This window comes from Callorhinchus milii, unplaced genomic scaffold (genome assembly GCF_018977255.1).
Source record: "Callorhinchus milii isolate IMCB2004 unplaced genomic scaffold, IMCB_Cmil_1.0 Scaffold1, whole genome shotgun sequence".
Classification (NCBI taxonomy): domain Eukaryota; kingdom Metazoa; phylum Chordata; class Chondrichthyes; order Chimaeriformes; family Callorhinchidae; genus Callorhinchus; species Callorhinchus milii.
The window spans coordinates 14,074,519-14,146,607 of record NW_024704742.1 but is presented as its reverse complement, the minus strand read 5'-3'; positions in this window follow the sequence as shown (position 1 = coordinate 14,146,607).

Genomic DNA, 72,089 nt, shown 5'->3' with positions numbered 1-72,089 from the left:
CAATCAGCTGAATGTGGCGTGATCAGAAAATTCCAGCCTTCAGATGCTTAGAGCTGTTGTTAAAGTGCACCTCAGTTTTACTCAAGAGAACAGAGTTGCTGTGCTAAGCAGATATACTCTCAGGGATCTTTCAGGTCTCCATATGCTGAGCATTAAGGAGGACAAATGGCATTTGTTCACAACATGTTTGCCCATGACCATTGAGCTAGTTTTTATTCACTGATTGCCACTACCTAAGTGGAGTCCTGTAGCTCACTGGTTAGAATACTGGCCTCGCACTCAAGAGAACCTGGGTTCAAATCCCATCAGGGTGAAACACTGGGCAAGTTTCCTTACTCCACATGCCTCTGTTCACCTAGCAATAAGTAGGAACCCAATTGTTAGTTGATTGGCGGATCATTTTTCTGGGAATAATAATGCCTTCCAAAAAATAAATAATAATAATTTGGTCACTCAATCCACGACTGTTTGTGGGACAATTGGCTGCCGCATTTCACCCACAAAATATATAGTCTACTCACTTTACAGTATATTCTGTGAAGAGCTTTGAGACGTCTTGAAGACTTGTTAACGCACTATATCAAATGTACAGATTATTATTATATATTATAAATGGCAATGGAACTGGGGATAAAAAGCCAAGAGCAAAGCCTCCCAATAATCAGGTGCAGCTCCCAGCCACACAAATGTTTAGAATGTTGTCAATTGGGAAAATTATATCCCGAAGGTGCTGTATATTAATGTATAACCCCATCATAAAGCACTTCACTATAACTAAGGTTTGTTTATATTCGGGTTGGGATGTGAACTCTGAGGTCTACTTAAACCAAAAATCCAAAATGAGCACTGGCTCTATATTTGTTTTGCGAGCATGGGGAAAACTGAGTGGCTGACCCCCAGAACATCAGCTCGTCTTTGACACTGGAGAAGGGTTTAAACTAATTTTGAGGGGGTAAGGGAATCAGGATGTAGCATTAGAGAGGACAAATAAGTTACATAGAGGGCTGGGAGAGACGAATAGCAATGTAATCAGGAGTAATCCAGAAAAAGGAGGGATTAGATGGGGAAGAAATGCAGAACAGACTAAGTCAGTCTTGGAGTACTTGTCCGTTAACTGCACGGAGTGTGACAAACAAGATTGGTGAGCTGCAGGCTCAAATTGCCACATGGGGTTATGACGTAGTGGCATTAACGGAGATCTGGCTCAAACAAGGGCAGGAATGGGATCTGAATATTCCTGGCTACAATTTATTCAGGAAGGATAGGGAAGGAATAACAGGAGGGAGGTGTAGCAATATTGATTAAACACACAGTTATGGGCCTGGAAAGAGACGATGTGCTAGAGGGTCCAAAAACAGAATCTATTTGGTTAGAGTTAAGGAGCACAAAAGGAGCTGTTACTCTGTTAGGTGTATACTATAGACCATCAAACATTGGGAAGGCGATTGACGAGCAAATCTACAGGAAGATTTCAGAAAGATGGAAAACCAATAGAGTAGTGATAATGGGGGACTTCAATTATCCTAACTTAGACTGGCAAAATAACAGGTAAAGGGCAAGAAGGGGGAAGGATTCCTGAAATGTGTGCAGGATAATGTTCTGGAACACTATGTTTCTAGCCCAACGAGGAAGGAAGCAGTGCTGGACCTAGTTCTGGGGAATGAAGTGGGGCAAGTGGAGCAGGTTTCAGGAGAAGAGCATCTGGACAACAGTGATCACAACATCATTAGGTTTAGCGTAGTTATGGAAACAACAACAAAAAAAATAGCATCAGTGGGAGAAACCTAATGCCCTAGAGGTTGGCCATTTTCACTTCCAGGTGCTAAAATAAGGGAGAACATCTGGATCAGCAGGTTACCACTGATGTTGTTTCTATCACATATGCACATTGGTTCCTGCAGGTTAGCATGAGTAGGGAAGCGCTGTTGTTTGGTTGAAATTTCATGGTCACCAACAATCACCTTCTAATGGGGCTCCACTGTGGACTATCCATTGACATCCCGTGTTTTACCCATGCACAGAGCATGAACTGAGAAATTGCCTTCATTTTATTGCATGTTAAGGCTGTGGCTGCACAGTGAGTGGCACTCATGAACGTTCCTCCTTGTACAATCAGAGATCTGATTAAAAAAAAGTCATAAATTCATTCTTGGTTTCCACAACACGCTAAGGTTAATAGGACATTGTTGCTCCTGGCAGAGCAAGTAGGGCTACAATCTAATCAACTCCTTTTAACCAAGAGAGAAAGCAACTGATGTGCAATAACATAAGGTGCAGTGACTCCTACACGGTTGACGCTGCACTGAATATGCTGGACCACAGGCACATTATGACTACTCTCTGACTCATTTCTATGTGCTTTCACTGGTATTGCTGAGGCTTATAATGACAATTGTCATGAGATGCTCAGTTTCTGTAAGTTTTGAGGACAAACAATGAGCATCAATATTAAAATCTCTACTTTCCTCTAACCAAGCTGTAATTTCATCTCTGCCTTCCTCGAACCAAGCCATCCTTCCCTCACTCCCTCAAACACTAACATTCATGAACTGTTCTGTAGTTTTCAGTATCTGAAGGAATATTGCAGAAAATAACATCAAATCTGATGTAGAAGTACAACATGGATCCCAGTCCGACAACAACTTGCATTTATAGAGGACATTCACATAGAGTAAATCACTGAGTGCATAGGACACTGAGTGAAAGAGAGGGGGAAGTTGGGGGGAGCTGGTGGGTGGCAGCCTAGGGTATTCAAAGAGGTAAGAGTTGAAGACCGACTTAAAGACGGAAAGAAAGGGGTGAGATAGATTGACAGGGGGAGGGAGTTCCAGAGGTTAGGAACTGAAGGCTTGACCACCGATGGTAGTGTGGAGAGGGTGGAGATGTGCAGCAAGCCTGAGTTAACTGAGCAGAGGGGGCAAATGGAGGAGTAAGGTAGGATATCAGAGTGCTAAGCAGCTGTCAAGAGTGAATGGATTTGTAGGTGAAAGCTCTTCACAAAATGTAAAGCCATTTGAGGTGTTCTCCTGATCTGAAAGGTACCATATAATTGTAAAATGTTGTTGCTGATTGACAGAAGGATAGAAAATATGACAGAAAACCCTATCCTTAAAACCTTTCCTTAATTTGGGTCTAAACTGGGGCTAAATTCCACTCCCTGCCTTTGGACTTCTTAAACATACGCTTAATTTTGAAGCTGATTTTCTGTAAGGTTTTTTTTTAAAAGAACTATAGAAAACCAGCTTCAGAGTTAAAACTGAATTCATCAAAGTGCCAAATTATGGATGCTCTAAAATGTAACTTAAATAGACTAAATCTAGGATTGGTTAAAATTCTTTTAATATTGTTGCAAAAAGAAAATCGTTCCCAGTTTGGGCATTCAGTATCCCTATAAAGTATCCCTATTCCAGGTCTGCGTGTTTTCTTACCAAGTGGTGGCACTTTTTAAAAGTAATAAGCTCTTCCCTAATGTAACTTCTCTCTTCAGTGTTTTTATCTGCATAAACACTTTATTAACTTCTTGTCACACCAGGCAGATGTGAGTGCTGGCAATGGAATCCACTGCAAAGAATTGCAGTCTCAGGCACTGCAAAAAAAATGACAGACTGATTTTATTGCAAAATGGCTCATCTTGAATGTTTCTCTGAGGAAATTCAATCATATTGGAAGTGAAACTCTGTTATTACCACTTTGTATGTATTGCCACTATATTGGCTGACAAACTAAAAGTAACAGTCGAATCAAGCATTTGTGCTTTCCTGAGTTTTTAAGATCAAGAATGGGAATGGGGATTGCTTCCTGCCCTTCTCTATCTCAGTTTGCTATGTCCAATGAAATCACCTCAACTGCTTCCCAGACTGAGATCACATTGTGGGGGATGGAAACGTCCTGGTATATGTGGCTCAACTTTTCATTGTATAAGCTTTTTTATTTGGTCAGCCGTGTGTCTGACACCTCCAGAATCCCATCACCATGCTTAAAACCAATCTGAGATTTCCATGCATCCCACCTACACATGGAAGTTCTAGAGATTGATTGTTGTAATGGATGCACTGTCTCTGCCTGGAGTTCGCATCCAACTTATCTAATTCTGGAAAGTATTAGGCGCAGGTTGGGCCCTAGGCGCAGGTTGGGCCCAAGGCTTGGGGACCTCAGAGTGTGCATTGCAGGTACTGCTGGAATCTAACCAGCTAAAACTACATAGCTTCTCCTTGATATCACTGTCTGGCAAGCTTTCCTACTGCATGTCCAGCTTGGACCACCCTACCTAATAGAGCTTTGGTTTGCAGAGTTAGCAGGGGCTGAATGGGATGACTCCCTGACCTTAGTGACTGGTCTGCCCTTCCAGGTCCTGCCAATGAGCCAGTTAACTATGCTGTTATTAGTCAGCCTGGCTCATCGTCAGGACCTGGAAGGGCAGACCATTCATTGGGGCAGGCAATCATCCCACTCAGCTTCTATAAGTGTCACTCGTAAAAGCAAATTGGCTTCAGTTGATTCAGAACCCATGTCATTCATAGTGGCAAACAGTAATTAAGTCACCTGATTCTTTTCATTGATTTGGCTCCAATGTAAACTGAGTACTAGACACCATAATTTTCGTGATTTAACTACCAAGTTATCTATTCTTTGGATCACTTTACACTGCGAAAAGCAGAAGCCTTAAATTCTAAGATCAGACCATCAACTGAATGGGAAAAGGGAAAGGGCTTGTGGATTGAGGCCGAATAATTTAATGGGAAAAATGGATGGCAGATGTAGAAAATTGGATTGGGTGGGTGGGTTGTAATTCTTCACTGTCTTGCTGTCTTCTGTAGTTAGCATCTTGGGACATCCTCCCTACGTGAAAAGTGCTATACAATGTAATTTTGTATTGTATTGTACTCTGTTAACATTCATTCAGGACTAGCCATTGAATAAAGCCACCAAGAAATCTTGACATTTCTCAGATCAAGTACTTTTTCCTTATATACCTCAAAATTAAACTTTCTATCTCAAAATTAAATGTTTTACTTCAGTTCGCCTCAAGATTAAATGCAATTTAGAACAATCTTAGTCGATCCTCAGCTCTATTTTGCGCCTCACATTTGGTAAGATTTTTCTTCACATTCACCACATTCCATGCTTCTGCCATTATCTCCCACCAAATGCCACTGATCATGCCTAGATTTTTCAAATGCATTCCTCGTTGGTCTCCCTAGCTTCACCATCCACAAGATTTGTACTTCCATTGGTGGCTGAGCTTTCAGATCGACAGCCCCAACCTCTGGAATTCCCTTCCTCTAACCCTCTGTGTCACCCCCTCTCTATTTGTCTATCTTAAAACCTACCTCTTTGACTACAACCCAGTATTTGTGAAACACACCAAGATGTTATCCTGCGTGAAGGGCACTGAGTAAATGCAAGTTGTTGTTCTTGTTTGTTGTTGTTCCCCATCCCCCAGAGGATCGATTTCAAGATCCTCATCCTCACCTACAAGGCCATTCACGGCCTTGCTCCCTCCTACCTCTCCGACCTACTATCCCCCTACCTACCTGCCCGTAACCTCCGTTCCTCTGGCTCCGCTCTGCTCCACATCCCCCGCCCCAACCGCCCTACCATCGGTGGCCGGGCCTTCAGCCTCTCAGCCCCTAGGCTCTGGAACTCTATCCCCCAGTGCCTTCGCCTTGCTTCCTCCCTCTCCTCCTTCAAGGCCGGTCTCAAGACCTTTCTCTTTGACCAAGCCTTCAGCTCCCCTCTCGACTCTCTACCCCCCTCCTCGCTCCCTCCCTTCCCTCCCCTCACCCTGACCATTTCCCCCCCAATGCTCAGGTCCTGACCCAACTGTACAGCGCCTTGGGACGTCCTCCCGACGTGAAAGGCGCTCTATAAATGGAATCTTGTTGTTGTTGTTGTTGTTTTTTTTCTGCGCAAAGGTTAGTTTTGTTTTCAGAATACTACCAATTCAGGATGGGAAAACTTGAAAAAAATCACCTTGAAAATAAAACAATGTAACCTAACCAAGATAATCTTAACTCGGAGGAGCTTCAAATATTAATCAGCCAGAAATTATTTGCCCCTCATATTTGTCATTTAGTAACCTCTGATGTTTCCATCAGTATACAAATATACAATATATACACAAATATACAAATATGTATGTATGTATGTATGTATGTATGTATGTATGTATGTATGTATGTATGTATGTATGTAAGTGTGGATGTGAGGAAAAGTCTGGATTTGGCTTGATTGATTCCACAGTCTAATAATAATCCTTGCATTTAATATAGCGGCTTAAAGCGCTTCACAGAATATCAACACAGCTGCAAGAGACTTCTTCATCCAAATTTCCCTGGTGATCTTGTGAAGAGAGTGTGAATGATATTAAGCCACTGAGGCTATGACTTCCAACATGCTGCGTACAATTAGTGCTGCTGTTATGGAATCTGGCCAAAAAAGGTAAAACTTCCAAGTAGACAGTGTTCTGCGAATTATTTATCCTTTCCTTCTACGATTGACTGTATAGTTTGGTTTTGAATAACCTGCTGACATCTATTGCTTAACTTCAAACTTCAGCAATGCCCACTTTGTTGTGGTACTGTAAAGTAGCCGGTACCTATGAAATCAAACGCCACAGATAGGCAGCATAACTGGAGCAACCTAACTTATAAATGCTTAATAAATGACACAGCTGCCAGTTGGAGCCTAACATGTATTTTGTACTTTACTGCGGAGCAAGAATGCACTAAATCAACCCATAGTTGCCTTTTTAGCCTCATAAATGCTTTGTAAATTGAACACGGTTTGGGATGCCTCTCAGGTACTTTAGATGTTGACTCGTCCATCCTGTATTTGATTGATTAGTTGAAATGTTGCGATTTCTAATGTCGATTAGTTAGCTTCTTGTAATGCATTAGTTAGAGTGTTTGAGGGGTTTTTGTGGAGAACAGAAAAGGTTTGAAGGACGACATCTGGTTTAAAAGCCTGATAAACATTAGTTGAGTTCATTCAAAGGGAACCTGCAGAAGTGATATTTTGTGCTCATGCCTAATAAAAACGTAGATGTGAAACTGTTTCTCACAATCAATACATTCAATAAAGTTGGAAAATAACAGCTTCTTACTGGAATAAAACTGTCGTCTCACATCTTCCCTTAGGTTTCTAAAGGGCACACTGCCTCCCCAGTGTTGGGACTTTCCTTTCTAAATGACGTGGTAGGATTAGTATGCTGCAAGAGACTTCTTCATCCAAATTTCCCTGGTGATCTTGTGAAGAGAGTGTGAATGATATTAAGCCACTGAGGCTATGACTTCCAACATGCTGCGTACAATTAGTGCTGCTGTTATGGAATCTGGCCAAAAAAGGTAAAACTTCCAAGTAGACAGTGTTCTGCGAATTATTTATCCTTTCCTTCTACGATAATCAAATAAAAGCTCCAGGATATCATTCCATACTCAAATTATTATTATTCAATCCTGACCAATTGCTTTATCCAGATTACACTTTCAGCCTCGTTGCACAGGAATTATTGTATTTCCTTCCACATTTATGCAGATGACCCCAAACTCTATCTCTCTGCCTCCACCCTCGACTCCAGGACCACTGCTGTCCTGACAGAATGTCTGCTAGATGTCAAGTCCTGGATGAGAGCTAACTTTCTACAGTTGAACATCAACAAAACCGAGGCCATCCTGATTAGCTCCCATCAGCACCTCCACAACTCAGGCGCTGACAGCATCACCATCCACAAGGATGCGCAATCCACCTCACTGAGCCATTCCGGAACCTTGGGGTCCTCAACTATCCTTTCTACCCCACATCCATGGCATCACCTGCTCTGCCTTCCCCCACTAGCGCAACATCACACGGCTCCGCCACTGGCTCACACCGCAGGCTGGCGAGACCCTCCTACACTCATTCATAACATCCAGGCTTGACTATAAAAACTCCCTGCTTGTCGGCCTCCCCAACTCCTCTCCACAGGCTGCAGATCATCCAGAACTCTGGAGCCCGTATCCTCTCCCACACCAGGCTCCGTAACCCTATCACCCCCATCCTCGCCTGACTCCACTGGCTACCCATCACACAAAGGATACAGTTCAAGATCCTGGTCCTCACCTTCAAAGCCCTTCATGGCCTTACTCCCCCCCTCCCTCTCTGACCTCCTAACACCCTACCAGCCTGCTCCCACTGCTCAGCGGGCTCCGGCCTGCTTCACGTCCCTCATCTCACCCGCCCCACCAATGGCGAACGGGCCTTCAGCCACTCTGCCCCCAACCTCTGGAACTCCATCCCTGCACCTCGCCCCCTCCCTTGCCTCCTTCAAGATCCATCTCACGACCCTCCTCCTCGACTGTCTTTGATCATTCTCCTTCCCCCCTGCCCTCTATCTTCCCCAATCTTGACCCCCGGCTCGGGCCTGAAACACTGATTTTCCTGTGCCTTGGGACGTCCTCCCGACGTGAAAGGTGTTATACAAATATAATTTGTTGTTGTTGTTGCTGTATTCCATGGAGTATTTCATCATCTCTGTCTAGACTCATCATGCTATACACTTTTTACCATGTATCTCTCCATAACCAGATATTAATCTAGTTCCATGTTTAAAGGAGTTGATGAACAGAGCATCATCTGTTTTAATTGGGAGGCAATTCCATTATCAACTATTTTGAAAGGGAAAAAAAATCTCTTAATTTATTGTCTGAAATCCTCAGAGGATTGATTTCAAGATCCTCATCCTCACCTATAAGGCCATCCACGGCCTTGCTCCCTCCTACCTCTCTGACCTACTATCCCCCTTACTACCTGCCCATACCCTCTGTTCCTCCGGCTTTGGTCTGCTCCACGTCCCCCGCCCCAATCGCCCTACCATCGGTGGTCGGGCCTTCAGCCTCTCAGCCCCGAGGCTCTGGAACTCTATCCCCCAGTGCCTTCGCCGCTTCCTCCCTCTCTTCCTTCAAGGCCGGTCTCAAAACCTTTCTCTTTGACCGAGCCTTCAGCTCCCCTCTCGACTCTCTTCCCCCTCCTCGATCCCTCCCTTCCCTCCCCTCACCCTGACCATTTCCCCCTCCTCGCTCCCTCCCTTCCCTCCCCTCACCCTGACCATTTCCCCCCTCCTTGCTCCCTCCCTTCCCTCCCCTCACCCTGACCATTTCCCCCCTCCTCGCTCCCTCCCTTCACCCTGACCATTTCCCCCCTGCTCAGGTCATGACCCAACTGTGCAGCGCCTTGGGACGTCCTCCTGACGTGAAAGGCACTTTATAAATGGAATCTTGTTGTTGTTGTTGTTGTCTGACTTGATGCTTTTTACCTTTTGTGCTGCAATTGTAGTTTGTTAAATAATACGTCTACATAAACATTCACACATTTCATCATGTAAAAGGAAATGGATAACGTCTCAAAAACAATCTACCTGTGTGCAAAGAAATCAACTTTGATTCTATTTGTCTCTCTGCATTATTTAAGAGTCTGAAGTCCAGGAATGATCATTGTTGCTTGCCTTTGAACCCTAACATCAAAGCCTTTTTGAAAGCAGCATGCTCAAAAATTTAAACAGTATTCCAAACGCAACTTTACCAGTACTGAACATTATATAGGAGTAAAAAACTTGTTTGAGTACCCTCTTACACTTTGCTGCCATTGTACTCTTCTCTTTCGAAGGGGACAACATCAACAATAACTTGCATTTGTACAATGATTAAGGATGGTTTTCATATTGTCTGGAAATGCTTCTCGGTCACATAATGGGGAATCACCAAGCAGGGGGGAAAGAAGAGACAACTTCTTCACCTTGGTGAAGAGCTCTGCAAAGGAATTGAAAATGTGGTGGTAGAATGGCCTCAGGGAACAGTGGAGTGCCAGAGCCGTGTCTGTTAACACCGGTGATAATAGGTAATCATTTTGTGGCATTCAATAACAAGTTCCTTGTGATGGTTAAAGATTATCGAACAGCACAAACTACCCAATAGGTCTTAAAGCTAAGATCAGGTGGAATTTCACATCGCTACACATTACAGGTTTGAATCTAGACTCAGTTGGATGATATTAGCCAGGAGAGCAGTTGCCCTCAGGCACGAAAGTGGAAACCACAGCCAAGATACCTAATCCTGATTCCTATCTAGTGTAGTGACCCAAGTTAGAAAGTATGTGTGTGGACACTGGGTGAAGACTTTATTCAATTCAATTGTAATGCACTCCCCGTTGTCAAGAAACCTGTGGGTGCTCTATCTTGGCTCACACAGAGCCACTGGGTGAGTTACCAGAGGATAATCCTTTAAGGTGAAGGTTTTACCAAGGAAAGGTGCAAGGTGAAGAAATTTAGGAAGAGAGTTCCATAAAGTGGAGGCACAATGCCTAAAGGCTGAACCACCCAACGGTAATAATAATAATAATCCTTGCATTTAGTGTTCTGCCTTTCACGTTGGTAGGAGGTTCCAAAGCATCTCAAAGGATTTAGTAATTGTATACTTCTGAGTCAACACACTAGCCTACTTATGTACAGCAATGTCCCACAAACAGCCAAGGATGGGATAGAGGGAGCGAAGGAATAGACTGGAGCAAATTGAGTAGGTAGGAAGCCGGTAAGAAGACAATTGAGAGATTTGAAGTTCAGAACAATCTTGATGTTTATCTAGAGGGGTATTTAGAGACAATTTTGCCTGGTTTTAATAGGTGTGTAGAGCTTAGTATAGAAAAAAAATAAGGTTTTGAATGAGTTGGAGATAACCATTTCATGGGGTAGAATACTACAGGCATCACTCATCCTCTGGTAACTCACCCAGTGGCTCTGTGTGAGCCAAGATAGAGCACCCACAGGTTTCTTGACAACGGGGAGTGCATTACAATTGAATTGAATAAAATCTTCACCCAGTGTCCACACACATACTTTCTAACTTGGGTCACTACACTAGATAGGGATCAGGATTAGGTATCTTGGCTGTGGTTTCCACTTTCCTGCCTGAGGGCAACTGCTCTCCTGGCTAATATCATCCAACTGAGTCTAGATTCAAACCTGTAATGTGTAGCGATGTGAAATTCCACCTGAACTTAGCTTTAAGACCTATTGGGTAGTTTGTGCTGTTCGATAATCTTTAACCATCACAAGGAACTTGTTATTGAACGCCACAAAATGATTACCTATTATCACCGGTGTTAACAGACACGGCTCTGGCACTCCACTGCTCCCTGAGGCCATTCTACCACCACATTTTCAATTCCTCTGCAGAGCTCTTTCTGATGTGTTGTTGTTGGAGGGGATAATCAGTAAACAATAATACAGGAAACTGCCTTTATTTAGTTGGTTTACCGATCTGCAACATCAAATTGTCACTTCCAGGTCTAAAAATAAACACCTTGAATCATAAAATAGGGTATCTCACTTTACAGTAAAATCCAATGAAGTGTTTTGAGACATCATCTTGATGTGGACAGGCATTACATCAAATGTAATTATTATTATCATCATCATTATGATGATGACAATGTTGATATCCTAAATGGTAAACTTCTCAATGATTTGGAGAAACAAATAAATTTAATGGTGCAGATGCACACTTTAAGCATGTGAGTGCAAGAAGAAAAGCCAATAAGCAGGCAAATGAGATTCTGCATATTATACATAGGACATTGAATACAACAACAACTTACATTTATATAGCACTCTTCACTTGAGGTAGCATCTCAGAGCACTTACCATTAGTGTAGTTTTGACGACTGAATCAGGAAGAAAGGGGAGGTGACCACTGGCATGGTCAAAGAAGAAAATCTTCAAGTGTGATCTGAAAGCGGGTAAAGAGGGAGCAAGGGTGACACAGAGCGTTACAGAGGTTCGAGGCATAGTGGCTGAATACACGTCTGCCGTTGGTATAGCGGAGGGGTCAAGTGGAGCCTGGCTAGGACTGCGGTGATAAGGGTGCAGAGTTTGGCCCAATTAAGTATACAGGAGGTGGACTTTTGAATTAGTTGGTGGAGCTGCAGAGCCTGCAAAGGAGGGCATAGGAGAAATCGAGATGGGTGACAAAAGCAGGAGGTAGCAACAACTCCTACTGGACCAGAATGACACACATATTTCTGTTATCAAGAAGCATGGTAGCATTACCAGAATTCTTCTCATGTTGTTTCTGAACAGTGCAAACAGCAGGGGACCAGGAATAAATGCTTGTGGAGCTCAAAAAGTCACTTCCTCCTGAAGTGGATTTGTTCATTCATCATCACCTCCTGTTTTCCATTCCTAAAATAAATTTCAATCCAGAAAGCTAATTTGTGGTTAATCCTTGAATTTTCAAAGGAATTAAGAGAAAAAATTGTCTTTCTTAGATGAAACCTGATTCTCCTATTGGATCACCATCAGGCAAATAGGATCAGAAAAATAAATTTATTTGTTATAGTATCTCCAGCCACGTGCAGGAGCTAAAACCCTAGACCTCACCCTCACTGGAAGATCAGTGCAATGTACACAAAATAAATAACACTTGCATTTGATATAGCATCATATCACATTGAAACATCTTCACACTCTGAAGTTGACTGCTGTTATGTAGGCAACAGTGGCAGCTAATCTGCATCAACAATAATCTACAAATAGCAATGGAAAGAGTGACTAATTAATCTGTGTTTTGATTCATTTAGATGAGGAAGGACCATTGGCCAAGACTTCCTACTTTTCTTCCAGATAGAAAGAAGGAGTCCTGTAGCTCAGTGGTTAGAGCACTCGCTTTGCAAGCGAGAGACCTGAGTTCAATTCCAGGCAGAGGGCGAAACCTTGGGCAAGTTTCCTTACTCCACACGCCTAACAATAATCCCTCAAAAAAACAAAAACAACAATAAATTGGTCATTTTCAATCCATGACTGTTTGTGGGACACTGCTGTGCGCAATTGGCTGCCGCGTTCGCCCACAAATATACAGTCAATTCACTTTACAGTGTGTTCTGTGAAGCGCTTTGGGACGTCCTCCCGACGTGAAAAGCACTATATCAAATGCAAGGATTATTATTATTATTATGACTGTTTGTGGGACACCGCTGTGAGCAACTGGCTGCCGCGTTCGCCCACAAATATACAGGCAATTCACTTTACAGTATATTCTGTGAAGCGCTTTGGGACGTTCTCCCGACATGAAAAGCACTATAACAAATGCAAGGATTATTATTATTATTATAAGGAACATTTTACGTCCACCCAGACAACAAGAATAAGAGCTCAGTTTAGCATATCACCTTCATGACAACATTGCCCACTTCGTTCTCCAGCTGTGAGAATGCTACCAACTACCCCAAACAGATATATAAATCAATGAAATAACACTGTTTGTGCACACATGTATGGTTTGATCTTAGCTGCATCAACTTTTAAGTGGACAGAGCAACTTGATTTCAAAGAGGGTGAAATTTCTTTTGCTGCGAAGCATACCCACTTTGACAATGACAGAGGTTCAGATTAAACCAGCACATCATTGATTTGGCTATATCTAGCAGCATGAACATTTTTTGCTCCAAATATCTTATTAAGAATACATTTTGCGATTCAGGAGCATTGCTGATAGAATTGTGGCATTTTGTTTGCAGATATTGCACTTTTCATGGCCTCACTTGGAGATCACGTGTACTGGACCCACCTTCTTCAACTCTAAGGCACTCAGTGGCACCTAATTGTGGGTGCTCCTAAGTGTGGCATTATGGATCTGCACAACAAGAGGGGCTATCTGGAAGATACTGTACCAATTGTAAGACATAAGGGATATCTGTCCCGATTGTTGACTCAAATTGCTACATGGTGTTCTGGTGGACACATTTGCGTGGAAACTATCTTTTGGGTCAGGGGCAAACAGCACTCTGGTCAAAGACAGCAAGGTCCCAATGCAGATAAGCTTGTATATAAAACATGTATTCTAACAGTACTCCTTCATGTACCGAGCTCCTGGGCATGCAGCAAGGGGTTTACTTTGAATCATTTGCAAAGTCCATGACTAAACAGAGACAGATTTGTGGTAAAAAATGGTTCAGGGAAAGAGTTCCTTAGCCTACACTCATCTGGCCCTGAGTACCCTGAGGACAGGGTCAGCATCACAGCTGGCAGGTCTATTTGTCAAAGCCCCTCCACCCTCCCCTCCCCATGAAGATCTGGGTTCAATAATGTATATATTTATAACTGAGCCTGATATGTGACATTTGGACTTCAACCTCTAGAACATCAAGGCAGCTGACGTATCATAAACTGTCCTTCCGCCACGCTGAAGGCAGACATCTGTTGAATAAATGATGAGAAATCTTTGAGGTTTGGGACCATAGTTCTGGAAGGTATTACCTGGAGTCTGGGTTGGTGAACATGTTCATATATCTTGGACTCAGCGTCTACTTTAAATAGTGTGCAAAGAGATATGCAGCTGCTGTTGATCTCCGTATCTCAAACTGGTGGAACTCTCACTCAGTGGATATGGATGCTTATCCAAGCTGTGGGCAGGAGAATGGTGGTAATGCTCTCATGCTACTCAAACTGAGTAACAATCCTACCAAGTGACTCACAGGAAGTTTCTAGGACCTGTTATCCCCAGTGGGAGCTCAGACTTGCACTTGTTGGATGTCCAATGAACCTCGAGTGATTATTCCCCTGGGAGTGGGGAAGGTAAACCATGTGTCATTGGGATGAGCTGGCTCCAAGGTAACATGCTTTGCAATGGAATACTCAAATTGATCTATCGCTTGTGGCAGTTTCAGTCCAGTTCCTGAGTCAGGCGGGTCTATAGTACTCTAATACACTTGCTGACAGACCAGCCAGTTTGGCTCATTGATAGGACCTGGAGGGGTAGACCAGTCACTGGGAACATGGATTCTTACCACTCAACTCCTGTTAACCCTGCAAACCAAACCCCAAATAGGTTGAGTGATATTTCTACCATTCACCACTTAGGTTATATTTAAGATTAAGTACCAATGACATTTACCAATTATATCAGTGGTGCTTCATTTGGGAATGGCTGTGCTGAAACAAGAAGCAAAATAAGTTCTTTTCCCCATTATCTACAGCAAGGTAAATTAGAATACATAAGGAAAATACAAGGTTCTTTATTATTTTTCTATGTTGATTAAAATCACATTTCACAATGTTCACCATGGTTGGAGCCTGGCTTCCAAGCGGCAGTAGTGTATATTGTGGGCTAATAAGCAACATGCATCCATCTAATTACAGCTTGATGTAGAACTAATGTAAAGGGAGTAGGTGTAAATCCACATGTGGTTGTCATCATCCTTTAAATGATTCTTGATTTTTTATGCATAACAGAGATAGGCTATTAATTAAAATATGCAGGGTCATGGCCCGAGTGTAATGAACTAACACAATGAAGTGAACATTTCTTTCAAGAGCACATTAATGAGTGAGGCAAATACAAAATGCTGATTCTTACTGACTTACAGCACTACATACACATTATTTCAAAAATCACAGTCATTTTCAGAAATTTCCCATTCCCATTCACAGCCACTTTATGTCCCTCTTTAGATTTCTCTGCATTTCTCTGCAGTCTTTATATCTTTCCATTATATCCTTTTGAACATGAGCTCTAGCGCTTTTGCTAAGGATTAATCAGTCCAGAAAGGAGACATCTAAGAAGGGACTAAAGTACACCTCTAAAGAGAGGTGTACACCATTTAATTTAGGATTGAAAATATAAACGACAACTGGACAATACTTTTAGATTAAGTGCTCTGGTACGCTACTCTGTGTGCATGGTACTATATAAATGCAAATTGTTGCTTAGATGCACCAAGATGGTAGAATAAGAGGAATTTGGGTTGCAATTAATAATACTAATGCTTGCATTTGATATAGCGCCTTATCACATAGTCAAGACATTTCAAAGCGCTTCACAGGATATTCTTTATATATTATATTATAAAATAAATTATAAACTATATTATAAAAAAATTGTAAAACTGCAAAGGGTAATTTCAGAACAGACACCAGGAAGTATTTCTTTACCCAGAAGATAAATAACGACTGAAATAGGTTACCAGGAAGAATAGTTGAGGCCAGGATGGGAAGTCAGTAGGGTGGGTATTCTGGATGAATTAGATCAAATGGACTAAAGAGCCTTCTTCATCTGAACCAATCTTGTGGTCTTGTGAACCTCTTGCTCAGAACAGTCCTTATATCTTTCCATTATTAACTTGAATCACAAAATAACCAAATAATAACATGGCAAGAAAAGTAATATTAACACCAAACTGTTCCACTGCTACATGTCTCCCACCCGATTCCTCCCCCGCCCCCCACCATTAGCTTTCAACTATTTTGCCCTCACTCTCTGAATTCTTGGAGTCCTTCTGCCTCACCCCATCCATTCATGTCTTCAAAAACGACCTAACTTTTCGATCGCACTTTCACTCATTTTAGCCCCCAACCCAACTCGGATTCACAATCAGCTAGTGAAGCACTTTGCGACATCTTGCCAATGGTGAGAGGCGCTTTATAAATGTAAGATGTTATTTTGCTTGTACCCTCATCTGTTCACCTTCTTGCATGTCATTTACAAACAAAATATTGTTTAAAAGAAAATTTCTAACTTTTTTGAAAAATAACTTCCAGCATCAAGGTTGCATATTACAGTATGTTAATTAACACTATAATTAGGAACAGGAGTATTCAGTCTGTGTAACTTGCTCTGTCATTTAATTGAATTATAGCAGCTCTTTATATTTTAATCTCATTTCTGTGTTCTTTCCCTACATCCCTTTCTTCTCAAGGATTTATTTAACTGTCTCTTAAGCATCTTAATCAATTTTGTATTTATGGTTTTCTGTGGCAGTTCACTGCACATTCCCACACTACTTTGTGTGAAAGACATTTATTTTGGTTTAATTGTAATCAATATAGTTCTAATTCTAAGATTGTTTTTCATGTTCCCTGAATAAGACAGAGTAGCTGGGGTTCCATCTCCTGGACATTATCCAGTGATCTCTTATTGAATGAACAATAATGTAGACATTGGGTGAAGCTAGTGTAAAATAAGGCTTGGCTATGATATAACAACTCGTTAAAGGAATTGTGGAATCAGAATAGGCAGCAAAGATCTTACAAAGGGAGCTTGATCAAAGGATCAGGAAGCAGTTTCAGGACAGACATCAGGAAATATTTATTTACTCAGAGGGTTATGATTGATTGGGACAAGTTACCAGGAACGATCGTTGAGTCCAACACAATGGACTAATTTAAGAAACAGATTGATGCTATGATGGTAAGACAGTAGGGGGAGTATTCTGAAAAGATTAGATCAAATAGCCGGGTTCAGTGGTAGCACTCTCACCTCTGAGTCAGAAGGTTATGGGTTTAAACCCCACGTTGGGACTTGAACTCATATCGTCTAAGCTGACACACTAATGAGGTGCTGGGGGTGTTTTGCATTGTCAGAGGAGCCGTCCTTCAAATGAGATGTAAAACCGAGGTCCCTTCTGCCTGTTCAGGTGGACGTTAATGATCCCATGGCTCTACTTGAAAAGAAAAGGGCGTTTCTCGCTGTATCCTGGCTAACAATTCTCCCAAATAAAATTGGTCATTCATTTCATGGCTGTTTGTGGGACATTGTTGTGCGTAATTGTGCTGTTGCATTTGCCTACCAAGTAGACAGTCACTCCATTTCACAGTAATTTCCTGTGAAGCTCTTTGAGACAGCCCTCTGACATGATAAGGCGGTATATCAAATACAAGAATTATTATTATTATCATTATAAATAACACAAAGAACCTTTTTCATACAAATCAAATTTATGATCTTGTAATCTTGTGATGTTGTCTTGAAGCAAATGGCCTGTCAAGGCCACTGTCCAGACTCTCATGCAGAGAATGGTTGCTTAGAAGAGTACTTGGAGGCTTTTGAATAATGCTCAAACATAAGGGATTTAGCAGCAAACGAACAATAGGATAAGAACAAAATTGTACTTAAATTATGCCTTTCACATGAGAAATTATCGCAAAGCATTTTACAGAGACAGAGTTGTAGTCTGACCAGGATGGAATATTGGGGAGAAAGTATTAGGGAGGTAGCCACAGGGAAAGAAGTACAGTACTGAGGATTTGAGCAATCAATGGATTGGCAATGAATGTTTACTATATAATGTATAAAAACTCTCTGTTGGGTAGAAAAATAATAGCAGAAAAATCCACAAGACAAAATAGCAGCAAAATGAAGGGTTAGATAAACTGAGAACAGTTTTGGCAACCTTAAAGCCATTTGATTTTTCCACAGATTGGATGCAATGTTATTCTGTCGACGGTAATATTAATACCGTTCATTGGGGATTGCTAAATGAATATCTTATCATTAAACCTACATTTTGGCATAATTACTGCACAGATAATTAAGCACAGCACTGACTGACAAATGCACAATGATTAAAACATCAATTAAAATAACTATTAAGGGATGGACACAACTAAAATAAGACAACTGAGGTTATTGCATAGTCCTTGGACAATGAAAGTGTCACTATGAGATATGTTTGAAGTAGGATTTAATGCATCCCCTTTGTGAGAGAAACAGTAGTCACAAATGTCCAACTCCGTATGGTTAAATATGAACCTACTGTGATTTATAAAACTGATGGCTTTCATTATCAAAATGCAGAGGATTTGTAAGATTTTAAAGAATAGCTTATGTTTATAAATAATCTGCAATCATTTCTTACGGTATATGTACAGTGATAGGTCATACCCATGGGTAGGTGGCAAGTCCAAGATACGTTAATTATCACCGGTGATGAATTAACACATCATATCTTGCAAAGTTCCCTCCCTCCTTTTGTCTCATTAATGAACAATGATAAATACTGAACAAGCTGGATACCTTCCCTCTGGTAGAAGCATCTAGATAAAATGGATGTTATAGAAAAACTAAAGCTAAGTTGGTTAAAAAGACAGATGGAGTAAAATGTGAGGCTTGGGATGTGATCATTATCAACAATGAGTGAAGATCACTCCCGACCGGCACTTAAATGGCACAATCTGGGGTAATTAACTCCCATAGTTGGTTCAGGCTCGCTTCAGACTCAACCACTGTGCTGAAGTCGGGGTGAGGGGATTAAACTTGATAATCATTGACTGACTTTGACTGCAATTTAACGATGTGATCTCACAGCTCATGGTTTTCACCCCATATTTAACAAAATCAATGGGAAGTTGAATAAACAATATTGATATATTAACTGATTATTCTCTCTCGCTAATATTTCTCTTTCAGTACACTTTCTCCTCCTCTGAATGTGAGCATGACTTCTTTATTTTTGTTTCGCTAGAGTTACAATTCCACAAGCCTCAGTAACTCGACAGTATCTCACCAAAGTGGTTATGATCCATGTGAACCTGAACAGGGGATAGTTAGCAGGCTATTTCACTAGATGGGCACCACTTCTAGCCCATTCCTGCCTTCACCAAATGTCCATACCTGCCTACCTTCCAGCAGGGATTTCAGGACAGTGATCAGGCAAAGGGAATTCTGTCTGATTTCCCCTCCTCTGCATAAGGGTGCTGAGGTCAAGTATAGCACCTCAATGTTGCCCTGAACACACCAATAATTTCAATGAATCTGCTTCTATTCGTCTTTGTGAGTCAGTATTGCCTTTTCCACGCAGACCACTGGTGGAGTATGCAGTAATTCAAAAGAACAACAATTTTATCTTTGTTGAAGAGCCAGAACTGGGGGCTATTTTTCCTCTTCTGTCATCCAGGGAATTCCCTTAGACAATTATAATGCTCACTCTGCTAGTTACATAAACCTGTTTTCGTCACACTATACTAAGGGGAAACGATAATTATCAGTCTGCTCGATTGGGGTTTACATTTATTCTCAGCTGTGGGCGCAGTGATTCAATCCTGATTTAACACATAATATTATCTTAAATTTAAGATTACAATTGAAAAAAATGGAAAGGTGAAAGGCAAGGAATAAATGTTTTAGCTACCTCCGCCCAACACCCAAAAAGTCTTCCAGCTGAATATAGGAGGGAGAAACCGTTCACGAGAAACGATTCAGTTCTGTGTGTTTTGTTTTCACACAAAACAATCACATTTTCTGTTCTTTAAATAATTATCACATCACATACCTCATTTTACCAATAAAATTTTAGAATTGGATTGAGGTGCTTCTTATAGGACACACATCTACCAGATTTTAACACATGTAAAATACAGTGATTAAAGTGTAAATTTCAAATTATAAAGAAAAACTTATATTCTGCGAAATAAATTTCAGCTCCCCCAAAATAGCAAAAACAATCATTTTGGACATTCCTCATAGACTGTATTTATTGTGCATCAAAGCATTGTGTGAAAATTGAGGCCTTACTGGAGAAATTATCCATGTTTGTAAAAATAATTTGTCATATATCTATTGATTTACAGAGGAATTGGCTTACATGAAATGTTTTAATGAGTGTGAGAGTCTGGGATAGGAGATTTTGCTGCTGTCACAGCATTACTGAAATGAGACGTTAAGAATAATGTAAACGATGGAGTAAATACCAAGTTTCTCCCTGAAGATTAAATGGCCCCCATGAGTTCAAAATACAATTAACCTTGCGAAGCACAAGAAATAGTTTCACTCCCCAGTGCTACCATATGACAAGTGTAGGATGATATATTTTTCAGAAAGAAAAATATTATTAAAGAAATGTTTCATGTGTTCTTTCAACTTTGTCCTTTTTAATGTCCCCTGTAATAAATCTAATGGAGTTTAATTATGGTGCTTCCAATTGCTGTGAACTGCAGGGATAATTTGAAGAGGTAATGCTGCCACAGCCCACACTCCCCTGAAAATTGTCAGGGAGCACGTTTCAAAGCAAAGGATTTATGCTTGCAGTTGGCTTTGGTATTAATGTAAGGAAAAGGATCATGTTTGAAGCTTAAGCTTACAAAATTTGCATTTGGTGGGTTGGAAAAATATTTATTCTTGTATTGTCCATTTTCATACGCTAACAAATACTACTGACAATATGAATTTACATTTATAAAATGCCTGAGCTGGGGGTTGGAGCTGAAGAGAGTGGGGAGGGGAAAGATGATCGAAAGGGCGGTCAAAGAAATTGGTCTTGAGAAAGACCTTGAGAGGTGAGCGATGGAGTGATCCTTATTTAACTGCCCTAGATAATACCCTGAACAAAACAATTACTGAAATATGAATTTCCCTATTATATATTTACTTTCATTTGGCTTTTAAAGATTTTGTTCGCATTGTTCTTAGTAAGAAGCTTGACGTTGTATGTTGTAAGTGTGTGAAGTGGATAAGTGCATGAGTCCAACCTAGATTCGAGCCCAGTTTCCACAAGAGATTCAAACTTTGTGGATCACACAGTCTATCTCTATGCAGAGAATATGATTTTAGATTCTCCCTGACCAGAAAGGCACCACTATATATATATATATTTAATGAGAAAATGGACCATTCTTATATGTGTTCTAAAGAAACTAAACATGATGTCCACTTAAGAAGAAATGGTCATGGTAATTTGTCTTTTTTTTCAAAATATCCAATGTATCACATTCTATAACTATTTTGGTACCATCCTTTGGATGAGACGTTAAACTGAGGTCCAACCTGTGTGCTCAGGTGGACATTAAACATCCCCATTCAGAAAGAGAAGGGAGTTTCTCCCGGTGTCTCGTCCAACAATCTCCCACGCAAAACTGAACTTTTACTTTACGGTTGTTGTGCGTAAATTAGCTGCCACATTCACCTACAAAATAGACAGTCACTGCACCTTACAGTGAATCTTGTGATGGGGATCAAGATGTCCTCTCAATGTGAAAGGCGCTCGATCAAATATGAGGATTATTATTTTTACAGATAGAAGGGAAAAAAGGTTGCTATCACATACCATATTACTCCCACCTCCACCGTCACTTTATTACTACAAAGCCTGTTCACTTCAACTGGTTAACATTACCCTACATCCCTATTTGCCTGCTCTCTATTCTGATATAGGAACGTTAACTCCCTCAGCTCCCCCACCCCATCCCGCAGATCCCCGTCAGCTTTGAGACATCCTCCAGGCTTGATAGGTACTATATAAATGTAAATCACTGTTTTTAATTGCGGCATCAGTCTTCTACGTTTGGCATTATCAATCTTCATCCCTTCATCGAACTATCTCTAAGGGCTAAGCTACAAAATAGTATTCTTTAACAGTCTTAATTTTATGACCAAACACAAAATGATTTTGTTTATCACGAAAGAGTAGTGAAAACCAGGTGCATCTGCTTTGAAGAGCACAAGTCATTCGTAAATTCTGCACTTTCACTGGCACCAATGACCTGCTGTTAAGACCCTTTTTGCTCTGTGTTCCAACCTGTCTGTTTAACTTGGTAATTCATCTTGAATTAAAATTTTGATGGTGATTTTAAAAGGAAAAATTGGATTTTAAAAAAAGTTGAGAAAGAAACAGGCAAGTTAGTAAAAGTAACAGAAGTCAAGAGGGTGTGGACAATGACAGACTTCTTCTGGTGGTACTGAGGAGACAATGGCAAAGATGACTGAAAGTCTAACATTACAAGCCAATAGTCAAAGGATCTGCATCGCACAGCAAAATAAATACTGGAACAGACAAAAATATGAAATTAGCAGCAAAACAAAAATCAATTCTTGGTGTATGTTATGTCTAAATTTTGTAATTGTAGTTTTGGATGATATATGTATTAACTTGCAGATCATATAAACTATTACTGAGAAAATTGTGCTGAATAAAATGCTGAATAACTAGTTACATTATATGTTAAATTGGGCTTGAAAAATTTTAGTTACAGGTTCCACCAAATGTGTGCCAATTACTCAGTCACTTGTGATGAGATTCTCTAACTAATATTGCATGATCAGCCTTATATATCTTATCTTCATATAATATGTACTGACTATTGTTTTCTTGTAACTGGGTTATGATTATTACTCAGCAAACCTACTATTCTATCTGAATCATTAACCCTTCAGGAAGGATCTCATCCTATATCAATGATCAAGAGTGATCATTGGTGTGGCATGAAAACCACTGCCAGCCAGATGTGATTACCCTCATGAACCTCAACGTAATGGCAAATAGGACTTTAATTTCTTCTCAGGGATTAGATGATGGTTATGAAAGCTACTCAACCTTCTCTTTCAAACTGTATCCTTTGCCTTTATAAATGTAATTTAGAGCTCCTTCAGTAACCTAGTGCGTCATCTATTGTGAAATTAGGACACAGACCGGAAAATCTGAGATTCGATCCCTGGCTCATACTATGTTCCACCATTCATAAGCTCCAATTTATCCAAAATTCTGTCACTCGCACCCTCACCCAAATCAAACTCCATTCTAGTCCAGCCTAATCCTCACCAAACTCCACCAACTCCCTCCCTGGCAGTGGATCAATTTCACGGTCCTGATCCTCAGTCTCACCTATAAATGCTTCCACATTAGCAACTCCTTATCTCTCTGATTTTCTCCTACCCACACTTCTGCTTCCCTCTGCGATTAGTAAATAGGACTGTTGCCTGTCACCTGACTTCTCCGTGTTATCTCAGAAACTCCCTTCTCTTTTCAAATAGTGCCATGGGATCTTTTAACGTACACCTCAACAAGCAGACGGGACCTCAGTTTAACATCTCATCCGAAGAATGGCAACTCTGACAATGAAACACCCCCCAGCACTGTATTGGAGTGTCAGCTTAGACTAGATGATTCCAAGTCCTAACCAGGGGCTTGAACCCACAACCTTCTGACTCAGAGGCATGAGTGCTACCATTGTGCCAGGCTGATACACGTTGGGTGTGGGGCACCGAATCACATGAGGGTGCAGACAGGATTAACCTCATCTTCCACTGCATCTTCCCGGGCAAATAATGTGCCTGGGTTTATACATGAAGAATAATGAGATATTGAAGTGTACATGCTTCTGACTATTCACAGCATGGGATACAATTACCTCCTAAGTGAAGTAGATTAAAAAAACACCTCACTTACCACTGATCGGTAAATTCTCACTACATACAAGGGTCATGCATTTGCTCTGAAACATGGACTGATTCCAGGCTCTAGTGGTTTATGTGATGCAAAATGTTGCAGGAAGTATATTGTGTGTGGACTCACTGTGCATGTATGGAAAAAAGCTTTCTACACTTAAAGGGGATCGCTCAGTGTGCACAGTGACGATAACCTAGCAAAACACATATTACATTTTGGTGGCATAAATCTACCAGCCATAGGGGTTGGACTTTACCATATAAGTAGATATAGAATGGACAAATACATATCACAAGTAGTTAGGCTGCAGCCATTTGGGTGGGTTCATCATACATTGAGATTCGTCTACTCTGTACAGAAAATGATTTTACAGATGTACATGGTTTTCAGCATTATGGAACCTCCACCCTCAAGAAAACTAGTGGAGTTTTTATTCGTAGTTTGCCAACATTTTCTAAACTGATGTTGATTTGGCTTCAAAACTAGACTGAGATTTCCCCGCATGTAGAAGGTATTATTGTTACTGAGCCTTCTCACAAAATGGGGTGACAAGCATTTGGCTGTAGTCTCATGCAGACTTTGGATTCTTGCAGTCATTATCCATTAGGCAGTATTAAAGCAGCAATCAATCACACGATACATCAAAGCTAAAATAGAATAGAATAAGATGCTATTCAAACATTTTGCTTCTTTGCTAAATTTTCCTCCAGGCTGTTCTATTTAAGCATTCTCCAATAGTGCACTGAACTATGACCATGTTCTAAAATAAATCCCACACAGAAGAAAACCTTTAATGATATTAACTACAAAGAATTACACAGAATTGAATAGTTATACATCGAATGCTGCAGCACAGAAACAGGCAACAGCCCAACTAGTTTGCGTTAGTGTTTGTGCTTCACTTCTCTTAATCCCTTTTATTTTAACTATTTAAAATTATTTCACAATCTGTTTTTCTGGTACTTATAATTGATTGTACTTTTTCTAATAATGCACATTTCACAGCTTTAATTAATCTACTCAAGTTTAGGAGTAAAAGATGAGTTGAAGAATGTGAATGTTCAGAAGAGATTCATAGTGAATTACACTGAATCTGTTAAGAAACTTTTGAATTTTTGGCAATATTTATCAACTGATTTGATAAGTCACCCCTTGTCAAGTCATCCCTTGACTTTGGCACAATACTTGGGGCAGAAGATTTTTGGGCTCTCATTGTTGTTTCCAATCATGACGTTTGAGTGTAGCCTTCATGAAATACTGGTTTAACATAATCAATATTATATGAAGCAACAGTCGAAAACCAGCAATTGGAAATATGATTCTCGACTCCTAATCATTGATGCTACTACTAAAATAATAATCTTTGCATTTGCTACAACCCTTTTCACATCAGTAGGATGTTTCAAAGTGCCTCACAGGATTCTACTATAAAGTGTTGTGACAGTGCAAGCTGTAGGTGAATGTATAGCTAAATTGCACACAGCGACGTTCCATAACAGCTATGAAGTGAATGACCAATTTTATTTTGGGATTGTTGGCAATACCAGGAGAAACTCCTTTCTCGTTTCAAATAATGACATGGGATATTTAATATCTACTTGAACATGTACAGATGGGACCTTGCTTTAACATCTCATCTGAAGGACAGCACCTCCAACAATGCAGTGCTCCCCCAGCATTTCATTGGAGTGTTATCTTGGACTACTTGAGTTCCAAGTCCCATGTGGAGCTTCAACCCAAACCTTCTGATTCAGAGGTGAGAGTTGAGCTGACTCAGTATACAGCACTCACCTCTGAAACAGAACGGTTGGGAATTCAAGACCCAGTGTAGACTTTGAACTCATAGCCGAGGCTGACATTCTAATGCAGTGCTGTGGGTGTGTTGCACTGTTGAAGGTGCCCTACTTCAGATGACATGTTAAACTGAGATCCTGTCTGCCCATTCAGTGAATGTTAAAGATGCCATGGCACGATTTGTGAAAAAAGAAGTGACTTTCTCCTAATGTCCTGGTTAACAGTCCCCAGAGTGAATAAAAATGGTCATTCACTTCATTGCTGTTTATGGGGCATTGCTGTGTGCAAATTGAATTGCTGTTGTATTTGCCTGCAAACACAATCACTACACTCTACAGAAAAATTCTGTAAATCAGTTTGAGACATTTTGATATGATAAAGTGCTTTATCAAATGCAAGGATTATTATTAGCTTTGGAGTTTTGGAGCTGATATTGAAGACCTTACAATTATTTATAAAACACCAAGGATTGTACATTGCACACTGTAAGATCCTCGCCAAACACCTTTCTACATTAATCCTTAGCTGCCTACATCAACTGTAAACCATGAACTGGAATACAACTGACTGTATTGGTGGGCAGCATCACACTCAACTGTTGATAGTTTCATGATCTAACCACCTGTGAACACTTGTGGTCTGAATCAAAAACAGAGGGAGCTGGGAAAATTCAGCAGGTCAGGCAGCATCTATGGAGAAAGAAAAGTGAGTCGACACTTCATCAGAACATTCTCCATAGATGCTGCCTGACCTGCTGAGTTTTCCCAGCTCTTTCTGTTTTTGTTTCAGATTCTAGCATTTGCAATATTTTGTGTTTTGTTCAACACTTGTGGTCTGCCCTGGTGACAAGCTTGAGTGGCTTGGTGTGCTGCTGTGATCCTTGCTGTGCTGCAGCGAGTTTCAAGCTGTGTTTCTTGCCATTTTATGGGGATGGTTGCATGCGACCATTAAATGATAACCAAGCTATGTGTCTGGAACTTGTGGAAAGAGTTGCAGCCATCCATTGGCATAGCCCAGGAATAAAAACCACAGATCAAAGCATTTGTACTGTATCGACCTTAGCAAGTGCATGATCTTCCCAAATTGGGCCATTTACCAAAGCGCTTCATACCCAGAGCTTAGAAAGGTAATTAAGCTGTGTTATCGCTAATTTGCTGTTCCAGTACTGTCAAAACCCAAGATCGCTAATGGATAGGAAAATCAAAATTACTAACTTCCTCAAAGCCATTTTTATCAACAGAGCTATACATGCCATACCTTATTCCATTTACCTTAACCTCACTCCCTTTAAACTAAAAGAGTTAAACCATATCTTGTTTCATGGGCCTCAAGGCAATGGTCTATGAAGCGCAGCTGCCGGGAAAGGTGAATGCTGTATAAACCCTCTTTTATCTTTACCAGTTCCAAACTGGCAAAACATAAACAGGATCTTGGAAAAAAACGTTATTGAATCAGAAACCACATAGACAGAAGTAACACGAAAGGAAGATGAGGATCATCCTGCACCATTAGTAAAATCAATTGAAATTGGTTCAACGTAGCACTGATAGGACCTGATTCAAATTAAATTGGTCACAGAGCTTCAGGTTCCAGAATTGATCTGCAATAAATTCATTTAAATCAATCAAATGCTGGAAAAAGATCAATCTTCTACATAACCTTTACATTAACCTTAACCTAACTGACCAACCTTAACCTAAATGATTTTTTCAAAGATCTTGAATGCTGACTGCGTACTTAAAAGTGTGAGTTTCAAAAAGTGCTTCCCTTGGTAATTTCATGTGCACTGACAACAAAAGCAATCTTAGAAAGAATATTTTCCAATATGTTTTTTAAGGTTATTTACTTGATATCATTTTGAGGGCAAGTTTTTAGAGGACACTGAATTGATTTTTCTGTTCTAAGCGCTCGGTGCTTTTCATATTGCTTTTTTGTGTGATTTTTTGTTGGGGAGTGGTATTTTGCTGTAGGCTTCATGTACACTGTCTCTCGGGTAGGGTGACCTTGCTTTAATATTTAAGCTTTTAAAAACTAGTACCCCTTCTTGAAAGTACAACAAATTTTAGGAGTGTTGTGCTTCATTTAAAACTTTATATCTGACTGACTGAAAGAAAGATAGACCAGATTTGTCAATGTAAACATTTTCTTCAGTGTTGTCACTGAGCATTCATTCACAAGGTATTCAAGATTGAGGATTTTGTGGATGGAGGCTTAAGAACAACAATTTATTATAATAATGATGAATAATCCTTGCATTTGATACAGTGCAATATCACATTATCAAAACATCTCAAAGCACTTCACAGGAAGTGTGGAGTATAGTCACTATATTTTGAAAGCAAATGTCTGACTGGAGCTGGTATTCCAGTTGGATTGATGTGTTATCCTTCGTATGGTGATATGTCCGACTGGTGCTGGTATTCCCATTGGATTAATGTGTACCCATCATTTGGTGATATGTCTGACAGCTGCTCAAGTTCTTTCACAATAGTAGTTATAGAGCGAGAAACTAATTTTGTGAAAGAACTCTCTGTATGGCAGTGGTCATTTTTCTCTTCTCTACGGAACAACTTGAATATTTCTCTCTGCACAGAGACAACTAATGTAAAAATTGAAATAATGAAAAGGAGAGTACATACCACATCAATCAAAACCCTCGGCGGGATTCTTTCTTCACTTTTCTTATTCCCAGAGACATTTGAGCCTACCAAACCAATATCTTTACTCTCTCTACTGTCATTCAACCCATATTCATAGCTAAAAATGTAACCTTAGAATAACTTTAAACAGAGACAGCTTATGCAGCACTACTCCCATCAGACTGCACACTAGTTACCCTTGATTCGGCTTTATTTTCAGAGTTCTAGTCTAAACAAATTAGCATCACTAGGAGAATTTCAAAGTAATTCACCTAAATGCACTTTCTTGTCATACATGGAACTAACAATTTTGAAATGAGAACAAAATGAGTGTCAGTATTTTATTGTGTTTGATAGCTTGGTTCTGAGCTTTTCCCAGTAGCAAACCTGTGCTGCTGTTATCAACCTAGTTTTCCACCTATTAATAGCCCAGTCTTAAAGGCACTGTCAGGTGTCTGCCTGAATATCATGCTTTTTGTAACGATCAGGACTTGGAAAATGAGAGCGACAAAGCATTGGTCAAGAGGGAATAGGTCAGAAGATCACAAGAGAGATTTAGATGAAAAAAAACTCTGCTCATTTGATGACATCCTCCTCCTATTGTCCTCCCATCAGAGCACAAGCTGTTTCTAAAATGCGTCTAATATCCTAACCTCAACAACCCTTTTTGATTCCACTAATTAATTACCCTTTGTGTAAAAAAAATTCTGGTGTCTGTCCTGAAATTCCCTTCACAACCTTGAACCTGTACAGTCTTGTTCTGCTGTCTTCGTGTATCTGAAAGTATTCTTCAGAGTTTACTTTTTCAATTCCATTTATATACCTCTATAATGTCCCCTGCGAGAGGTTTCCTTTTAAGGCTGACGAGCGTTAGCTTGTTTAATGGTTCTTCATAGTTCCTCTTTATTAACATTCAGTGGTACTGCTGACTGGATGCATGATTCAAACCACTGACGTTTAAAAAAATTTAATGGGTAAGCTTCACAAATAAAACTCAAATCAATCGCAAAGTTAAAATAAATAGGGTTACGGAATTAGTTAATGGTTTTAAAAATGAACCTTCTGATTCTGTAGCTTATTTTTCATTCTGTTTTCTCTCAGCTGCCAGCCCATCTTAAAAGGTATGGTTCTACCCCTTAAGTTCAAGAACATTTTGTTATTGTTGATACAATATTGTGCAATAGCCCACTTGTTTAGTTGCAATGAGCTTTATCTTCAGTCATCAGCAAACTGCTTCCTTATTGCTAGGTTTTATGGTTTAAGTGGTTTATTTTCTTAATATAAACAAGCTATAGCAAAGGAACTGCAGTCAGTGTCTGCTGAATGCATCATTTGTAAATTACATTGTTCTTTCACTGCTAGAGAACTGAAGAACCGATAAAACAGGAGCACATTGAGTTGGGACCCCTCCGTGTGGGCATCACAGGAACACACTCATAGTGAAAATGTACTTTGACCATTTTTAACTCATTTTGTCAAGTGAATGAGATTCAAACCTCAATCCTTTATTTGTGTCATAAAGTGATAGCACGCTTTAACACCCAAACAATAAACCGCTGTGGTTTTCAATGCTGGTACATATTATGAAAACATTGTAACAAGCCATCTTAATTATCTTTAAACAGATCTGAAATGCTATAGCTGCTTGATGAACATTATAGCCGAAGTATACTTGCTTTTAACCCTTGACTGCCTTCAGTCTGAAAACTTCAATAATATGGCATTGTCAGTGGCTAAGATAGAAAGAGGAGAGTTTGCAAAGTGTTGTCGATCACAAGATAATTGCTAATAACAGCAAACTGAGCCCAGACTGGATGTCTCCTCTTTCTGATAAATGTTAAAAATTTACACAGGCTGCCTCTACAGTCTCAATGCAAACTCTAAAAGGGGCCAGAAGTGGCCACAAATTAGCATTAACCAGGTAATAACAACAACAGCAACAACTTGCATTTATATAGCACCCCTCACATAGGGTAGCATCCCAGAGCTCTTAATAAAAGAAAGAGGGAGGCTTTTTCAGGCTAAAGTCCACTTTTGGTTTTAGGAAGTGATTATTACGAATTCGGAATGCAAAGCACAGAAACATTGATCCATGATCTGTCTTCTAACAAAAAGAGGTCACTGCTCAACCCCAGCCCCCCAGGGATTTAAACACTTTCAGTGATAGTTTTAGTCACCATAAAAATATGGATGATTTTAAAAAAAATTCTGACAACAAGGATTGAACATAAAAATAGATAAAAAAAGGATTTAGGTCAGGTAAACAGCAATTGTTGATAGATTTCACGTGATGCATTTATTTTGAAGAAAGCAGTAAAATGCACTTTACTGTTCATTTACTATTAAACATTTTCAGTTGCATTGACAATACTTGTCTTTGTAGGGCCTGACTGACATAGGTTTGTGATTTTGCTGAAATTCTACTTATGTACACTTATACTATGTAAAGGGATAACTGAAATATGGACAGAAAAAGGATCATTTCTTTCAGTTGCATTGCCACTTAAAGGGGCATTTTTTTTAAGACAGAATGTTTTGGAAACTTTTGTTTCAATGTGACATTGGAGCCTTTAATGTGCTGACAATATGTAAAAGCATTTGTACAGAAGGAATTGGAGATACCCTTAATTATGTAATTAACAAGCAATCAAAAGGCTTCCAGACAATTCTGATTCTGAATGTTATTTATGTAACAAAGGGTACGTGTAATTCCCTCTATTCACATAGAATAACAATAACTTTATATAGTTCAAGCCGGATGGCACCTTAGAGTCCTTAAATAGAATTGCTCAGAACGATATGAATAGGAACTGTCCATTCAGCCTAACTAGTCCATCCAGTGTTTACACTCCACATGAGCCTCCACACATCCTATTCTCTTCGTGGAGGGCACTATATAAGTGCAAGTTGTTGTTGTTGTATTTCCCTCACAAGTGCATTATTTCCTCTTCAATATATTGATTCTTTTTGCTTCAGGCAGTGAGTTCCACCCTTTCACCACCCTCTGCGTAAAGAAGTTCCTCCTAAACTACCTTTGAGATCTGCCTCTGGCAGTTTTATGTTGATGCCCGCTCGTTTGGACTCACCAACAAGTGGAAACAGCCTATTGATGTCCACCATATCAAATTATTTCAGCCTTAAACACCTCTAACTGGTCTACTCTCAAAGTCTCAAATGAAGAGAAAAAAGCTGTTGAATCTTTCTTGATACTCTATCCATTCATCCGTAGGAATATCCTTGTAAATTTCCACTGCTCTCTCTTTCCAATGTTTCCTTCCTGTACGTAGTATGATAACCAGCACTGCACACAGCATTTTTTAACCAAGGTTTTATATAATTTAACATTACTTTCCTATTTTTGTTCTTCTGGATATAAAGATAAGTGCTCCGTTTGCATGTTTTATAGTCTCGTCTATTTGTGCTGCTATTTCTAGAATCTTGTGAATCTGAATCCTCAAGATTACTTTGTTTTTCTACGCCTTTTAAGTATATACCATCCATGGATTAGTCACTTCTTTATTCTTCCTTCCAATGTGAATAACTTGACACATTTTCTTTACAGAAAATTTAATCTGCCACCAATTTGCCCAATCTACAAGACTATTTATGTCTGCCTGCATCTTTTTGCAATCCTCTTCATTAATTACTCCCTGTCCCCTCCAGTTTGGTGTCATAATAATAATAATTCTTGCATTTGATATAGCGCCTTATCACGTCTTCGAGATGTTTTAAAATGCTTCACAGAATATACTGTAAAGTGTAGTGACTGTATATTTTGTGGGCGAATCGTGGCAGCCAATTGTGCACAGCAGTGTCTCAGAAACAGTGGTGGACTGAGTGACCAAATTCTTTTTTTTAAGGCAATATTACCCCTGGAAAAGCCATCTGTCCGACTAACAATTGGGTTCCTACTTACTGCTAGGTAGACAGAGGCATGTGAATTAAGGTAACTTGCCCATGTCATCTGCAAATTAAACATGAATTACACAACCGCTGTGGGTGAACTCCCACCCTCCAAATGGAAATTGTTGCATCCAAAGCCACTGAGCCAACAGCTCCAAGATTTTTGTACAAACATTTAAGATTCTGCAGATGTTCATGTATTTTATAAACAGGATCACAGGTCATCGCTCAGCATGAAATGCCTTTTGTTTATTTGTGCCTCATATCATCTAAACATATTGGCGGGGACGTCATTCTTTTTTCCTTCATTATGTTTACGACTTCCATCTGTTTAATTTAATGGCCGCTGGTTTCGAGAATGTCTTTTTATTTGCAATCCAATGATCCGAGGATATGAATGGTGATGAAAAATACCACACTGAAAATGATAAGCAACTCCTCTGACTCTTCTCCCACCAAATAAAACAAGATACACTTTTCCAGGAAGAAAATATTGATCATTCAATAATTAAATATCATTCATTTACTGGTGTCTAAAGAAAGAGTACCCATGTAATGTGCTGAACAGTGTAGTATTATTACAGTTTTAAAGCATCACCCATAGCCTTGACATGTTTGATCTGACCATCACACACAAGGCCACCTCAGACCACTTCCTCTCCTCTCATATCATCCTCCCCTATTTCAAGACCATCTTTTTCTGTCCATGGAAAAAGCTTCCCCATTCCCACCCCCGAGTCCCTCACAAATACCCTCTCACCCTCGGATCTTCTCTCTCTCTGGCCTTCCACCCCCAGTGATCCTGATGCAGCCGTTAAGTTGCTAAATAATCACCTCTCCTCAACTTTCAATTTCCCTGTCCCCCCTGAAAACCAGGTCTGCCTCCACACTTACCCGCTCCCCCTAGTACAGTGATCATCTCCACTCTCTCAAATCCCAAACCCAGTTGCTCGAGCGCAGAAGGCACAAAACCGGCCTCATGTTTCACCGGCAACTGTGACACAAGCATTTTCACTTCTTTATTTCTAAGATAGATAGCATCCGCCTGGCTGCCTCCTCCTCCCTCCCAATCCCCATTTTGGCTACTACCCTCACCCCATGGCTCCTTCACCACCCTCTTCTCTGACCATGACTCCTATCACCCATCCCGACACACTCCTTTAACCCCCATCTCCCCCACCATCACCCAGATAAAGCCACTATGCCTCGAAACTCTGCTCTGGAACTCTTTCCCTCAATCCCTTTGCCTCCACACACACCCTCAAATCCTGCCTAAAGACCATTCTTTTTGATCGTGCTTACAGTTACCTCCCCCTCCCTCTCCCCCTGATTCATTATCAGACTCCGCCACTGTCAAGCACTTTGGGATGCTACCCCGCGTGAAGGGCGCCATAAAGATGCAAGTTGTTGTCTGTTTCTCCACATTGGACTTCATAGCAGAAGTAGACATGGTACAAAGTTACTGGCAAAAAAGAATCTGTTCTGAGCTGGGTGCGGAGGGTTTTTAATGAAAGCGATCTAGTTACTCTGAGCAGCTTTGATAGCAGCTGTGTGCTACACACAACTTTGCATGTGCGCAGAACAAGATCTTCCCAGACAGTGCAAAAATCAGACTTGCAAGGTGAGTGTTACCCAATAAAGCACATTGGAATACAAAACGTGAAAAGTATTTGCTCAGTAGAAAGTGTCCATTGGGTAAAACGAAAAGGATTTGGATGTGTTTATTGAGCATTCATTGAATCTTCCAATCAATTTTCCAGATTAAAACCGGATTGAATGAATTATGACTCCCGCATTGGGAATCTTGGAAGATATTTGCAGGGTTCGTAACACAGCTAACTGTGAATCCCAATAATCTCCAAAGTCCAAAGAGTCTGTAAAATCATTTATTTCGGTCTCAATTCTTTTTTTAAAAAACACTGTATAAACATCTGCTTGGCAACAAGCCCAAATGATTCAAGTACAAGATCAGAAAGATGCAGTCAAACAATTCATGGAACATGATGGTTCATGAACTGCTGAAAGAAAATGAATCAAACAAGTTACAAAATTACACAGATCATTTCTAGTTTTGTTCAATTATCTTTCAAGAATCCAAGGGAAGCTTTACAGAACCAATCCTCAAAAGATTAAATAAATTGAATAGTCAGCATTAAGTAAATGCTTCATGTTTTCTGCAAGGGGACGACTTGATGTGGGGTCCTGAAGCTCAGTGGTTAGAGCATTCGCATCGCAAATGAGAGACCTGGGTTCGATTCCCGGTAGGGCCAAATGTTGAGCAAGTTTCTTTACTCCACATGCCCCTGTTTACCTAGCAGGAAGTAAGAACCCAGCTGTTAATCGATTGGCGGATTGCTTTTCTGGGGGTAATAATTCCTTCAACAAAAATAATAAATTGGTCACTTCAATCCACGACTGTTTGTGGGACACTGCTGTGCACAATTAGCTGGTGTGTTTTGCCCACAAAATATAGTGAATTCACTTAACAGTATATTTTGCGAAGCACTTTCAGATGTCTCGAAGATATGATAAGGCACTATATCAAATGCAAGAATTATTATTATTGATTTGTTCAATGTTGTGAAATAAGTGCTTTGAGACATTCTGTTTCATCGAAGGCATTATATAAATGCAAGCTGTCTGAATCTGACCTCACATCAACATCAGAGGAGTATCCCCTTGTGCATCACACGGGGCATTTCCATTTCATGATAAAATAATAATCCTTGTATTTGATATAACAACAACAACAACAAGATTCCATTTAGAAAGCGCCTTTCACGTCAGGAGGACTTCCCAAGGCGCTGCACAGTTGGGTCATGACCCGAGCAGGGGGAAAAGGTCAGGGTGAGGGGAGGGAAGGGAGGGAGCGAGGAGGGGGGAAATGGTCAGGGTGAGGGGAGGGAAGGGAGGGAGCGAAGAGGGGGGAAATGGTGAGGGGAGGGAAGGGAGGGAGCGAGGAGGGGGAAGAGAGTCGAGAGGGGAGCTGAAGGCTCGGTCAAAGAGAAAGGTTTTGAGACCGGCCTTGAAGGAGGAAAGGGAGGAGGCGGCGAAGGCACTGGGGGATGGAGTTCCAGAGCCTCGGGGCTGAGAGGCTGAAGGCCCGACCACCGATGGTAGGGCGATTGGGGCGGGGGACGTGGAGCAGACCAGAGCCGGAGGAACGGAGGGTACGGGCAGGTAGGTAGGGGGATAGTAGGTTGGAGAGGTAGGAGGGAGCAAGGCCGTGAATGGCCTTGTAGGTGAGGATGAGGATCTTGAAATCAATCCTCTGGGGGATGGGGAGCCAGTGGAGGCGAGCGAGGGTGGGAGTGATGTGGTCGCGAAGCCTGGTGCGGGACAGTACACGAGCTGCAGAGTTCTGAATGACCTGCAGCTTGTGGAGGGAGGTGCCGGGAAGGCCGGCGAGGAGAGAGTTCCCATAGTCCAGCCTTGAGGTGACAAAGGCGTGAACCAGGGTTTCAGCAGCGTGAGGGGTGAGGTAATGCCGTAGTCTGGCGATGTTCCGGAGGTGATGGAAGGCGGTGCCAGTTGTGGTGCGGATGTGAGGGAGAAAGGACAGCTCAGGGTCGAACAAAACGCCGAGGTTCCTGACTGGCTTTGAGAGGTGGAGAGTGCAGCCTTGGATGCTGATGGTGTCGGCGCCTGAGGTGCGGAGGCGCTGACGTGAGCCAATCAGGAGGGCCTCGGTTTTTCGCACGTTGAGCTGAAGAAAGTTGTCTCTCGTCCAGGACTCGATGTCGGACAGGCAGGCTGTCAGGACATCGGTGGTCGTGGAGTTGAGAGTAGAGGAGGAAAGGTAGAGTTGGGTGTCATCCGCATACATGTGGAAGTTAACTCCATGTCTGCGGATGATGTCACCAAGGGGGAGCATATAGAGGGTGAAGAGGAGGGGACCGAGGACAGAGCCCTGAGGGACACCACATGAGACAGTACGGGGGGTGGAGGAGAAGCCATTCGTCGAGACAAAGTGAAGACGGTGAGAAAGGTACGACCTAAACCACTCAAGGACAGTGCCTTGAAGGTTGAGGTGGGAGGACAAGCGGTGGAGTAGGATAGTGTGGTCGACCGTATCGAATGCTGCCGATAGGTCGAGGAGGACGAGGAGGCAGAGGGAGCCCTGGTCACAGATGGTCAGGATATCATTGGTGACCTTGACCAGGGCAGTTTCTGTGCTATGGGCAGCACGGAAACCTGACTGAAGGGGTTCGAAAAGTGAATGGGTGGAAAGGAAAGAGCGCAGTTGGGAGGCGACAACTCTTTCCAGGACCTTGGAGAGAAAGGGGAGGTTGGAGATGGGCCGGTAGCTTGATAGCTGCGACGCATCAAGGGAGGGTTTTTTCAGGGTGGGCGTGATGGTGGCAGTTTTTAAAGGGAATGGGGACAGAGCCAGAGGAGAGGGACAGGTTGATGATGTCGGTGATATGTGGGGCAAGAAAGTGGAGCTGGGAGATAAGGAGTGGAGTGGGGATGGGGTCAAGGGAGCAGGTGGTTGGTTTTAGGGATAGGATGAGTTTGGTGACAGAGGGTGGGGAAACGGGTACAAAAGTGAGTACGGGAGGATAGGTAGCAGTCGGAATGTGGGAGTGAGGGCGTTGGGGGGTTGGTGGATGTTGGAGGGGAAGTGACCGCGGAGCGAATTCCCTTGATCTTGGATTCAAGGAAATCCAGCATCTCCTCGCAGTGAAGGTTGGAGGAGATGACCTGCGCGGGGTGGCGGGGGGACGGAGGAGTCGGGTTGTGGTGGAAAACAGTAGCCTGGGGTTGTTCTTCGCCTCCAGGATTATCCTGGAGTAGAAGGACGACTTGGCCGAGGGTAGAGTGGAGCGGTAAATATAGCACCTTTAATGTTAAGAGAACATCTTAGAGTGCCTCACTGAAGTTTATTGCAATGTGTCGGACTGTCTATTTTGTAAGCAAGCTTACAATATCTACATTATATAACCCTGCGTCTGTATCACAAAGATTACCCAGTAAATAATAGTTGGATTTGATAGCTCAAGTTATCATATAGTGCACACACATTGTGGACCTGTGGTATACTGAAAATTCAGTACACTTCCAGCACCGACCAGCCAGTTTCTTGCACATAACCCACAAACATCAAGTGGTATCCGAGCAACAATTGGATACACTTGGGAGAGCAGTTGTCAGCTTCCTGCATTTCTGAGTTCAATGACCCAATCACGAAGTACATTTAATGAGATTGGCTCAAGGCACCTGAACACCCTACAGCACCTCACAGGTAATTGCTGTAATGTGAATTGATTATGCATTTGTAAGTGAACACAGCAATCAATTTGCCTACAGCAAGGTCCCCAAAATAGTCATGAAATGACTGACTAATTTATCTGGGGGATTGCTGGACAGCGCACCAGGAGAAACTTCTTTTTTTATTTTGAATAGGGTCATGGGATTGTTACCATCCACCAAAAACAGGCAGACGGTATCTCAATTTAATGTCCCATCCAGTGGACGGCATCTTCAAGAATGTAGCGCTCCACCAGCATTGTACTAGAGTATAATTCACCCTGGCAAGTGAGATCAAAGTCCCATTGTGAGGCATGAACCCACAAACTCTGATTCAGAGTCAAGAGTTCTACCAACTCAGCCAAGCCTGATACATGATTCGTATTTTTGAGTTACAGCCAGTGATAACTTTGGTACTTAATACTGACTTAGAACTGGGATGAGACTAATTGAAAATCATCTTATTCAGAACACTGAACAGAAAGCAGAGAGGGAAACCTTTCACCTCCTTTGCCTTCATGTTTTCTATTTATGACCTAATTTCCCCAGAATCTCTGATCACAATCAGTTTGGATTTGGTGGGATTTGTGATGCTTTTCTCTTGGACACAACAATGTACTGTGTTACGTTCTCAGCAATGATAAGGTTTATTCATTCAGATCCATAAGAGCAGTGTTTAGCCTTGCTCCACTGGATGCTGAAGTCACTGTAAAGCGGTAACACCAAAAAATGACATTGAAGTGCAGACACAGTAATGTGCGTGCGGGAGAGGGGATGTATATCAATAGGAGTAAGAAGCTTTATTAAAGATTCAGATACAAAATCTAGTCCAAAAACTGTGAAGCAATAGAGTAATACCAAAGGTTTTTAATACGCAGCGATTGTAGGATATCACTGTATTGTGCAGTTAAATAAAACTGAATATCACCACTGTTCAAGTGACATGATACAATAAAAAAAGTTAGCATTTTTATCTGTCAGTATCCATCATAACATACACTGTCTGAAAAAATGTGTTAATGTGTAAACTATAAATGTAATAATAATGTATTATTATAATAATAATCCTTGCATTTGTCATAACGCCTTATTATGCTGTTGAGATGCATCAAAGCGTTTCACACAATATGCTGTAGTACAACTATATATTTTGTGAGGGAGCGTGGCAGCCAATTTGCACACAGCAATATTCCCCACACACCCACGGAACAGTACCAACAACTTATAATACACAGGGATTGTAGGATATCACTAACATGCAGTTAAATAAAACTGAATAGCACTAATGATACAATAATAATTGTGGGCATCTTTATCTGTCAGTGTCCATCACATCTTAGACTATCTGAAAAAATATCAAACTCTTCACACAATGCACTGTAGTGTAACTATGTATTTTGTGGGCAAACATGGCAGCCAATTTGCACACAGATTCAATGTCCGACCCATGGAGTGAATGACCAATTCTATTTGGGGCATTGATGGCCAGAAACTCCAGTGACCAGTGTCCTGGCCTCAAGCACTATTCCTGGTAATCTGTTCCAGTCATTAATTACTCTCTGGTTAAAAAAGTTTATTGGTGCCTATCCTGAAATTCACTCTACAACTCTAAACCTTATTCTACTGTTTTGGTGTATCCCAAACTATTGTTCTTGGGTTATCTTTTCAATTATTTAAACATTTTTATCTCTTCATAAGATGCACTCTGAGACATCAACTTTCACGCGTGGATAATTTTATTACTTTAATATCAACCTTAATCCACTTCATTACTCTAATATGATTATTATTGCAAATATTATTATAAAATAGAAATAAAACATAACTTCAAATAAAAATAAAATTTTGAAACTTTAACTCTGGGCAGTTCACTAAAAGTTATTTTCTTAGCTTAGGAGAGAATGAGAATTGGCCATCCTAGATAGATCAACCTTGGGAAAGCAATATCAAACACAAAAATAATCTAGAGCTCAATATGATGGGTAAAATCCACCTGGGTCTAAATTCTACTCCATTTTCTTAACATTTTAGAATGTGAAGAATTGACAATTTGTTGAATTCTTTCTCAACTTTGATGCTGGATTTTTGTAGTCCGTAAAAGAACTTAATGGAAACTAAAACTGACTTCAAAATTAATACTGCTCTGAAATGCTATGTAAATAGAACAACTCTAGTCCAAGTGGAATCTCTTCCCCAAAGTAAAACTGTTCTTACTTAATGCCTACAATTTCAGGTGTCAGCCTAGCTCAGTTGGTAGCACTCTCACCTCTTAATCAGAATGGGTTCAAGACCCTCATTGGGGCTTTGAGCACACAGTCTTAGCTGTTACTCCAGTACATGGCTGGCGGTGTGCTGGATTCTCAGATGTGCCATCATTCGAACATTAAACCGTAGTTCTGTGTGTCTGTTCAGGTGGACGTAAAAGATCCTATGGAAGTATTTGAAAAGATAAGGGAGTTTCTCCTGAGTCTTGCCACCAATCTCCCAGATGAAATTGATCCCTCATTTCATGGCTGTTTGTAGAGCATTGCTATGTGCAAATTGGCTGTTGCATTCACCTACAAATACTCAGTCACTAAAATTACAGTAAATCCTGTGAATTGCTTTGAGACATCCTCCTTGATGTGAAAGGCACTGTATCAAATATAAGGATTAATAGGTATTGTTATATTATACGTCTGGGTGACTTCCCACTAAATGTATCAGTGTTGTTAAACTGATAAAGAGAGACTGCATCTATTGAGATTATAGTAAACAAGCGCAGAATTCTAGCAAGATCAGTGGTGATAAATGCAAACCAGAGTTTGTGTAATCTGCCTAGGTTTAGTAATGACTCATGAAATGTGTATTAAAGACTCCAAATGACTTGGTCTTGAAAATGTCCCATTGCTTATCAAACAAAAGCAATAAAGCATTCCAGGAAAACATCCAGCCTGAAATGTACAGCGCCTGAACAATTTGAAAGTTTACAAATACTGTTTTCATTATACAGTATTCACATGGGAAAGATCAGCCATGTTATTTATTATTATAGGAAATTCACTTTGTTGCTTACATTATTTGGATTTGTCAGATGTTTGAATCTTGCTCTTTCTTTCGCACCGCCATTCAGTATTTGTAGAGGTCAGTAATTTAGTTCACAAAAGTACAGAAGCCCTACTGCATACAGAATGAGCCTACAGATCACAAAAGGGTCTGACTTAACAAATCACAAGCCTGTTTCCCATTATTTTCCATCTGTGTGGTGCAGAGGAAATGCTGCAGAGAACTGAGTGCCTTCCCCTAAAATAGATACATGCAATATACAAACTGTTTATGAATTTTCCATTTAACATCATACCAGATGAATGACTTCAGGGCACTGCTGATGACATGCTAGCTAGTCTGGCTTATCAGCATCACTTGGGAGGGGGAAACCAGTCACTGTGAGCAGTGATTATTCCCACTCTTCCTGTTAACCTGCACGCCAAAGTCTTAACGGGTAGGTGGACCTAATTGGATAATCAGCAAGAATCTTCCCAGACAGGAATGGCACAACTAAATACTGTCACTGAACTATGAGCAAAGATTGTGGTTCGTCCCATTTTAACTCAGATCTAATGTGCCCCCATATCTAAGGCAAAGGCAAATTTGTGAGCCGCAGCTTATCTAATAATTTTTCATAGCTCATCTTTCTCATACTGGGGATCATCCTCATTTACCTACTTGGCTAGTCCACAGTGTTCATGAAGTTGATAATGTGAAGTCTCAGTTTACTGACCAATTGAAGCTGACAATTTTGTTTAATGAACCGAGTGGCTGCCACATGCAGAAAACCATCACCATGCTTAAGAGTAGTCAATCAGAAAGAATGATCCACATAGACATGTCACCTAAACATGCAAATTTCCCTGGAATGGAATGAAATACAGACTCTATCTGGAGGGACACACCATGATTAGGCTCAGGTTGGCAAGATCCAAGACTTTAGAACCCAGAGTGTGCATCGGGAGTTTAATCAGCTAAAACTGTATAGCTTATCATTGCAAGCACTATCTGGCAAGCTTCGCACAGCTTATCCAGTGAGGGAAACTCTCCCCTTTAGAACTTGGCTTGCAGGTTTGACAGTTGCCGAGTAGGAACACTCTCTGCTCCCAGTGATTAGCCTACCCCTTCAAAATCTGCTGATGAGCTAGGCTGAATGATATGTCATCAGCAGTGTCCTGGAGTACCATAGAACTGTCTGGCTCAGGAACCAAACTACTAAGACTGCCACAGAGGGATGGCTCAATTCCAACACCCCATTGCCAAACACATCACCTTGGAGCCAGCTCAGGTCCAACCGACCTTCCCCAAGGAGGAAAGCTGACTTGGCAGATACATTCAACATAGGAAAAACCTTAGGTGTATATTGCCTTAATAATAATCCTTGCATTTGATATAGCACTTTTCACGTCTTCTCAATGTCTCAAAGCGCTTCACAGAATATGTTGTAAAGTGAATTGAACGTATATTTATGGGCGAAACGCGGCAGCCAAGTGCGCACAGCAATGTCCCACAAACAGTCATGGATTGAAAATGACCAATTTATTATTGTTTTTGGTTTTGGAGGGATTATTATTAGGCGTGTGGAGTAAGGAAACTTGCCCAAGTTTTCACCCTGCTAATTGAACCCAGGTGTCTCGCTTGCAAGGCGAGTGCTCTAACCACTGAGCTACAGGACTCCACAAATTGTGGCTTAAAGTCAACAATAATATGCAAACACCAGTAAACTGAAAATTAATATTGTCTCAGTTTGATACAAAGTAACTTGCAGACTAGACATTTGGAATTTAGATACAGGTATAATACAACAAATTAACAACAACAAACTACATTTGTATAGCACCTTTTACATCGGGAGGACGTCCCAAATATAATAGTAGCATATTATATCAAAACATCACAAAATATAGCAGTAATTATTGTTAAGTGTAGTGACTACTTGTAGGCGAACATTTCAGCCAATTTCTGTATCTCCAATTCTCTTTTAAAGAACTGATGGGAAGGAATCGCACCAGTCCTTGCCAGGCTCCACTAGCTCCCAATTACTGAACGGATCGATTTCAAGATCCTCTCCCTCATTTTCAAATCCCTTCATGCCCTCACACCTCCCTACCTCTCCGACCTGCTTGCCTCTCACTTCACTACCCGCTGCCTCCACTCAGCTGGCTCCAGCCTCATGTTTGTCCCTTGTGCTCTTCGCTTCTTGCCTCAGGTTCGCCCTGCCCAGGAATCGACCTGAGTCCTCTCGCTTGCGAGACAAGTGCTCTAATCAATAACTACAGTCTGTAGATTTAGAAATCTATGGCAGGAAGCCACATTTGAGAAGTTCAGGTTGTACAATAATAATAATAATCCTTGCATTTGATATAGCGCCTGATCACGTCATTGAGACATCTCCAAGTGCTTCACAGAATATACTGACTGTACATTGACTGGCATGAATCTTCTCTGGACTGACAGGGGTGGGGTCCATGTCCTTCCAATGCCAAATGATGAGTTGCAAATGCAGACGTAGGCAACTTCTGTGATGTGCCAGAACCAAAGTCAATTACCTTAGACCTTGGTCCTTTTATAAAAATCTTTGTTATTTCAACTAATGTAGAACAATACATCTTATCCATTTCACATCCACTCTTCTCGACCTCTGTGATCATTATATTCAGAATTTGCAAGAGCAAAAGTTCAATGATCAGTCAGATACACTGACTCACTACTTGTGGCCCTTAACTTATCGAAGATACCTCTGAAGCACATTTTGATTTATTAACTTCAATCAGCAAGGGGTGTGCCATTTGTGATGAAAACATCTTGATTCATTTTAATCGATAGATTTTTAAAAACTTAAATTGGGACCATAACTCACAGGTGAAAAAATTATGTTCGGAGTTTGTGTAGGTGGGATGCATGGAGTTCTCAGTTTGGTTTGGATACTCTTAAGCATGATGATGGGTGTCCACATGTGTCCTCAGTGGAGTCCTATAGCTCAGTGGTTAAAGCAGTTAACTCATTTGGGTTTGATCCCCGACAGGGCGAAATGTTGGGCAAGTTTCCCTACTCCCCACACTTCTGTTTACCTAGTAATAAGTATGAACCTGGTTGTTAGTTGATTGCCGGATCGCTTTTCCAGTGGTAATAATTCTTTAAAAAGAAATTGGTCACTTCAATCTACAACTGTTTGTGTGCAATTGGCCGCCGCGTTCACAAAATATAAGTCAATTCACTTTACAGTATGTTCTGTGAAGTGCCTTGAGACGTCGCAAAGACGCAAGTTTGATTATATTATTATTATACACACCAAAAAAAGAACTTATGTTTGAAAGTTTAGCTCTCTGGGGTCCGACGAGCTCTCTAGTTAAACAACTCTTTAGCTAACAGTCTCATTATAAAACTGGAAAATTAGCAGGATCGAGCATAAAGCACATGTTATACCCCATTGTTGGGTTCAACAGCGTTAAGCCTCTATCGCAGGCAATACCTTCAAAAGAGACTAAACAATTTCTGAGGTGAGCATCCACTTGAACAGAACTATTAAGGTGAAACTGATCCAACACTCCACAGTGGTTCATTATCTAATGACATGAGCTTGAATTGGACAAGTGTTTTGGATTGACCAGTTCTTTATTCCAGGCTTACATTTCTCTATTTAAAGTGTGTTGAATTTCTGCTTCAGAACTTGAAAAGTATTTAAGCTAATTAAATGTAATACATATACAAGCTACAATAATATTGTTCCTTCACCAGACAGACAACCAAATGAAATGTGATAGTCTTTGATATGCTAGTGGATCTGATCGATATCCCTAAGATGTGACAATGATTTTGGTTATTGACTTTGTTGTTCAGGCTCTTAGTCATTTAATGTGTCTTGTCTATTTTAAAGAAAACAACTGCTTTGGTTAAGATTATGCTCTAATGGAATGTTTAAATAGTGCTGATTTTCTAGTATTTTAGGATGTCAGTTGGAATTGCTCCTCCCTCATTTCTGGATTAGAAGGTTGTGAGCTCAAAGTCCAATATTGGATCTTGAGATTAATAGTCAAGACTGACAGTCCAGTGAAATGTCAAGTGAGTGTTGAATTATCAGAGGTGCATCCACTGTCTTTTGGGATAGAGAAAAGATCTCTTTTTTTGTGCCTATTTTAGAATTGCTTAGCTTATTTGTGGAGTACAGTGGTTATTTGTGGCTCAGTGGTTAGAGCATTCACCTCTCAAGCAAGATACCTGGGTTTGATTCCCAACAGGGCAAAACCTTGGGCAATTTCCTTACTCCATGCGCCTAATAATAATCCCTCAAGAATAAAAATAATAAATTGGTCACTTCAATCCACAACTAATTGTGGGACACTGCTGTGTGCAATTGGCTGCTGTGGTTCGCCCACAAATATACAGTCAATTCACTTTACAGTATATTCTGTGAAGCGCTTTGAGATGTCTAGAAGACATGAAAAGCGCTATATCAAATGCAAGGATTATTATTATTATTATTATTGGCTTCAGCAAACCAAGTACTGTAACTTATCCAGTTGATAAGCTACATTGTAGATAGATCTTTTCACTGCAAAATCATCGTAAATACAATGTCAATACTTTGTACTTGCATTAGCAAAGTTTGCATTAATTCCCCTCCCCACACCATGCCCTCCATTTAAACCCTTTCATCAGCATTCTGTTGCCATGTTAGAGAGCAGTAAGCCTAAAGGGATATAGCTGTAGATCTACAAATGTCCCTGAAGTCCCATTGTGTGGGATCAGGACGTCACTAATTATTTTTTGTCTTCTCGCTTCTCTCCCACAGATGTCATATATAACAAGCTCTTTGTACTAAACTTCAAGGAGGAAAATCAAGAAGGTTCATTTACACCAAGGAAAAAGCCTCCTGTTCGTCCCTCTCGACCCAGTAATTGTATTGTGTAAACAGCAGCTTCCTAATGTTGCTACTGGGAAGAAGAAGTGACCTCCAACATCAAACCTGGAAATGGCTCAGCCCTTGTTGTTCTGTTTGAGGTAATCTGATGAAGAACAATGTGGTTCTGTTATAGTACTTGTCATCCATAATTTTTTAAACAAGATGGAACCAACAGTCCTATACCAACAGGAAGAGCTAAATGCAATGAGGAGGCTGTTTGGAGTTTTTTTTTAGAAAGGCATACAACTATGTACTGACATGTATATGAAGCAAACATTACCTCAAAGAATGCGTCTCAAATTCAGTGCCTTCAATTAATCAAAAAAGTTATACACCATTAAATGGCAATGTATCGGAGTCCAGTACTGCAGGTGTTGAGCTAACATCAAAAAACAAAAGAACTTGTGAAAAATAGATGTATGGGGAGATATATGAATTTGATATATGGGGAGATAGGGAGTCATTGGAGCCTGGCAGTGAGGACTGTGGTGAAGGCATGCAGATGAGGATGTGGGTGGCAGAATATTGTTTAAGTTGGAGGTGCCTTCTTTGTGTGTGTTTTTGTTAAGGTTTCCCGCACCCATTACCAAACTTAAGCCTGTGTTTGTTGAACTGTGTGTTTGTGAGTCTGTACCTGCCTGGCTCATTACAGCCATTACAATATTATAAAATAATTCAAACGCAATTGAAATGAAAAGATTGCTGAAGCAATCTCAGCTAATGACTGCATTTCTAGTGCTGTTAAATCAGCTCCCTCGCCCTGTCATACTTTGTAAATCATCATAGTTGGATTATGTTATTTGCAGACTTGGTTCAATAAAAAGGTCCAAAGCAATCAGATGAGAGTCAGGAAAAAAATATTAATATTGATCACAGTCGTATGCAACCTCAACTGCTCAGAATATAATAATAAAAAATATTTCTTACGTTTGATATAGTGCCTTTCACATCAAGAAAATGTTTCGAAGAGCTTCACAGCATACAATTTGCATTTAAAAATGTCATACGAATGGCCATCAAGTGGATGAACGAATTTAATTGGGGGATTGCTGGCCAGGACACCGGGAGGAAATCTTTTCTCTTTTCAAATAGTTACTGAATAGATTAAGCAAATTCTACAAAGTGAACAACATAATGAAAGGTAGGCTATAGTGTCTAAGTTTGTTTCACTAATGGTGTTTACGTGGCAATAGCTATATCAGTCCACAAGGCACTGATACCTGTGATGGCACATGATGGTGATTACAGTGATGCCATGCTTCAGCACTTCTGAGGTACAATCCATCAAGATGTTGAATATTTTTGCCCAGTCAGCCAGATATCCGATGAATGTAGAAACCCCATCACTATGCTTAACAACTCCAAACCAAATGACTGAGACACATGCATTAAACTCTGTTCATCTAGTATGGAGTGCACACTCTCTCTCAGGAGGTGGCCAAAGCATAGTCAAAGATCATCTTTAACCACAGAAATTTGCAATGTTTCTTAATGCATCCATTAAATTCATACAATAATAATAAAAAAGTAATCTTTGTACTTGATATAGTGCCATATCAAGTCGTTGAGACATCTCAAAGTGCTTCACAGGATATGCTGTAAATGGTTTGACCGTGTTTTTTGTGGGCGAAACACAGCAGCCAGTTTTTGCACAGCAATGTCCCACAAAGAGCAATGGAGTGAGTGACCAATTTTATTTGGTGGATTGTTGCACTATTCAAAAATGGATGGGAGCTTCTCCCAATGGCCAAGACCATAGTAGTGTGCCATGGGATCTTTAGCATCCACCTGGCCTGATAGACAGGACATTAGTTTGGCATCTCATCTAAAGGGATGGAAAGATCTGCCAAGATCTACTAAACTGGGTGATGACAAATGGTCTGATTTGCCTGCTCCTTTTCTTGTTTTCCTCTGTTCTTATCTGCTTGCTTGGTGTAAAAGGTTAATTTAACCACATCGTGAGAAAACAGATTTAGAGATGTCACAGTCTGTTTAGGGGTAACTTTCCAAAGGTTGGAACGTTTACATTGCTGATGAGGATTTATAATTGGCTTTTTTGGTTGTCACTCCTCTGAGTCAGAATGTTGTGGGTTTAAGACCCACTTAAGCATAGTCCAAGCTGACATTCCAGGGCTGTGCCTATTCAGGTGGACATTATAGACCCAATGGCACTATTCAAAAAGAGAAGGAAGTTTTTCCCGGTGTCATGGCCAACAATCCCCCAGATAAAATTGATCATTCACTTCATGGCTGTTTGTAGGGTATTGTTGTGTGCAATTTGGCTGCTGTGATTGTCTGGAAATGCATGCTTATTACACTTTATGAAAAATGATAATTAGCTCTTTGAGACATGTCAATAATATGATAAGATGCTATATCAAATGCAAGGATAATTACTGTTACTATTATTATTGTGTAGCTCATTAAATTCACAGATCAGCAAAAAATAAGCTGAACTCACCAGCCAAGGTCTGTGAATTGACCAGCCATTAAAGAAGCACCCCTCCGAAGTTCTACAGACCTGTTGGATCTCATGAATTTAGATGCCATCTCAAATGACAAGCCTCAAAAACCTTTTCTCCAGATCTCACAGACGCAGCGGTGACAATAAGCATAGAGTTTCTTGTCTGCAATTTCTTGGAGCTCAGGTACCTGTCAATGATTACATTTGTGAACATGTCCAGCTGCTGTGCTCTTTGTGGTTGAAGTGGGCAGATTGGCTGATCTGATTGCTGGTAGGCTGTCAGATCAGGCTGAAAGCTCAGAGAGTCTCCCTCCCTAAGTTGACTGCAAATGAGATGGGCTACTAGGGCCACGTGAGAAAATGCTTCCAGAAGAAGCAGCAGTTAAAATAAAGATAAATGGACAGACTTAACGAGAAAAGGCCTGGGGCAAGTCACACACCCAGAAAGTAAGGAAAGAGGGAGGGATAATATGAAGAGGGAAGGGATAGGGCCAAGGGATAAGCAGGAAGGTATGTAGGAAGGAGGACATGGGTGTGTAGGAAGAGAGTTTTGAGCAAGTGTATCTGGGCTAACAATTTGCAATGGAAGTGAGCGGTGTAGGGTGTAGGCCGAATCAATCAAAATCAGTAAAGGACAGAGGCTCAGCAACAGTGAATAGGAAGAGCGCAGCAATGGCCAAAGGCAGCATAAGAGGTGAGGGTGGTACAAGCAACAGGTCAGAGTGTGCAAAGAAAGCGCATGAGCTTTGTCCTACTTCCGTAACATTGCCCATCTCCACCACCACTTCTCCCCTTGGGCTGCCAAGACTCTTATCCATGCAGTAATCATGTCCAAGATAGATTATGCCAATTCTCTGTTTGTTGGACTACCTACCTTCTTCTCTTCACAAGCTGCAGATCAGCCAGAACTCTGCAGCTCGTGTCCTTTCCCGCACTAGGCTCTGTGAGCCTATCAACTCACCCCATCCTCACCCAGTTCCATTGGCTCCCTCAGTGGATCGAGTTCAAGATCATCATTCTAATCTTAAAATCCCTCCGTAGTCTTGCCCCACCTACCTCTGTGACCTTCTCAAAAATCTCCCTCCACTCAGCAGCACCAGCCTATTTTACAACCCCCACCCCACCTTCCCCTGCCTCAAGACCTTCATCTTTGACTGTGCTTTCAGCCCTCATCCCCTCTGCACTCTATTCCCTCGGCGCACACCAACTTGGGTGCAAAGCCTGGACAGTACAGCGTTTTGGGAAGACCTCTGACATGAAAGGCGTTATATAAATTTGTATTGTGTGAGGAAAACAGTATAGTGTCTCAATATAGTGACCAATGAAATAAACCATAATGTTAAGCTAAATGATTGATAGGTTATAACACAGGTTCCCAAATGACAGACCACAGACGTACATGGCATAAACAAATTGCAATGTTATTTTACCTGCAGCACTCAAATTCAGCAGTATCCCTGAGCCACAGTAAGATTGATGAAGGAGATAACTGGACCTCATCTGAATAGAACAAAACACAAAATACTACAGATGCTGGAAATCAAACAAAAAAGAGAGAGCTGGGAAAACTCAGCAGGTCAGGCAGCATCTATGGAGAAAGGAAAGTGAGTCAACATTTTGGGTCCACGACCCTTCATCAGAACTGGGGCATGTTGGGAGGGAGAGGTTTTTAAGGACAAGTTGAGAGGGGGAGGCAGGACAAGGAAGACACAGAAGACAAAAAAAGAAAACAAAGGAGAGAATGTGTTAGCTGATGGGTTAAAGAGGTGATAGTGATGTAAAACAAAAGTGGTGGGGACTGGGTTGAAACAAAACTGGGGAGAAGAGATGTTAATAGTGCAGAACAGGCAACACACCAGAGAGAGATAAAGATAAAGAGATAAATAATCACCCTTGTCTTCAAATCCCTCCACTCCTCTGCACCCACCTCTCTGACCTCCTATCTCCTCACAACAGTGCCCGTTGCCTTCGTTCCTCCGGGTCTGGCCTCCTCCTTGTCCTCCGAGTTCTCCGCTCCACCCTCGGTGGCCGTGCCTTCAGCCACTATGTCCCGAGGCTCTGGAACTCCCTTCCTCACTCCCTTCATTCTCGCTCCCCCTCTTCCTATTTTCAGGTCTCTGCTGAAGACCTTTCTTTTCGACTGCGCCTTTGGTCACCTTCCTCCCCCTCCCCCTGGCTCGGCCCCGGGATCCGTTACTGTGAAGCACTCCGAGAGGTCGTTCGACGTGGAGGGCACTATATAAATCCAAGTTGTTGTTGTTGTAATGATAACAGAAGATAACTCTTCTGGTAACAGAAAGAGGGGGAGGGGCTAAGGTGAGCTGTTTTGGTCTGAAGTGGCTGAAATCGATATTGAGGCCAGAGGGCAGTAGGGTCCCTAGCAGATAGATAAGATGCTGTTCCTCAAGCTTTGGCTGTGGATCATTGGAACAGTGTAGGAGACCATGGATGGAGACGTCAGACTGTGAATGGGAGTGTGAGTTAAAATGGCAGGAGACCAGGTCAAGGATTCAGTTTATCAAGAATTATAGAGGTGAAAATTGTGATGTCTCTTAACGGAATTGATGTATAAGCATAAATGTTCAAACAATATGTCAATTACCAGTTGATCAAAAAATTCTGAGTGTCCAGCGCCTTGGTACATCCTCCCGATGTGAAATGCGCAATACAAATGTGATTTTGTATTGTATTGCTTTACCAAGAACTGCGATGAAGCCTCCTCCCTAATCCCGACTTTAGCACAATGTTTAGCAAAATGGCCCATTCTTGTTATGATACATCACTTTGCAGGGAAACTACTTGGTATATCAGAATGGGTCTTTATCATTATCCCATGAAACCGCACTACAATGAGTCACTTCACATCGACAGCAACAATGACGACATGAAAAGGTTCGGACCAGCTTCAGCCTGGTCCACCGGGCTAACATTGAGGATTGAGGTAGTGTCAGATCCATCTTTAGTACTTGACTAGAAATTTGTTAACACGTTTGATAACAGCTCTAAATCTGCTAAGAAGCATTGGAATTTTTACACTTGTTTACGAGTAGTTCACATTATTGATCTCCAACAAAAACCAAATCTAATATTTTCACATTGCACACACTGAACAGCACAATGGACCTTTGAGAGTTCACACAGCAATTGCAAATGCCTTGACTGTTTCTGAGGTATTCCTTTACCAGCCAGATGCTTTATCACTCTCCGGAGCTGAATGCTGACAAATCAGTTTACACCGCTGAACAAAACGCATGATCAGCAATCCTTTAGAAAATTATGGCTGATTTAGAAGAGGACTTCACTGGCAATTACATTTGACTCCAAACATAGCATATTACACCATAAGCAGCTGCTTTTAACTCTTCTCTGTCTGGATCTCCTAAAGACTTCAGATCTAACCAAGGTGAACTGGAGGACAACAATTAAATAAGAAAAATATGATTTGTTTAAAAAAAAGGATTTTGTTCACATGGTCATCCACTTGTGAAATTATTTAAGATAACTGCAAAAAAATGTGCAATACAAATCTCCTTCTTGTCAATTTTTATGGGGCTGTGATATCTAAGCAGAGATTTCATTACTTGAACAGAATAAATCATATGTTAACCTATCCTAGATAATAAACGTAGGTATTTCAGAGATTTCCTTTGTCAGTGTATTGTTGGCTATAAGAATATTGACCACCGTCGATATTCAACTCCTAGTCAGGTGAGCAATTAAAGTCAGCTGTGCTCAGTTTGTGTCTTGAGTTCATTCAGTCACTCGAGTCTATCAATTGTCTTTCCATAGAAATAATAACCAGTGGGTTGTGGGAGCAGGACACAGAAGAGGAAGCAGAGAAAAGAAAGCAAGAGCAACAACTTAGCTATGCATATGTTCAACTCATCCTCCCTCCCCCCTCCCCCCGACCTCCCTCTCCAACCTCGCTCAGTGTCCAACCCCGTCATTGTGCAATGCTCCGAGATGCTATCTTGGGGTGAAGGGTGCTATATAAATACAATTTGTTGTTGCAGTGGGTTCATTTAAGCACAAGTTTATCGTTGAAACAGTCCAAATTCTTGCCTTGTGAAGCTCATAGTGGAGGCTAAAACAAAAAGTCAATGTGATGACTTATCAAGAGTAGCGAGAAAGTGATTTAACCTGCACTTAAAGAGCATGTGTAGAAAAAAAAGGAAGCATGTTGATTTTTCTTTACACTGAATGAGGCAAACAATCCCATGAGACTTTACTTTCTTCTCTGTCGAAAACCAGAGTGGAGTTATTTGTAAAGTTACAATACAATATAATTTACATTTATATAGCAGCTTGCAAGTTGGGAGCACTTCAGGATGTTAAAAATATTCACAATAAAGCAGTATATCATTCCTTCTCTTAACCACATATTCACCCATACTAAAGCTCCAGGTTATGTGAAGCCCCAGGTCTCTCTGCTCCTGCACCCCCATTAAAACTGTACCATTTATTGTCTTAATAAATACAAATACAAATCACGCCTGAAGACCTTCCTCTTCGACCGTGCCTACGGTCACCTTCTCCTGGCTCGGCGTCATGCTCCGTCACTGTCAAGCGCTCTGGGACGCTACCCTGCGCAAGGCTACTATATAAATCTAAGTTGTTGTTGTTGATGCTTACCCTAGCCTAGAAAACATTGGCGACAACAACAACAAATTACATTAGTATAGCGCCTTTCATGTTGGGATGATGTCCCAAGGCACTGGACAGTCAGGGATTTGCAAGAGCCAAGGTTTAGGCACCCCAGAGTGTGCAGTGAGGTACTCCTTGAGTTTTACCAGTTAAAACCATGCATAGTAGAAAGAATGCCAGCCCCCAATGACTTTTTCTACTAAGGTCAACCTGCATTTTGGTGTTTAATTCAGTGTCAAACCCTAGAGTTCAGTCATTGATTGAATTTGCTCATTTGGAACAGTTCGGGAGAAGAGAGAAAATCATTGCAATAACCGCCCCCACCCCCAAAAAAGAAACAATAAATATTAAATCTGTATGACAGATCAGAAAAATCTAAATTGTGTAAAACTGTGGAATTGGCTGTTCCATTAGTTCAGGAATATGCCTGAGTTCAGGATCATCAAGCACAATGCAAAGCACATGTAATAAATCATTTATAGAAATGTTGCTAAGCACTGAAAATATTTGAAGGAAGTGAAAAAAGTTCAACAAATATCCATTCAAATGCAAATAACATCATGCTTATCTGAAAACTACAAGTATTCTTTAACATGACTGTTCAATTTAAAGTTGTACAACCGTACTCTAACTAATAGTGCAGCACCTGGCAGACGCATATTTTTAGGAACTTTGCAAAGAATTAAGTGGATTTTCTCAAGAAAAATTCAAAAGCAAACATTAATAGAAATTTGAGCTACATTAAATCTGGTGACAAGTAGATTTACAGTTTAATAATACAACCACTTTGGTCATCAAAACATGAGTGTTTCTTCAAACTCAAAGGTTTATCTCTCAAGAAAGCTGGCAGAAAACTAATGAGAGAATTACTTGTTGCTTCAGATCTATTAAGCTTCCATTTTTTAGGAGCCTTAAGCCATTTCTAGTGGCATTGATCATTTGAATTCAGTTTGATCTTGACATCCTCTGATTCAAGGCTGATCTGGAACAAATGCGAAATCTTTGTTGAGTGGTTAGCTTCTCTTAAAATTCTGGACAATATTCTGTAAATGAACAAGTTCAAAGAGAAAGCAGTACAACTACATTTGATCACCATAGCTACACTGTGTGTATCAGTATTGAGGTGATTCAAATCCATCCTCAATACATTGCTCCTTATAATGTGGAAATGACTAAAGTAGAAAATGGGAAATTAACACCTTTGAGTGTGACCCTATACTTCTAAGTCTCAAAGTTCATTTGTTAGAGTTATTCTTCAGTAACTTTCTCATAATCTTGCTTTGTTACGATTCAGCAGCTTTCATATTATATTTATAATAATAATAATCCTTGTATTTGATATAGCGCTTAATTACTTCATCTAGCTATCTCAAAGTGCTTCACAGGAATTACTGTAAAGCAATGGTAGCCAACCTTTTTGGTCGGCCAACAAAAAAAAAAATTCTTGATTGAATATTTCTTGATTTATGCCATAAATGGAAGCATGTTGATTGATGGAACACAGATTTGCCTTTACTAGTGCAAATGTTCAGGAGGCTGCATCTTAACAGCCCTGCGAGCCATTTAAGGCCAGTGGGCCGTGGGTTGGGCACCAATGCTGTAAAATGCAGCGACTGCATTTGTTAGGTGAACCTAGCAACCAATATGTATACAGCAATGTCCCACAACCAGCCATGAAGTGAACGACCAGTTTTATTTGGAGGCTGGGGGTGGTTGATGACCAGAACACCAAGAGAAACTCATTTCTCTTTTTGAATAGTGCTGTATGAACTTTAACAGACCAATGGAACTGTGGTTTAACATCTCATTCAAAGGATGGTATATCCAACAATGCAGAGCACCCCATTGGAGTGCCAACCTGAACTACAATAATAATAAAATAATAATCCTTGCATTTGATATAATATTATGTCATTGAGATGTCTCAAAGTGCTTCATTCAAAAAGAGAGGGGAGTTTCTCTTGGTGTTCTGGCCAGCAATCCCTCAAATAAAATTGATCACTCATTTCATGGCTATTTGTGAAACATTGCTGTACACAATTATGCTGCCACATTTGCCTACAAATACAGTCACTCCACTTCACAGTAAATACAATGAGCAGTTTAAAATGGCCTTCTGACGTGATAAGGTAATATGCCAAATTCAAGGATTATTATTTTATGTAATATAATTAAACCCACAATCTTATGACTCAAAGCCGAGAGGGGCTTTCAAATGAAATAGGCTGACAGCTGTTTAATAGTTCTGGGATTTTGAATGCAATTGTTTGATAATGTTTTCATCAATTTAATAACTCACCATAAACCTGTCATTGATTGCAGAAACATGTCCTTTTACTTAATTTGCTTTAGATCAGCACACACAGAGTGGCTCAACAACCTTCCCTTCGCAGAAGAATTTCTATTATTAGTTATTGATGTTAGTGGATTTCTATGAATTTTCATAATATTATTATGCAAGTTGGACAAATCTTGTGTACAAAGGGAATTACAGATGATCGTATAATTAGCCAGGAATGACAGAGATTGCAGGAGATTTTACAATCCTTTTCATTGGTCGTTAATTCCATAATTAAGGGCATCTGTTATTCCCTCTGTACAGGAACATTTAAACAGTTTACACAACAGGCCCATTAACCACATGACAAGTTACCATTACGAGAATCCATCTTGGAACATTTTAGCTTGGCATTGATGAGACAGTCTTAGAAACAGAATATTGCATTACAACACTTCACTTCTAAGTTTGTGTATTGTGCTGATCTCTCCTCTCTCGTATTGCCATTTAGAACACAGCATATTTCACAACAATACTTTTTTTAATATTCACATCCAGTGATCTGACATGTCATAAAAAATCTTCGGATGTCACTGAAAAATGTGAAAGTTCAAAACAAAATATGAAACCATAAAGTTTTATATGGGCACTGCATAGAGTATGGAGGAGTGAATATGAGTGGGAGGACATGTGTACACACCTTGTACCCGGGTGTGGGAGGGAGGATTGATAGTAGGCAGGAGCAAGCATAAAACCAGCTCCCTCATTTCCTACCACTGTTACCTACGCCTGGCACATGACTGCTTTTGTACAAAAAGCATAAACTTGGTTACCTCAGAATAGGTTAAGAGAGCCCTGGGATTGATGTACAAGGAAACAAAGCCACAGAAATGCTTCACCACAATCAACATCTTGTGTGGTTTTAAGACTTGTCTTTTGTAGCGGGAGATCTTGTGACAGCAATACCTGCTTTGTAGAAGAAAAAGCAAGCTTGAGAGCACAGTGCTCACAGTGCAGCACCAAGGTTTTGAATAATGCCTGAAACAAAAGCATTGACTTCACACCAGCACTTTGATATGACTGTTTCCCAGTCAATTGTTCTTGTGCTGAAAGCATTCTTGAAATATTCATTAAATGAAGCATCTTTTACAAGCTGGAAGCCTTATACAATAGAAATTATGTTAACATTTCAGAAGAGAAACTCAGGGCATATGATATTCATTGTGCTGTGAAGGGTTTTGTGAGCAGTTATATACAGCAAAATGTTTACTAGGTTAAGAGCAGCCACAGTAAGTACCAAGAAAGTTGTCCAGTTAGTCACTGTTTTTTTGCTAGGGCAATTTACAACTGTTTCCTTTTGAAGAAGCAAGTCTGTCATAAGGAGAGATTTTCAGTGAAGTATGGGAGTATTGTAATGGGCCTATGGTCGGTTTCGATGGAAGGGTCATATTAATTTTGCCTAATGGTGTTATAATCTGAAGATTCAGTTCCTGTTACTTCTTTCATTTAATTTATGAGTCTGAATGGGTCAGAACAGTACCTATGGTAAGTTCATACTATGAATTTCACTGTACATCTCCATGAAAACTCCAGTAAAAATTGAGAGGGAAATATGTTCTTGCAAAGCAGTTCATGAGGTAACCTGTTTATTAACACCAGTTGGCCTCCACTTGAAGATAGTCTTTTAAAAAATATTGGAGAGCACATTGGGAGAGGTTTTAAAATGACATTTACAAGGAGCTGATCCCACAATTACAATTTAATTTACATTTATAAAGCGCATTTCATGTTCAGAGGCCATCTCAAAGTGTTTGACTATACTGGACGAAAGTGCAGTCAAAGAAGCACATTTTGAGATATGCCTTGATTGAGCAGGAAACATGAAGCAGGCTGGTGTTAGCTGAGTGGAGGGAGAGTCCTGCAATAGATATGCAAGAATCTGTAGATGTAGGTTGGGATGAGACTGTTGGGGGATTTAAAAGTAAGAACAATGATCTTGAATTTGATCCACTGGTGGACAGGGAGCCAGTGGGACCAAGCGAGATTAAGGGTATTGGGTTTGAGAAGCTTGGTGTGGGAGAAGACATATGCTACATAGTTCTGGATGGTCTGTAGCTTGTGTAGCGCAGGAAATAGGGAGTCAAGCAAGCAGGGCATTTGAATTGTCAAATCTGTACCGATCAAGGCATGAATGAGGTTCTCAGCAGAGAGAGTGACAAGGCAAGTGATATTGTGGAGGTCAGAGAAGGCCACAAGCATGAGAGCCAGGAGACCCATAGAATCAGGAAGTAATGTTCTTTTAGGAAATTTAGTGGTCCATATATGTTGCAATGATAATCGGGTTCAGTTCACAAGAGGATTAATAAGTAGTGGATCCTGTAGGTACTCAGATATAAGCTTATCTTGGTCAGCCTGACACATCAGATTGGGGTCAGTGCTTCCCAAACCCAACTAATTTGAAAGTCAAAAATTATGTTTTGGCAGATATCAAGAGAGTCCATTTGAAAGATTTCCAGGCTTCTGCAAGATTTGCCATTTTTACAAATACTTTTATGAATCTCACAAATTAGACTTTGTCATTAGATCTTATTGCCATGTTTGCTCCTAAACCACACAGTCTATCCTGTGAAGTGCTCTGAGATGTCCACTCGATATGAAAGGAGCTAGATCAAATGTAAGGATTATTATTACTATTATTATAAGCTTCAGATTTATTTTTACTACGTCTGTAAGACTTTGCAAATGATTGTTCAATTCATTGTTGAATATCGGGCTTTAAACTGTTGGATATCTTCTGTATTCAACCAGTGGATTTGTGTGTGACCCAAGCTCAGTTCCTTTAACCACAAGTCAGCTGATCTGAGTGCCTGATTGCTGCTGCAAATCAACAAATTAATTCACAAAATGTTACATTGAGTAAAGAAGCCAAGTTGGGCCTGTACTTCAAGTTAAATCAATGAAATACATTTTGAAATATTCTGATTTATTTTAACTACAGTAAAGTCTCAAATATAAAGAATCACATAGTGAAGTGTGAAACAGGATCTGGTTTTAATGTACTGCGATGTCTAAATACTTTTACTGTTATTTTCACAATTCAAAACTGGCTCTGAATTTGAAACAATGCTGCAACCTACATCTATTTTTACTGCTGAATTTTTAAAGTATTTTTAGTGGTCTGCCACAATTGCAAGGGCAATTGCCTGAGCAATTCACAGAAACAGAAATACATTTAATCAAATGCTTTAAGTCCTTTATACTCACTGTAGTGAAACAAACACTGCTGCAATGTAGCATTCAATGGCACTTGTAATTCCAGTTCAATAAAAGTTCAAGCTGATTGGAGTTCCAACACTGTAGTACATGTGTGGCACTCAAAGGATTAGTCTTGAAAGCTCCAGCTACACATAAAGTTCTTGGTGTCAGTATTGTTGCCGCTCCAATCTGGGATTCTAATCTAGGTCAACACTAGTTGCATCTTTAATACAAACCAGGAAACATTTCATTTCCTGGCCTGACCTGCATCTTCGCAATGGTGTTTGTGATGTTCCAGTCAGATCAAGATCAGATCTGATTCGCACTGTAACTATTATTTTGTAGAAAACGTAAATAAACTATTGCATAACTACCTCTGATCTGCTGATGGCGTTTGAGAATTACCAAGAGCTATTGGCTGTAATAAAAATGAAGGACGACACTCCACACTTGAATAGTCAATAAACTACAGGTATTTAGCCCCATAATGACGACACGTAACTCAATCACCAAACACCTCGTAATCCTGACTGTGTGGGTTAGGTATACTCTGAATCCTGCTGAATCCATCTCCCAGCCCTTTTATGGTCTGAGCATGTAAATCAATTTTACAGGTGCTATTTCTTCCACAACAGCAGCTAATGGGTTGCCAGGAAGCATGCTTGTGACCAGGACACTGCACTCATTTCAGAAACATTCTGATGGAGTAATGGAAAGTGGTAGTGTAGGTATTCTGGAACAATGATATCAAATGGGAAAGAAGACACTTCTTCATTCGTATTTCTTTTGTGAAATAAATCTACTATTGAATCGTACACTACGTTCAGATCTTAGCTGATTCAACTGAGATAATAATAATCATCCCTGAATTTGATATGTCTCAAAGATATCTCAAAGTATTTCACAGGATTTTAATGTAAAAAGGATGTGGTAGCCAATTTGTGTACAGGAGTGTCCCACAAATTGCAATGAAGTGAATGACCAGTTTTACTTTGGGGTTTGTAGGCCAGAGCACCAGGAGAAACTCCCTTCTCTTTTTGAATAGTCCATGGGATCTTTAACACATTCCCCTTGAACTAGTAGATATCTCATTGTTTAACACCTCATCTAAAGGACAGCACTTACAACAATGCAGCACTAAACTGGAGTGGCAGCCTAGACTGTGAGATCCCATAACTTTCTGACTCAGAGGTAAGAGTGCTACAAACTGATCTTTAGAGTGAAAGGTGATTTATATAGGTAAAGAAGATAAAGGAATAATCTGATTAAGAACAATTTCTAATACTCAACAGATGTCTGAGATCAACCAGTCATTGATTTATTACCTGTAACCTAGTGTTATATTGTGAGCTACAGTTCATATGAGCAATGGTAGCCTTGTGTGAACAGCTCCCAGATATCCAGCATTCTCCAATGGACTTGATACTGATTTAAGACTTGAAGACAGGATTGCATCATATAAAAGTTATCCTCAACTAAAAATGTTGACCAATCAAGCAAATAAAAAATCAACATACAAAGTAGGCAATGAGGCCACCAGCTACTGAAATTTTTCATTGCATTATTATTAAACTAGAATATTATCTTATATAGACCATTGAGAATGTTTTATTTTGGTCAGTCTGGTGCCTCATATGCACAGAAACCCATTGCTGTGCAGAAACATCCCTTAATCCCAACTCCTCCCTCCACAGGCTGCAGATAATCCAGAACTCTGCAGCCCGTGTCCTCTCCCGCACCAAACTCTGTGACCCCATCTCCCCCATTCTCGCCCAACTCCATTGGCTCCCTATCCTTCAGAGGATCCAGTTCAAGATCCTGGTCCTCACCTACAAAGCCCTCCATGGCCTCGCCCCACCCTACCTCTGTGACCTCCTAACCCCCTAACCTCCTTCAAGTCCTGCCTCAGGACCCTCCTCTTCGACCATGCCATTGGCCAACCTCCTTCCCCTCCCCTCCCTTCTCCCCCACTGACCCCAGCTCGGATCTGAAATGCTTTACACTGTCCAGCAACTTGGGACGTCCTCCCGACGTGAAAGGCACTATACAAATGTAATCTTGTTGTTGGTGTTGTTAATCCAGTTACAGATAAACCTTCAGATAAAGTTGGTCATTCACTTCATGGCTGTTTGTGGGAAATTGCAGTTTACAAAGTGGCTGTTGTGTTTGACTACAAAAATATACCGTCATTCCACTTTAGATTAAATCCTTTGCAGCTTCCCAACGTAAAATGCACTATACCAAATACAAGAATTATTATTATTTATTATCGAGAACTTGCAGCAGCAGATATTTGTTCTGTTTAGTAAATAATCTTTCTCTTAATATGCTTTCGCCCAAAGAATACAGATGCAGTTTGGCAAAAGACAAGCCATTAGGGACCCTAAAGAATACCATTAAGGTAGTACTGAAAATTTTAAATAGCTAATATATTGGGTTTACCAGCAAGAAACAATAATACTCCCACATTCACAGCCCTTCATGGGATATCGGAACGTCCTCCTGGCGTGAAAGGGGCTATACAAATGTAATTTGTTGTTGTTGTTGTGAAGTGGATTGACTGTATTTTGTGGGTGGAATGCAGCAGCCAGTTGCACAGAGTAGCGTCCCACAAACAGCCATGGAATGAGTGACCAATTTTATTTTGGGGATTGTTGCCTAGGACACCAGGAGACGCTCCCTTCTCTTTTTGAATAGCGCCATGTGATCTGTAAGCGTCTACCTGAACAGGCAGATGGGACAGCACCTCAGACAAACCAATACACCGCAGCGTTGCCTTAGAGTGTCTTCCTAGGTTACGTGATTCCAAGTCCTGATGTGGGACTTGAACCTTCTGGCTCAGAGGCGAGAGTGCTACCACTGAGCCAGATTGACACACAATAATTATTTTGATTGCAGCCATGAACATTTTGTAAATTGGTTACTTAACAGCACTCAGTGGTGCATCATGCTGGCACACCCACAGTCTGTACGACAACACAAACACAGGGCAGACATAGGGCACAACATTGCACAGAAACTGATACGTATTTGGGAATAAATACTTTTTTTGCCATTTGCTTTTCAATTTAAGCATTGTCAAATTTGCAATGAAACCTTTTTAATTAGAAACCCAAACAAAGGTTTCCCACTGGCAGTTCTCGATACTCTGGGAACTATGGAATAGATGTTAAAGTGACATATTCTGCTTGCTGCAAGGTGTAGTGACTTTTCAGTACACTTAAAGTGGGAGATTGCATTGAAGGCTGTACTCAGCAGCAAGAGGAATACTGTATCACTCTCAGCAGCATGGAAATATGACTTCTAAGGAGCACAGTAAAATTGAAAAAAAACGACAGGAAGTTTCTTTGAAATATAGCCTGTATTTTGCACTTTGAATCTGCAAGGCAGAAGTGAATTTGTTTGTTAATCTAAAAAAAATGAGCTTGCTTGATTTGCAGAATGAGCTTGATTTGCAGTTGATATTCAGTACACGTTATCTAAGGGTGAAAATGTGATATGTGACAATTATTGGCGGTGGTAATTATCACACCACGCACTTCATTTTTGCACCTCTTTGATATACATTAACACAACAGCATCAAGTCCGATCAGTTTGCATGATGATTAAACATTTGCATCAGACAATGTTTACAATGGCTTTTTCAACACAATTATCTATATTATCTATGCCTTTATTGTACTTCCTTCCCTGAACTGCAATGAACTAATAAGGGCACCTATTGCGCACGCCTGCTAAATAAACAGTGTGGATCCTTTTGATTAATTACTTTGCCGCAACAAAGTTGTTGCTTACTGATCCTACCTTTTGACGAGATTCTTTTCATTCAGTCAAACCGAGTGCCAATGCTGGAAAACGTTCTCTCACTCCTGATTCGCCTGTTACAATGCCGACCCAAGGAAAAACACAAGATAAATTAGCAACTTGCATTGACATCTAAAGTGTTGCATGAATTAGTTACCTGGCTTAGCTTTGCAGCAAAATCTGTTTATAGTTTAGGAGAAAATAAACACGCGGTGTTAGGCAGCAATTGGCTGTATGCTTTAAATCTTTGGTTTAGTGAGCATAAGATTCTTTGGGAGAGAAAAGAGGGAGAATTCAAGATGCTTTACACAGCTGGTTGGGCACCCAAGTGGGGGGGAAGGGTGTGTGTGTGTGTGAGGATGACCAAAATTCCAGTCGAAGAGGCAAGTATTGAAGAGATCAGTACGGACATCCAATTATTTGGTTCGTTCTGCAGAATTCAGATGATTTCTCTTTTTTGTAATTCATTCTTTATAAACCTGCTGCTGCAATGAGAGACACTCTTATATAAAGGAATCCTGGCCACACTTAGTTTATTAATTGCCATGCATAAATAATGTGCGCTATATAATAATAATAATAATCCTTGCATTTGATATAGCGCTTTTCACGTCGGGAGGATGTCCCAAAGCGCTTCACAGAACACACTGTAAAATGAATTAACTGTATAGTTGTGGGTGAACGTGGCAGCCAATTGCGCACAGCAATGTCCCACAAACAGTCGTAGATTGAAAATGACCAATTTATTATTGTTTTGTTAGTTTTAAATTTATATAGCTGTGTAACATAGTGTGGTTAGACCTTCCTCTTCGACCGTGCCTTCGGCCACCCTTCTATCCTCCCTGCTCTCCATCCTCCCTGATCCCAACATCCCCCCACCCATCCCTCCCGCTCGGATCTAAATCCCTGACTGTCCAGCCCCTTGGGACATCCTTCCAACATGAAAAGTGCTATACAAATGTAATTTTGTATTGTATTTTGTATTGTATGGTCTAACTCAGACATAGGAGCTCATGGGAGATGCAAATTCCACATATTCTTAAACTGTGAGACTGTCACCTTTACCTGTTTGACTGTTATTGTCTTATAACTTAAAATTACAATAGTGGAAAAAACACTTATCTGGTCTTAATGTGAAAGCAAGTTCTTTTTAAGAACTGTTCAGAATCAGGTCCCGAATTATGAATTTAAAAACTTTCTATTGAAAGTTGTAAAGACCTTACAATATTAAGACAAATGTATTAAGACAGGTGGAATCTGGGGCCTCTGGTATGCAGGTATTGTGTGTGAGGCAGCTGAGTAATACTGTAATAATTATATAATTTCTATTGTATGTGTCAATTCTGTTCTGCCGCACTGTAAATATTCCCAATCTGAGCCCGTCATAAGCACTCATTGTTTAAACAAAAAATAAGAAAGATGAAAATAAAATGAATATTAGGATTCATAACTGTGACTGATTTTTAAAGGGATGTTGATTTTTAAAAAAAGTAGGTCTTGCATTCGATCTAGTACCTTTGTGGAGTCCTGTAGCTCAGTGGTTAGACCACTCGCTTTGCAAGCGAGAGACCTGAGCTCAATTCCAGGCAGGGCGAAACCTTGGGCAAGTTTCCTTACTCCACACGCCTAATAATAATCCCTCCAAAACCAAAAACAATAATAAATTGGTCATTTTCAATCTACGACTGTTTGTGGGACATTGCTGTGCGCAATTGGCTGCCGCGTTTGCCCACAAATATACAGTCAATTCACTGTGTGTTCTGTGAAGTGCTTTGGGACGTCTTCCCGATGTGAAAAGCGCTATATCAAATGCAATTTTTTTTATTGTTATTATGATTATTATTATATTACCTAATATGCTAAAACTGAATACTTGTAGCCAATTTAGACACTGTGCCACTCCATAAACAGTCATGAAATGAATGATCAATTTATTTGGAAAATTGTTGAGCAGGATACGAAGAGAAACTCCTTTGTTTTAAAATCATGGGATATTTCACATCCACCTGAACAGACAGACAGATGGGTCCTTGGTTTATCATCTCATCCAGCACCTCCAACAATGTAGCAGAGGCTCCCACTGCAATGCAATGGAATGAACTCAGAGTCCCGACGTGGAGCATGAACCTAGAACCTTCAACTAACTGAACCAGTCTAACATACTAAAGCAGGAGTGATATGTGTCACATATTGGCCCCCTTTTTAAGTTGAGTCAGGCCACGTTCCCTGAACCAGTATTGAATTGCTGGATTCTACAGGGCGTAAGGATCAAAATCGCCACAGACTCAATAGCTGCAAACACATGGCTTCTAGGTCAAACCATTTTAATAAAGTCAGGGTCAAGAATTTGTTCCCTAGAACAATTATTACTGGAACATCTCCAGAAGTACACTGTCCCACAATATGATAATTATTGCATCACATCCCACACCTTAATGAGTCGCTACATACACACCTATTTCTTCCGATTATCAATGCTCTGTGTACAATGTGTTCCTGAATAAAGCATACAGCCAGTTTCTTCTAAGCACCCATTGGTTAGCACTTCATTGCTTTGCAGTGAAGATTATTAACAGCCTGCGCAAGGACCTCGCTCACAGGATTATAAAGTTTGACTATCATTCGGGAATCTCAATTTTCCTTCAGGTAATTGATTCAGGGAAAGAAATTGCCTTATGTCACCTGGATAAATCATTTTGATACAAAGTTCAAACTTATCTAAATTTAATTACTTACTGTCTGAAAGTGCTAATACAATTTTTATACTGTAATGGGATCATTAGATTTCAAATTTGTGTGCCCGAAAAGTTCAGTTGAATTATGCAACACTTCTTCCCTGGATACCAGACGCATTGCCGTGGAACAAATACATTGTCACAATGCAACGGAGATGTTCTGCTGATCAGTGAACTAGTAGCACTCGGAATGGAGCGCAAGGGTTAGTAGCTTTTGTTTCAATGAGCTTTACTTTCGGAACTCAAGCTCCAGCCATCCTCAGCAATCTGCAGACAATGGGCCCCATTTCCCCACCTGTCACAGAGCCAGTGTCAATTCACAGGGGCAAATGTGTTCAAGAAAGAATGTACTTTGTTAAACTGCCTTATCTCAACATGCTTTATAGGTAATTATTGTAAATTTTAGTGACTGCTTCTGTGGGTAAATGCTGCAGATGTATGCACTGGCCTTGGTGCACATTCAGCCATGGGTTGAACGCTCAATTTAGCTGAAGGATTGTTAGCCTTCTGAAATCCAATCTGAAGAACATTAGGATAAATGTTTTTCTCCTTTCAAATATGGTCATGGGATTTTTAACAGTCATTTGAACAGGCAGGCAGGATCTAGGTTCAACAACTCATCCAAAAGACGGCACCTCTGACAATGCAGTGTTTTCTCAGTAGTGACACTGGAGTGTTAGCCAGGGTTGTGAGCTCAAGCCCGAACTTGGGGTTTCAACCCATAACCAGAGGGAAGGAAACGTGCTGCCACCTGAACCAAATTGGAAATGAAATATGAAGCCAAAATTGTATAAATCCTAAACATTGTAGAAATGAATTAAGGAACAAGAATTTGAAATACCCTAATTTCTGGCTAATGGTTGTGTCCATATCCAGCTGAAACTATTGTATGACTCTGAATTGGATTCTCTCTTACCATGTCCAAAAAAATGCTAGAATGTGTACTTCTCTGCCACAAACAGAGTGCCTAAATTATTTTTAAAGAAATTAAATTGATAAAGCAATCCTTGAATTGGATTATCACATTGTTGCTATATCTCAAAGTGTTTCACAGGATTTGCATAACCTAGGTGTCAGGTTCAACCACCACCTGTCCTACCTACCCCACATCTGATCCCTGACCAGGACTGTTTTCTTCCAACTCTGACCATCCCCACGCAGTTGAAATCCTTATCATCAAATACATACCTCGCACTTACAGATTGATTTTCCGGAACAAGATCCTTACACTCTTGTACAAATCACTTCATGTGCTGGCAACTCCCTACTGCTTACGCCCCACTCTACTACATGCCATCTTCGTTCAGCAGGCTCCGGCCTTCTACAAAGCCCTTGTCCCTTCCGCTCCACTATCGGTGGCCATGCTTTCAGCCACTCCCCCCCAAAACTATGGAACTCTCTGCCTCATTCCCTCCGCCTTACCTCATCCTTCCCCATTTTCAGATCACACCTAAAGACCTTCCTCTTCAATCAGGTCACCTCCCTCCTTTGCCAGACTCAGCAACAGACTCCACCACTGTTAAGATTCCCTAGTGTAAATGCCAGTTGTTGTTACTGTGAAGTGACTGTGTGTTTGTAGCCAAATGTGGCAGCCAATTTGCACACAGCAATGTCCCACAAGCAACAATTATTTAAATGAACAATTTCATCTGGTGTTTGAAAAATAAATATTAATGGGTTTGTGGAGTGAGGTGGGTAAGTCGATGGCTCAAATGCCTGTTCCTCTGCTGTAGCAATCTTGATTCAATGAAATAATGCACAATAGATCCTTCAACTTATTGATAGCTCTTAATATTATATATCTTAGTCATTCTTAGTTAAAGGGCAAATAATACAACAACAACAAAAACAAGGTTGCATTTATAGAGCGCCTTTCACGTCGGGAGGACGTCCCAAGGAGCTGGACAGTTGGGTCGGGATCCAAGCAGGGGGGAAATGGTCAGGGTGAGGGGAGGGAAGGGAGGGAGCGAGGAGGGGTTAGAGAGTCGAGAGGGGAGGAGAAGGCATGGTTGAAGAGAAAGGTCTTGAGACCAGCCTTGAAGGAGGAAAGGGAGGCAGCAAGGTGAAGACACTGGGGGATGGAGTTCCAGAGCCTAGGGGCTGAGAGGCTGAAGTCCCGGCCACTGATGGTAGGGCGGTTAGGGCGGGGGATGTGGAGCAGACCGGAGCCAGAGGAACGGAGGGTACGGGCAGGTAAGTAGGGGGATAGTAGGTTGGACAGGTAGGAGGGAGCAAGGCCGTGATTGGCCTTGTAGGTGAGGATGAGGATCTTGAATTCGATCTTCTGGGGGATGGGGAGCCAGTGGAGGCGAGCGAGGGTGGGAGTGATGTGGTCGCGAAGCCTGGTGCGGGACAGTACACGAGCTGCAGAGTTCTGAATGACCTGCAGCTTGTGGAGGGAGGTGCCGGGAAGGCTGACTAGGAGAGAGTTCCCGTAGTCCAGCCTTGAGGTGATAAAGGCATGGATCAGTGTTTCAGCAGCGTGAGGGGTGAGGTAGTGCCGTAGTCTGGTGATGTTCCGGAGGTGGTGGAAGGCAGTGCCAGTTGTGGCGCGGATATGGGGAAGAAAGGACAACTCAGGGTCGAACAGAACACCGAGGTTCCTGATTGGCTTTGAGAGGTGGAGAGTGCAGCCTTGGATGCTGATGCTGTCAGCGCCTGAGGTGCGGAGGCGCTGACGCGAGCCAATCAGGAGGGCCTCAGTTTTACGCATGTTGAGCTGAAGAAAGTTGTCTCTCGTCCAGGACTCGATGTCGGACAGGTAGGCTGTCAGGACATCGGTGGTCGTGGAGTTGAGGGTAGAGGAGGAAAGGTAGAGTTGGGTGTCATCCGCATACATGTGAAAGTTAACTCTATGTCTGCGGATGATATCACCAACGGGGAGCATATAGAGGGTGAAGTGGAAGGGACCGAGGATAGAGCCCTGAGGGAAGCTGCACGAGAGAGTGTGAGGGCTGGAGGAAAAGCCGTTAGCGGAGACAAAATGAAGACGGTGGGAGAGGTAGGACCTAAACCATTCGAGGACAGGGCCTTGAAGGTTGGGAGGACAAGCGGTGGAGGAGGATAGAGTGGTAGACTGTATCGAATGCGGCCGATAGGTCGAGGAGGACAAGGAGGCAGAGGGAGCCCTGATGGCAGATGGTCAAGATGTCATTAGTGACCTTGACCAGGGCGGTTTCCGTGCTATGGGCAGCACGGAACCCCGACTGGATGGGTTCAAATAGTGAATGGGTGGAGAGGAAAGAACGCAGATGGGAGGCGACGACTCTTTCGAGAACCTTGGACAGGAAGGGGAGGTTGAAGATGGGCCAGTAGCTTGATAGCTGCAACGCATCAAGGGAGGGTTTTTTCAGTTTAGGATATCAAATAGATTTTATCAGCCTGGCTCAGTTGGTTGTGCTCTTGCCTCTGAGTCAGAAGGCAAGAGCACAAGCCCCACATTAGGACTTTGAGGTCATGTCTGTGCCTCATTGTAGTGCTATGGGGGGCGTTACATTGTTGGAGGTGCTGTCCTTCAGATATGTTAAACCAAGGCCTTGTTCCGCCTATCGATGTGGATATTGAAGATCCTATGTTACTATTCAAAAACAGAAAGGTGTTTCTCCTGTTGTCCTGAGCAACAATCGCCCAAATAATATTGATTAATCACTCCATGGCTGTTTGTGGGACACTCCTATGGTCAAATTAGTTACCATGTTTGCTTGTTTAATAAACAGTCAATACAGTTTAGAGTGAATGCTTTGAGGTGTCCTTCCAACCTTAATAGCGCTGTATCAAACGCAAGGATTATTATCATAGTTCAATAATCTTAGAAAAATTCAAAACTATGAACTGATTTCTCTTTCTAATTGAGCACTTTGAAATAAATAAGCACTTCTGTGTCGTGGTATCCATTAATATACTCACTAATAAGTGTATGACATAAGACTAGAGATACAAGCTATGTCAATGTGCTCATAGTTTTATGAAAACAGGAGGCACCAAGATATAAATCACATTTGCATTTTCTCTGTGAGATCTCTACGACTGCTCACTTTGTCATCACAGTAACATGATCACATTCCCTCCTCAACATGAGAAGCAAATGTGGTGAATTGTCGACTTGAATGAACCTGTTAATATCAATCTGTACAGGAAGACAAAGCAATTACTGAGGGTTCAATAATTTAATACCAGAAAGGATGATATACGTAGCTGATTAAACAAAAATCATTCAGCTATTTCTTTCTCACAATGTACATCCTTCATTTCCATGTTTTTAACTCAACATAGGTAGTCTGTTACCGAATCTGTACAATATGTTGGAACACTCTGATATGTGGAAAGTCCTACCAGCAAGAATCATGACAATATTTTCATTAAAGATGAAACCCATTTTTACATGCTGCATTTTGCTATTAAAAAAGCATCCAAAACTTGGCTCCACAATTCAGTGCTCCAGGAAAGTAGCAGTGATGGCAGTTAATCAGGTATTTGTATAGCACACTCAAAGACATCAATCGATAACACAGAGATACCCATAGATACAATTCTTAGATACCCATGTATACCATTCAACAACAACAAATTGCATATATATAAAAATTGCATTTATATATAAATGGTATTTGCATAAATTATATTTATATATCAGGAGGACACCCCAAGGAGCTGGACAGTTAAGAGTCTGCATCTGAGTTGTAGGTTGGATTTGGGAGGGGTGGGAGGCAGATGATGACTGAAGGCGTGGTGCAAGAGAAAGGTCTTTAGATGAACCTTGAAGGAGACCAGGGGAGGGACAAGGTGAAGGAACTCTGGGATGGAGTTCCAGAGAGTGGAGACAGAAAGTTTGAACACTGATGGTGGTGTGGTCATGGCGGGTGATGTAAAGTCGGCCAGTACCTGCCAAGGTGAGGGAGCAGGGAGATTGGTAGGGATTTAGAAAGTCACAGTGGAAGTGTGGGGTAAGACCATGGAAGGATTTAAATGTGAGGATGAGGATCTTGAACTTGATCATCTGGGGGATGGAGAGCCAGTGGAGCTGGGTGAAGATAGAGGTAATGAGGTTGATAGGTTTATGGAGCCTGGTACTAAAAAGGACACAAACTGCACAGATCTAAATGATCTGTAGCTTGTCTATGTGATAAAAACATGGATAAGAGTATTGATGACCTGAGCGGAGAGTTAGTGATGAAGGGGGCAATGTTGTGGAGGTGGGGGAGAGCTGAATATATCAAGGCATAAATGTGGGGTTTAGAGGACAGATGAGAGTCGAACAAGACACTGAAGTTCCACACTGGCTCCATGAGGTGGAGTGTGCAATCTTGTAGATTAATACTTTCTGGAATTAGGTAAGCAGGATGCATCCCTCCATGGAGAGAGTGTGCATTCCATTCCAATAAACGCATTGTGAGGAAAGTCCATTTTTGCTGCTCAGATCTCACTAGAAGATGCATACATATTATTATTTATTATTATTATTATTATAGATTATTGTCCTATGTGGAGTTTCACAACTGAAGAGAATCATAATCTTTAGCAACAGATGTAACAGTCGTTCTGTGATCTTCTGCTATCTCCGTCCCAATGTGCAAAGAATACCGTATCCTAAACCAGTAATATTTTCATAGCTTTTAATCTACTTATATTGAGTGCAACATTTTTATATGTCATGTGCACTGTAAAAATAAATCAATATTCCAAAAAGGAAGTATTTTGCAAGAAATCACCAACATTTACTCTACAAAACCTATTAAGCTAAAATCATGCTACTTAACCATCATCACTGCACCCTATGTAAGAAACATCATATGGCTTCTACTACGCATACAGTGTAATTTTGTTATAATAATACTAATCCTTGCATTTTGTATAGCACCTTTCACGTCAGAAGGGTGTCTCAAAGAGCTTCACAAAATATTACTGTAAAGTGGTGTGTATTTTGTGGGGAAATGTGGCTGCCAATTTTGCACACAGCAATGTACCATGAATAGCCATGGAGTGAATAACAAATTCTATTTGGGTGATTATCGGTTAGGATACTTGCTGCTGAGGAGGGAAAGGAAGAAACTTCCTTCTTTTTTTCAATAGTGACATGGGATCATTAACGTGCACCTGAATAGACAGACAATAAATAGTTGATTTAATGTCTTATCCGAAATATTGCACCTCCAACAATGTCTAATACCCTCAGCACTCCACTTTACAGTAATATCCTGTGAAGCTCTTTGAGACACCCTCCTGGAATGTCAGCTGTTGTGTTTGATGGACCTCCACCCATGAGTTGGAGGGAGGGAGGTCCATTTAACACAACAGTGCATCATAATTAAAGCACATTATATCAGAAGATGAAAGTGCTCTAAAGTTACAATGATTAAATGTTATGCTTCATATAACGCCAATACTTGAAAAGCGAGCTTCACTTCCTTTCCCTCCTCAGCAGCAAGGCAGTGTGTCCTCTTTATTACTGAAAACATATGAATTTCTGTCACCAATCGTGATAATCAGAGGGTTGTGGGTTCATGTCCCATGTCAGGACTATGATCTGACAATCAAAGCTTTCATTCCACTGTGCTTCATTGTTGAACGGGCCATCCTTTGGATGAGTCGTCAAAACCAAGTTCCCATCTGACTGCTCAGGTGGCCATTAAAGATCTCATGGGACTATTCGAAAAAAGAAGGAAGTTTCTTCTTGTGTCCTGGTCAACAATCCCCAGATAAAATTTGGTCATTCACTTCATAACTGTTTGTGAGACATTACAGTGTTCAAATAGGCTGCTCAGCTGTTGCCTCAAGAATGGCTTCTCTGTTCAAATTTCAGGAAAGCTCACAGTTATGTTGACACTTCACACTGCTCATTCATCACATTATTCAATGTTGTGAAGCTGGAATCAAGGCAATGCTCACATTTGCCTGTGGTCTCATTCTTCAATCAGCTGGCCTGTCTTCAAATTCACACTACAGTGCACGCACATCTTTGGTACTGTTCAATGATGACTATTACAGAGTGTGTCATGACGCATTTACATAAAGCACAAGTTCAAATCATCATGATGTGTTAAATATTAAACTGCAATTTGTATTTTCTCTGTCACCTCCCCTAAAGTTATTTGACTCCAGTGAGGTATGGTCCCTCAGGGTTCAGATGTCCTTTAGCATCTCACCCTAGTCAACAGTTATCCACACGTGAGTCTTTTCAGTGACAGTTGACAGAATATTGGCCACCAAGGTCTCACAACCAAACTTGATATTGTCCTCACCGAACACCCAGTAACGGAGACTGCATAGTGATCAGGTACAGGAATCTTGGCTGATTTTCACCTCCACAATAATAAATAATAATGTTTGCATTAGATATAGTACCTTATCACTTCTCAAAGTACTTCATATGGTTTACTGTAAAATGTAGTGGCTGTGTAATTTGTAGGTGAATGCGGCAGCCAATTTGTGCAT